Source organism: Alosa sapidissima, chromosome 4 (assembly GCF_018492685.1).
Source record: "Alosa sapidissima isolate fAloSap1 chromosome 4, fAloSap1.pri, whole genome shotgun sequence".
Taxonomy (NCBI): Eukaryota; Metazoa; Chordata; class Actinopteri; order Clupeiformes; family Clupeidae; genus Alosa; species Alosa sapidissima.
The window spans coordinates 22,533,352-22,591,121 of NC_055960.1; the positions used below are offsets into that span (position 1 = coordinate 22,533,352).

General features: G+C 41.3%; 4 protein-coding genes and 1 pseudogene across 7 annotated transcripts; 3 read left to right on the forward strand and 2 right to left on the reverse strand.

The window, feature by feature from the left end:
* Positions 1-6,554: 6,554 nt before the first annotated feature.
* On the forward strand, positions 6,555-9,852 carry si:ch211-222l21.1 (prothymosin alpha). The gene is made up of 5 exons (XM_042090096.1): positions 6,555-6,712; positions 8,246-8,335; positions 8,550-8,628; positions 8,748-8,833; positions 8,938-9,852. Exons 1-5 carry the CDS (start codon positions 6,662-6,664, stop codon positions 9,007-9,009), a joined length of 378 nt encoding a protein of 125 aa, XP_041946030.1. The 5' UTR covers positions 6,555-6,661; the 3' UTR covers positions 9,010-9,852.
* Positions 9,602-21,241, reverse strand: slc45a1 (solute carrier family 45 member 1). 2 transcript variants are annotated; one of them, XM_042090095.1, is made up of 10 exons: positions 21,071-21,241; positions 19,838-20,281; positions 19,072-19,164; positions 18,106-18,330; positions 16,307-17,226; positions 15,701-15,854; positions 15,236-15,412; positions 14,239-14,444; positions 13,449-13,674; positions 9,602-11,337 (listed from the first exon to the last, which is right to left on the reverse strand). In XM_042090095.1, exons 2-10 carry the CDS (start codon positions 20,259-20,261, stop codon positions 11,309-11,311), a joined length of 2,454 nt encoding a protein of 817 aa, XP_041946029.1. In that variant the 5' UTR covers positions 20,262-20,281; positions 21,071-21,241; the 3' UTR covers positions 9,602-11,308. The 2 variants fall into 2 exon arrangements, with proteins under 2 accessions (XP_041946029.1, XP_041946028.1); XM_042090094.1 differs by lacking the exon at positions 9,602-11,337 and having other exon boundaries at positions 13,382-13,674.
* Positions 21,242-24,542: 3,301 nt separating this feature from the next.
* On the forward strand, positions 24,543-35,336 carry prxl2b (peroxiredoxin like 2B). The gene is made up of 7 exons (XM_042090171.1): positions 24,543-24,726; positions 25,551-25,755; positions 25,955-26,006; positions 26,371-26,434; positions 30,723-30,798; positions 31,263-31,381; positions 35,196-35,336. The coding sequence occupies exons 1-7, from the start codon at positions 24,664-24,666 to the stop codon at positions 35,220-35,222; spliced, it is 606 nt and encodes a 201-aa protein (XP_041946105.1). The 5' UTR covers positions 24,543-24,663; the 3' UTR covers positions 35,223-35,336.
* LOC121708126 lies at positions 26,793-26,900 on the forward strand (annotated as a pseudogene).
* Positions 35,337-37,589: 2,253 nt separating the features above from the next.
* mmel1 (membrane metallo-endopeptidase-like 1) lies at positions 37,590-53,339 on the reverse strand. Of its 3 annotated transcripts, XM_042090168.1 has the most exons (26): positions 53,182-53,339; positions 52,338-52,418; positions 51,945-51,966; positions 51,344-51,501; positions 50,857-50,901; positions 50,391-50,450; positions 49,894-50,055; positions 49,697-49,777; positions 48,790-48,885; positions 48,055-48,173; positions 47,792-47,857; positions 47,484-47,618; positions 47,090-47,179; positions 46,584-46,720; positions 46,267-46,360; positions 45,483-45,611; positions 45,044-45,142; positions 44,720-44,803; positions 44,487-44,587; positions 43,847-43,905; positions 42,726-42,845; positions 42,214-42,347; positions 42,025-42,090; positions 41,820-41,915; positions 41,455-41,531; positions 37,590-41,353 (listed from the first exon to the last, which is right to left on the reverse strand). In XM_042090168.1, exons 3-26 carry the CDS (start codon positions 51,950-51,952, stop codon positions 41,254-41,256), a joined length of 2,316 nt encoding a protein of 771 aa, XP_041946102.1. In that variant the 5' UTR covers positions 51,953-51,966; positions 52,338-52,418; positions 53,182-53,339; the 3' UTR covers positions 37,590-41,253. The 3 variants fall into 3 exon arrangements, with proteins under 3 accessions (XP_041946102.1, XP_041946104.1, XP_041946103.1); XM_042090170.1 differs by lacking the exon at positions 51,945-51,966; XM_042090169.1 differs by lacking the exons at positions 51,945-51,966; positions 52,338-52,418.
* Between the last annotated feature and the right edge of the window lie 4,431 nt (positions 53,340-57,770).

Here is a 57,770-nt window from a genome sequence, read left to right on the forward strand (position 1 = left end):
TGTTTGGCTCTCGGTATCACTCATTGGCAGGGTGTTTTTTTTAGGCATGGTCAGGATTTTCTCTCCTGGCTCACCTCTTAAACGTAGCCCCCGTGGAGCATTGAGCATTTGTGTATCTCCCCACCCGTGCTCCCACCTTCTCCTTAATGAGATGTTTGGGGGGGGGGGGGGGGTTGGTGGGTTTGCCAGGCATTCTGTGGCCAATCACAGCCCAGTGTTTATTTTCAAACGGGTGGTCAGAAAGTGAACTCTCCAAAAACTAACTAAACATATCCCTAAATACAATGAATCCAAGTTTCCACACATAGATTGTCATCATTGGTAAATGTTATATTGTGAAATACTATACACAGCACTGCTATTATTGGTCATGAGGCAGCCTGTATAAACAAAGACTGGCAAGGTTCTCTTCCTCAGAACCCCCCCCCCCCCCCCACCCCACCCCTCTCCTCCTCAAGCAGGTCTGTCTGACACTAAATGGTAGTAGAACAATTTTACAGGGTAACAATGTCATATTGGGTGTTGCCAGACAGTGAGACTCTCTGCATGTCTTTCTTTCTCTGTCTTTCTCATCACATTGTTTTCTTTCTCTCCCATAGCCTCTTTATTATCACTACATCCACACTTAGAGTAAGCATGCCAACTGCAGTAACTGGCAAGATCTGTTTTCCCCACGCAATAACTGCAAGGTGTGTGTGGGTTCACAGATTGCTGTCTGCAGATTCACAATGCAAACAAACCTTTCTTTGATTGGAGGGTGCATCTACACAGATCCACACATGTCACATTTTATGTTAGTTTTGTGTGTCACTGATAATATACTTAAGGCCCTCAACAGAGTTCCAACTTTGAAGTGATTTGGTTGAATTCAGGAAATGGTTAATTATAGTTTGCCTGTCTTTGTGAGTGTTTTAATTTTATCCCAACATGTACAGGAAATGTGCCTTTGAGTGATTGTAGCTGCCCCTCCTCCTGCAAGCCTCTCGAAGGTCCCTGGGTTCTTGGCCAGCTGCGGCTCAGGGGCAGTTGATTTCACCTCACTTAGCCTGCACTGTGTCATTTCAGGGTTTTTTTTCCCTCCGAACGCTTCTTTCACAACCCCCACCCACCCTCCCTCTCTTTCTCTCCCTCTTTCTCTCTCGCGCTTGCTCACTCCACACTCTTCCTGTGAATGTGTCTATCTCTCACTCACTCACTCATGTTGATTCTTTTCTCCTCCCTGTGTCTTCACTTGTTTTCTTTCCTCCCCCCACCAAGTTCCCTCCCCACGCGTGGCTCCCCTCTCCTATCTACTCAGCTTGCTGTGCAGATGGCTCTTTGTTGGTGCTTCACAATGGCTGTGTGAGGTCAGCCCGCCTCGCTAAAGAAGCAGACACACGCTCTTTCACTCCAGCCACCGATGCTTGATTTCGCTCAGCTGTCGGGAGGTGGACCGGTGCCCAGGTCCAGACCAGATCCATATCAAACAGTTGGATCGTATATCTGAACAACTTAACCGGACATTTGGAACTCCGAACTTAGCCGGCTCTTACACTACTCCCCTCCTAGTTTTTTCGGACTGACATTATGTAAATGAGCTCATGTCTGAACGAAGCGAAGAACATGCAGAGATTCTGTTCATGTGTGTGTTCAACCACATTCAACCTGTTCAACCACGTGGAGATTCTGTTCATGTGCGTCGGTGTCATTCACACATAATGTCTGCATATAAGCATCATATCTGAATCACCCAAAGGGTCGGACATAGTGCGGAGGACATGTCTGAAAGCAGCTACTGTCTCACAGTACTATTGGTCTTGTCTCCTTACTCTCATTTGCTTTTGTTTTAAGACTCCGGAGTATTTAATTTATAGAGTATAATCTATAGTTTTACATTCAACACTAGAAGGGTATGCCTACGACTTGCTTGTCTCTTCATCAGCCTTGGCTAGTTTGAGGGTGGCAAGTGAGAGAAATGAAGACCAAGAGGGGGATGCAGACTGTCAGATGGAGCCAGGGAGGGAAATGGTAATTTGCCATCTGGATTACTGGGCTGTCTGCTAATTCCCTTGTGCAAACCCATCAGCCTCCCGGAGTGAAAGTTATCAGGGAGCAATCAGTATTGCCTTCACCAGTGTCCACCATCTCCCCATTCAGGCCAACCCTCCCTGTCATATATAAATGAAATTATCTGTTGTCATAATGTAACTGGCAAATGCTTAGCCTATAACGAATGACAAACTTTGAAATATTTCTTTGCCAGTTCTTCTTAATACTTTTTTTTTTGTTCTTGCATCCACCCCTAATCTCCAGTATATGGAAATGTGGCAAACTGGATTTAACTCAACGTTGTGTTGAAAGTGTTCTTTCCCCCCTTCCCCAGAATAAGATGTGAGTAATCTCAGATTAATGCATTTGGCTGGAAGTGGAATTATGTGAAGGATTTTTTTAGTTGTTGTAATGTTTTGTGAACAATGGATTCATTTTCCCTAAATGCATTCTGTATGTGTTATTGTGGAAGAACTCCCCATTTATTTCATGGTATGTAGAATAGGGGCTCCCTGGAGTGTTTTGCATTTTGCAATCCATTTTTTCAGTCAGGCACATGTTGAGTCCTGCAGGGCCTTGAAAAGGAATCTCGTCAGCGACTGACAGTAGAAGAAAAATACAATAGTGTGCAGTGGGAGGGTCTAGAGGTGAGATCAAGAGCAACAAGGAACGCAGGCGCTACTTTTGGTCCTACTACGCAGGTAAAGAAGAGGGTGGGTAAAGTTTGGAAGACCCTCCCTGCTGCAGGAGTGGAAATTTCCACTGAAAAGAGGGTCATGTGGCAAGAATGACTCCCTGGAAGGTGGGAGTATTCATCAGACACAGGGCATCTTTCTCCCTCCCTCTCTTCTCATTTCTCTCCATCCCTTGTGTTTAGCGTGTATTTTGTTCTTGCAGGCTCTCTGTCTCATTTTAGTTTCATTTGGCTAAAGGATTTTGGCAGCCGATGTTCCTTAGCAACAACTGTAAATATTGGGATTATGCTGAACTACGTCTTGCAGCCAAACAAAGTCCGTTGTTGAGTGATTGATATAAGATTGCATTAAAATGACATATAACATCTTGTATATCAGTGCTTGTAGACATGGCTTGGATGATAGATAGTAGTGGAGTGGTGTTACAGTTTGTCATGCAGTTACACTTGTGCCCCATGCTGTGCCATTGTGATGCACTTACTTCCTGAGTCTGTGTCCATTGTGTGTTTGTGTTGTGTCAAGCAATGGTACAGTAGATTAGATTCCTTCAATAGAGTTGGCTTTTTACATTCTGGATTATGGGAGGTTCGCGCAAGGCCATGAGAAACCCATTCATTCCACGTGGGCCCCTACTGTTAGGAACAAAAGAGCACAGTTAGCCCACTAAGAACTCCCCCTGATTTTTCCAATTACTGTGACCCCTTTCCTCCTAATCCTGACCTTTGATCTTTCCCAATCCTGGCCCATTCTCATTTCAAACGCTAGCATTCCATGGGTCAGGTTGCACTCTTTTGTCCCCCAAATCAGGTGTGATGTGTTGGACTGACATCTTCCCCTCTGCAGACCCCTCACACTTCTACATATCTAGCCTTTCAGATGAAGTTTTCACTTTGACACATTTCCTAATCATTGTGATTTGTATGTATATTCATATTCATGACATATTATGATGATTATATTGTACCCAGACTGAACTTTATCTAAATTATTTTTTTTTTTTTAAGTTAGTGTTCTCTGTTTTGTATAATGCATAATGTTGATGTCTTTTTATTCTCTCCCTTGAACTAATCCATCCATTTTCAACCTTCTTCCCAATCAAATTATACCCTCTAACCAGAAACCCATTTTGAGTGACTTCCAATAACCATGGAAACAAATGGAGCTAGTATAGGTTCTCTGTGGGGAGAGCGCTGAGCACAGGAAATGACCTCACAAAGGCAAAGACTGCCTCCACTCACTCTGATTGCACTCATTTTCCAGTTGCTGGGAGTGAGTAATGCTTGGACAAGATGCATGGGTTTTTTTTTCCGTCCTCTTCCTCGTCTTCGTCTCTGAAAGCTACTTGTCTGGATCTGTGCTCTAGACAGGCTGGTGGCCTGCTGGCGAAGACCGAGACTCTTAGAGGACTCTGTGGTCGGCACATGGACTTCATTTACTAAATGAAAGAGCTCCTCTGTATACGGGTTCCCGTCCATTTGTGTCTAAATGAAAACATAAGCTTTAAGAGATTTCATTTATCTTATACCCTCTGCTGTTAGTAAAAATTTTGCAGGATTTAATATCTTTACAATTGTGAGCACCACACACTGTGAACACATGCAGTTCTGTAATCTCTAACAGTGACTCTTCACCACTCTTAATTACACAGAGAGGAAACTTTCATTTGAGTCGCCTGTACTAGCTCGTACTTCATGCAATTACCCAGGTTTTTATGGTTTAAGATAAATAAATAACAAATAGACCTGTTTTGGGAAAACTGCGTTCATCTGCCTCAGGTATCCATTTTTATCCCCTTTTCCCTCATTTTAAAATCTCCCTCTGTTTACAGAATGGAATAGATTACAAAATCACATCTATATGAATTATTTATTATTATTTACGTTTTAACAACATAAAAGACCTAAAACATTCATAATTCATAACAGTGATCTCTGCCAAGATGCATGTTTATGGTTAGAAGTTCTTTATTTTCACTCAGTACAATACTCTGTGTTGTCCTTAATTCAATAACACAAATGGATATTTTCCATTCGTCCCTGTTCGGCCCCATTTGTATTCATTTAAACCCCATACAAGACATAGAGGTCCATGTGAGGTATTGAACCGAGTCCAGACTGCAAGAAACAAAAAGGCCACTTCGGCTCAACTACAGAACATGACAGCAGCCTGGGTCATCTGTGACCACCACGGGGCTTTCTGTGAGATCTAAACTGACCAAGATGGGAGAGTGTGATTGTTTTATCTCTTATGCACCTGGAGTTGTGCAAATCAATTTAAAATGCCCTACCCCCTGCTGGTTTGTGACATCAGTGTCATTCAGGAAACAGAATGCAAAGTCTTCTGTTTTATGGTCTTTATCTACCTGTTTGGATATTTGTTATATCTTACAAAGGATCACTGTCGGCAATAGGCTATGACTAGTGAGAGGTTATTGTTATGCAGGATCCCAGTGAAATTAGGTGTTAGCAGAAGTAAAACGGGGAATTGAGAAGTGAGTCTCACTTCAAGTAGCCCCATCAAGCGGGAACTAGTCTTTACAACGCTGTAACTCTTACAAGAGTTTTGAAATGGACATAAATCAGGTCACTGTGCAGCTTTCATGTTACAAAACTGTACCACAGTCATGAATTAGGTTAGGAAAATGTCATGAGGTAGGATAACGTTATAAAACATAGTATTTGACCATTACCATTGATTCAGAATCTCAGGCATTTTATTTGCTATTGTTGGAGTGGCAAATTGTGGGGGGTTTGGTGTTATAATGTGCATCAGCTTTGTGCTGAATGAAACAGCTGCCCAGTGTCTCCATGCGGGACACAATGGCCTCCACACAACATGCTAATGAAACAGTGGCTGTAAACAAAGACCCCAAAGTGGTTCGCTCAGCACGTGTGCTATGAGAGCTTAAAGGTCTCTTGCTCCCACACAAGCATATGGCAAGGATGGACAAATATCTCTGGCCTGGAGAAGCTATTTGATGCATTTTCACAATTCCATGACCATACGCATGCCCTTGTGTACAAAGAAATATTTGTCTGCAAAAGCACACTCTAAGAACTTTGTTATTACTTTGTGGACTGTGTTGAATTTTGTGAATTTCAGTGAAACATTAATCTTCATTGCATTCTGAAAAAGCAAAATTTCTAATAGAGTAAGAATTGTACAGGCTTTTCTTCCCTCCCACTTACTATAGTCTTTGTTTTTCAAACAAACAAACCAGCCAAGAACATATTAATTGTTGACCTGTGACCTAAGATTGCACATGAACTTTCCACTAGTAGGCCTAAGTGTAGAGTGGACTCATTATAACCTATCGCTAATGCCTGAGCACACTTCCTAGTTTTAGACTGCTGCCCGCCTATAATTACACTATAACTGAATATTACTACTAATGTAGGTTAATGGTTGTAAGAACAAGATGGCATATGGACATCTTAACTGCTGAAGAGTCAATCCAGCGATGGAGAGGTGATTCTGCCAGTGGTGAGTTGGTGTTCAAATGATCATTGAAGTGGTTAACATTTTAAAGAATATAGTGCAGTGCAAATCATGATCAGATAAAATGTATTTTCCTAGCTGTTATTTAGGTGATCAAATCTATTAACCTGACATTACACTCAGTAATTAGGCTACACTGCTAACACATACTTTATCCGCAATCCTTTAATGTTCTCGTTATCAAGCATCACTGTTGGTAGGAGGAGCTAGAAGGCGGGCCTTACACACATTGACAGTGATTTCTCCAATGACAGGAAGCTTGAAGTCCTTAGAACTTTGCGTTGTCCAATCCGGTGTTAACTTAGTTACAATCTCGCATTCACTTCTGAAGTTGAGTTCAGCGTTCGATTCATTTCACCTCAGTTGTAAGACGCATCGCCTCATCCTCAAACGATATCATCTCAAGGATATTCTCATTTATAAACACAATAACATTAACTATGGCTGATACTGCAGTAGATACAACTACCACCACAGAGATAACCGCTAAGGTAAGTTTACGAAAATTAGATTTATTTACCCATTAACGTTAACAATTAACTTATGTTAACTTTCTCAGGTGACGTTAAAAGTTAAAGCTAACAGTCAACGTTAACACAAAGACGTAAACGTTGCAGCATCAAAGATAAAGTTCAGAATAAGCTAATTTTTAGGAAAAGAGAGAGGTGGTGTTGGTTGGATTTATGGATTTTAATTAACGTTATAACATTAACGTTAGGTTAAATTAACATTAACTGACGTTAACTGAAAGTTTAAGGAATTTCCCCATAACGATAACATTACGTTAACGTTAGTAGCTACCGTGAAGTCGAGCTAACATAAGTTGCTATTAAATTAAAGTGATGTTGCCCATATTTCACCTAAACAGACATTGAATTTACTGACAGGGGATTATCTTGCCAGTTACATTTACAGTGTTAACGTCAACTGAATTAGCTGCTAAGGTTAACCGTAAACTTCTATTAACGCAACGACAACCCGGCGCGGGCAATGCTGTGCTGGTGATAATTTCTCTTCAGTGAGGAATCTACTTTTAGCGTTCAGTTTCCATCACACAGTAGACCTGTAAACTGATTTGGCTTTCATTAACGTGTCAAGTTATATTTAAACTCTTGACTCATTGATTTTCGCTGTAATTATGTCTGATCGTACAGTGCACTTTTCCGGGATAACCTCACGGTTAACGTTAAGACCTCAGAAAAATGATAGACAGGGTAGAAGCTAGCCGTCGATGAATAGGCGGGAAGCGCTTCGCATCAGCAGAGCTCCCTGTGCGCGCGCTGAGAAATGGTCCTCGAGCTGCCTTTCTTTTGTCTTGAGTAGGAGCGTGCGTCGTCAGTGATGGGGGAGGTAAACGCTCAGCGGAAAAGTTAAAAGCAACTCTTTTTGACTGATTTATGTTGATAGCTAACTGAAACTTTAATAATGACTTTAAGCATAAGTAGGCCTAACGTTACTCTACATTTGACTAAGGTTTTACGCTTTCATATTATGACTGGATTTCATTTATTGTCTAACGTCAACTTAATCGACGGATAGTTGACAAATGTCAGCGACATGTGCCGGTTAAATAAAGTGTAATTATTAACTAATGTAACTTAAGCTATGTAACGGTTTATTCAACCAGTATTTTAAGTGACTGTCATTTTAAGCAAACGTTAGACTTGTTAACGTTAGCTAACTTAGTTAACGTTAGCATCAAATGACTTATAGATGAGATACATTCCCTTTGTATAGGTTTACATTGTGTTATTATCTGCACTATAGGTTGTATTCTGTTAAATTATATATAAACTGTTACTATTGGTATTTTTATGTAGGCTAGATGATGAACTGTTAATGTGTATTTATATCATTGTAAGTCGCTTTGGACAAGAATTATAAACAAACCATTTTTTAGCGGTTACCTCACAATAAATGGTAACGTTATTTGTGTTTTATGGCAAGGACGAATTTATACACTTATCAAGTTACACGAAAGTTGTTAGTTCCTTAACATTTCAACCAATCATGTATTTCCATAGGACCTAAAGGAAAAAAAAGAGGTGACGGAAGAAGTTGAGGTGGAGAAAGAGAACGGCAGTGGCGATGCACCTGCCAATGGCAATGGAACAGTGAGTAATGTGGGGGGCAGGCTCCCAGTAGGCCCTTGTAGCTTTTGTTTCCGTAGTTGATGTGCCGGTGTTGAATTTTCCCCTCCCCCTCAGTAGAGTTCTTTGTTGATTGACAGAGACACAGATGTAAACTGTAGAACACACCCTCCCTCAAGGAAAATACATCTAGAATTTAAAATTGAAATGTGTTAAACTGTTTTTTCTCCCTTATTAGACAAATGGTGCCTCACATGAGGAAGAGCATGAAGAAGGAGAAGGAGACAAGAAAGAGCATGAAGAAGGAGACAAGAAAGGTAAGGTTATCGTTAGAAAAAAGAGGGGGAAAGCTGATGGCTGAAGATGCTACGCATGTGTGAATATGTTTGAAGTGTAGAAGTCACTCATACTCATTATCATTGTTTCAAAACTCAAGCTGCAGAAGCAGAGGGGGAGGAGAAGAAGAACGGTGCAGATGAGGAGGTTGATGGACAAGCAGTGAAACGTCCTGCTGAGGAAGAGGTATGTATTTGCATATTTTGTATAATCTAAATGTACCAACATTTTGCACATGATTGAAATCTTGCAGGAATACCCTCTAATTGTTGAACCTCTTTCTCTTTCAGGAGAAGGTTGAAACAAAGAAACAAAAAACAGAAGAAAAGGAGGAATCCACAGAAGCTGAAGTGAAAGCCTAAACACAACACTGCAGCTCTGTTCCATAGCTGCGTGGTCAACTTGACCTAGTAGAGTTTGTGCTTTTATGTATATTTTACCCATTTTCTTTTTGACCCGGAATATATTCTATTGCACTGGAGTCCCATAACATCATGGCCCACTTTCCCTTTCTTTTTTTTAATGAAATGTTATTTATTGGTTCAGAGTCACATTTGTAGATCTCTCTTTAACAAAGAAAAAAAGAAAAAGTATTTTGTACGTATTAGTTCAAAGCACAATTTCTACGTCATGTTCCAACCAGCTGATTCTGATTCAGACAAGCATCTGCACCCTCTCTCACAAGGTTCTAACATTTTCATGAGTGACCTCTCTGATTCACTGAAGACCAAAGATAAGTTTTAAGCAGGGGGCTAATACATGCTTCTTAAATCCCTTTTGTTTGTGCTGCTAATCCCTCGCTTGGCTGATCTGTGTGTACAGCAGATGGCACTTACCAATGAAGGGGTCTCATGGAGCCCAATCAAAAAATGAAAATGACTGCTAGCCTCCCCCTTGGGGGGGATGGCATGTATTGTGCGTATCAGCCCCTCTTAAACCTTAATGTTTTGGTCGTTTTTGTTCTCCGTTTTGGTAAGATTCTGCCTTTGAAATCCAATGTGTACAGTTTTGTCTCGGGTTACTTTCCTACTGCATTTATTAACTGAGAGTTCAGGAGAAGTAAGTCTACAGTTGTCTTAAAGCGAACACGTCAGGTCTGGTGCTGTCAGTCTATTTTCAAACAGTTATATGGATTGTGTTTTGGTTGCTTCAACCACTGCTTTGTATATTCTGGTTCTGGATTATAAATAAATCAGTCTTTTTAATTTGGTGTGGGGTGTTTTATTATTGCATGTTGACACATTACACAGTACTTACATTTCATATAGCAGAATTTGACCTGTTGATTTCTTTTTAAAACAATATGCTTAAATGCTACTTAGGAGCAGATTAAACTTGTACATGCTGTAGAATGTTTCAGAATGCATCTGGTAAGAGCATGCTGTCTTAATTATTTGAAACAGCCATATGTAAAGATTGCACTGGACGATTTTGTTAGCACTCAAAGGAAGAGAAAGTGCTTTTGTATAGAGTGATTTATAGATTTTGAATGATGGCTTAATGATAATGAGCTCGAAATGATTACTAATTTCTATAATATAGTCATTGGCTATGGCACCTCTTTATGGGCAAGTAGAAATAATTAAAAACAGCTTAGTCCTTTTCATGGCTTTTTTTAAACACTGCCAATCAACTTTCTCATTTTAAATGATTCTTTGTCTCCACCTAGTGGCAATCTGCAGTGGAATAAAACAGCAATTTCAAATCAATCCTGTTTGGATTACATTCAGTGTAAGAAAGTTAATCCATGATTTTTGCACACTCCTTTTATGGTAAATCATATTGTAAAGAGACAGATAATACATTCCCATCACCAAACCTGAATTATTCTGCTAGTGGAACAGTAAAAAAAAAAAAAAAAAGTACAATTATTATGATAATCTTTAAAACGTAAGTCTTGATCTAATACAGGTTTTTCCTTTACCAATACCTCGCAATATAAATCAACCCTGATTAAGCCTTTGTCATATGACAGTCTTAGTATGCAGTGGCTGTTGAGATATGATGTTATGGTGTGCTTGCCCTATAGGTCAAAAAAAGGTTGACCTTAATATTTGTAACACTTGCTAGACAGCAGGCACTCTTGAAAACATCCGTTGCGCATCTAGGCTTCAATGGCAAATGGTTCCAGGAGTGCTAACAATCCAATGTACCATTGCTGACGTAAGAAGGAATGCTGAAGATGGCTTTAACAATTGGATTTTGCAAGAAAAAAATGCAGCATCAACAAACATCACCAAGCTTGTCAGTTATCCACTGGTCCAAAAGCCAAAAGTGGTACATTGTTCCCTTGTTTTAAATAAAGTCTATTAGCACATTGCTGGATTTTTTTATGTACTTATTTGTTCATAGGCTGGCTATCTGATGACTCCAAGACATGGCAAGAAGAGTTTTATGCTTTGCAGCGTGTGAAGTGAAAATTCAGGACACCTCTTCATAGTGCGTATAAGAGAGAAAAAATCTCTGCTAGCACTCAAAATCCCTCCAATAACATTTCATGTGCACTGACTCAATGCTCAGACGTTATCATGCGCAGCTTCCTGATTTTTCTTGAGCCAACAGTTCGTTCATTTGTTGTGAGTTTATATATATATATATATATATTTCTTTTGCCTTTTAGCTCCTCCTTGGGCTTTGGTCGGTTCCATATTGACTGCTGATTCACACCCCAGTCTCAACTTCAACTCTGCCTGATGACGACAAGAATGGCTGTCACTACAACAATCATGACAGAACCTGGGTGACCAAGGGTGGAGAGTGCACTCCACTACAGTGGGCTGGGACGAGTGAGGGAGTGATAACTCCATGGTTCATGTCAGTGACTGCATAAAACGCCACGTGCTGGAGATGGTTGCAAATGGTGACATGATGGAGAGCAACACTGAGACCACACAATTTTGGAAGAAATAACAAAACAACCAATTAAATACTTTGAGTGCTTCGCTAATGCATGATGTATTTAATTGCAGTGAAGGAAGTGTCAATTTATTTAAGAATTTTCCCTTCTCCATTGCACAGTGTTTATGTGGTTGTCAATGCTAACAAGTAAAGGACCTTATTCCATGTTTTTGGTGTACAGATATCAATATGCAATTTTCTATCAATAACCAAGTTAATAAATCTGGTTGGCTTTACACCTAGCGTGACCTTTGATGATTCCAATGCATGTTTGCAGAATGATACATTATGATATAGAAACCTAGTAAAGAAAAGCCATTCTACATTTAAGAAGCAAAACACCAAGGATGTCCAAGGCTGCATATTAAGTATAAGTATATATACTCTTTTGATCCCGTGAGGGAAATTTGGTCTCCGCATTTATCCCAATCTGTGAATTAGTGAAACACACTCAGCACACAACTAAGTATATAAAAAAGGAAACTCCCTTAAGTAGGCAGCCCATCCTGATTGCTTTAGGGGCATACAGACTTGCCAATGTTTCAGCATTGCTTATAGTAATTTAAAAAAATTTGCAAAGTATTTGTGCATTTGTGTGTTTCTAGTTGGTGTTACAAGACTGTGTAACAGTGGCAAATTCTGGTCACACTTTACTTGGATAATCTGCCCGCACAGACTATCAACAGATGCTCAGATTATCAACAAACTATCAGTTGGCAATCTGTGGTTAATCTATGGTTAATCTGTGGTTAATCTATGGTTAATCTATGGTTAAAATTAAAGCAACACCAAAGCATTTTTTCTCTACAGTCCCCCTACAGGTTGGAAGCGGTTATAGCCGATAGAGGGCCGAGAAGCGAATGAAGTGCTGTTCACCCTGTAACGAGTTGATGAACCACTGAAACGGTTTTGGAAACATTATTTTAAGGTACAAAACAATCTATGGTGTTGCTTTAAGGTAAAGGGTTGGATTTGGTTGTCATGCTCAGTAATTGTTCAACAACAATTCTACATACTGAACTTGAATCAGATTATCTATTAAGTCTCTGTGGCCGGACTATCCAAGAAAAGTGTTACCCAAATTCTTAACAGAAAAGAACGCTCTCTTGTGACATAAAAGGAGTACTCACTACTGACATGATCACTCACATTGTTTTTGCTTTGGGAGGTTGATTTCTTTTCAGGTTTATAAACTATGGTAACATGATGTTGATATTGTCATTGATCATTTTAATGCAACACCCGATCCATTGGGGAAATTGATAAATACTTTGGCCCCAGTGTGTGTGTTTGATGAGGGGATCATAATGTATCAAAACATCAACATTCTCACAAGCGAGTTCAAATGTTGAAGAGAAGCATGCCTCATCAGATGGTACAAAGACAAGCATACAAACAGATTCATCCACAACGCTACACGCACAATCAGAGGCATTAGCATAGCAAATGTATTTGCAAAAATCTTTTGTAAATGCACCGATGCAAATGTATGGAAACAATAGAGCATACTCTCTTTGCCAGGTTACTCTAAGCCCTATGTCCTGTCTGCAGCTGGCCAGACACGGACAGTATATATGATATCAGAATGTGTAGGGCAACAAAGTATGTAAAGTATGTGTTATAAAGCAATTGAGAAGACCATATTTTTTCCATTGAAGAACATGGAGGGGTGATGGTGAGAGTTGATATGGCACAGGAGGGGGAGAGATGAGAAAATGTGATGAATACATGTTTGTGTGTGTGTGCAGCATCATTTGTTTCAGCTGGGGGTTGGGGTGGGGGTTGGTTAAGGGGGAGGGAGTAAGACAACATTGGAGGGAGAGGGGAGGATGAAGGGATGGGGGGGGGGGGGTCTTTTAAATGTGCACCAGTAGTGGCTGGGCCTCGTTTGGGGGGGGCTCACCCTCTGGTGGAGGCAGATGGTACACCACACACAGTGAGGAGTACAGGCAGCCCACGAACGACATCAGGCTGGAAAAGTACATCACGCCCTGGGCCCCGCCCACCAGCGAGGTCAGAGGGCCCATCGCCACGGAGACCAGGAGCTGTGCCAGGAAGTACTGGCAGCTGAGGAGGGAGATGTCCACACCCATCCCCCGCCTGGTCCCATCCTCTGAGGAACCACAGAACTACAGAGAGGGGGCAAGAACCAAGAGACAGAACATGACTTAGGTGCATTTTTTGCAGGATATCAGTATCAGCAAGTAACACACATACTTTAAAGTTTAGAGGGAACCTACATGCATAGCCTAAATGCGCTGACGGGTTGTTGAACAAATTCACCTATCAAGATGCTGCCAGAGCCAGTTTCCTGCCTAGTTTCCTGCCCTGAAGTGGACAAGGTATATCTAATATTTGCCTTACTGAGTAGGCTTGCTGTTATGAGACAATCAAGGCCTATGACTGGTGTTTCTGACACATCATAAACCAATCAGATTCTCTGATTCTTTAAGTAAAGGCATAGACTCAAATAGGAAACACCAAATGTGACCGTGCTTCAATGAATGCTTGTGTGTTGTATCAACAGAAAATCTACTATAATTGTACAGTCAATCAGATATATCTATGAGGAGCATACATCAGTCATCAGTAATCAGTGTATTACTTTGATATTTGAATCATATATGTATCAGTATCAGTATCATGTACCTGAGTGACCTATCAGTACTCATTGAGTGTGTTGGTGGTCTCACCTGTGGGCTCTGGTAGTACTCACAGAGCAGTGAGTAAGGCAGCGTGCAGAGAGAGGAGAAGAGCACGCCATAGGTGACGCAGAGAGACAGCACCACGTACAGGTTGGTGGAGAGGGTGGCCAGACCTGTGCCCAGGCCAAAGGCCAGATAGGCGAAGAAGTAGAGCGAGCGGAGTGAGAACCGCTCCTCCAGCTTCTCCAGAATGGCTGTGGGTCAGGGAAAGCGAGGGTTTACCTTAGCAGAGGTGCTATACACATTCACACAAGTTGGTCAAGTACAGTCATAGACCAAGACTGCAAGACAAATAAAAATAATTTGTCTTGCAATAACACAAGATAAATGCAAAAGTAGCTTATACATTTGACACCAAATACACAACATGAATGAGAACTGATCTCTTGAGCATCTCTTGTGATCTCTTATCTGTCTGCAAAACTGAGGCTGATGACCAAGCACGATGGGGAGATATCCGAGAAAAAAATAGCTCAAATAGGATGGTGTTAATTACGCCATGGGAATGAGGGACAGTCTGTCACTGTCCAGCTCAGATGGATTCATTTTAGCTGATGCTTTTGGCGAGAGTTCACAGACGAAACAACACACCAATGACAAGCGGTGTGCTGACTGAGAGGATCGTGCAAGGTCACGTGAAGAACTACGGCTCCGAGTTTTCTTTCTCTGGAGTGTGGGAGGACTCTCTTCCCTCACAATGTGTGTATCCAAGACAACTGATTGTTATTCAAAAGGTGGAGATAATTCCACATAAATACTAAGCCAAATCCTAAACCTGGTCATTAGCATAAAATTGACAAAAAGTCCACTCCAACAGACTTACACCTTCAATTATAAGGGTTACACGGACAATAAATAAATTAAAAAGGGCTCTTAACACATCAGCATCTTCACCATTAATGTTTAAAAAGCTTCTGCATTCTAACTAGATTCAGCGCTCCAACAAAGCGGCGTGGGTGTAATGTTAACGGTGAACTGGGCTGACCTGAGTAGAAGGCAGCACTGAATGCATAGATGCACATGCCCCAGCAGCCCATGCTGACCCCAGCGTTGTAGCGCTGGTAGGCCTCCGAGTCGTGGGGCGCTTTGGGGTCCCCCCCAAACACGACCTCCCCCATGAAGTCAGTGTAAAAGAGCAGCATGCCCTCAAAGGACAGCCAGCCTGAGAGAAAGAGAGAGACAGAGAGACAGAGAGAGACAGAGAGAGAGAAGAGAGAGAGAGAGAGAGAGAGAGAGAGAGAGAGAGAGAGAGAGAGAGAGAGAGAGAGAGAGAAAGAGCAAATCAAGCTAATTTGGCCTGACGCACATACATGGCCACTCTCAGCGATTCTGCAGTACAGTAAGGCATTGTGGCCAATGGGTAAATACTTTTAAGGACAAAAATAGGCGTGTCCTAATTTGGATGTGACCATGAAATAACACAAGGACATGTTGAGTTCTTCCTCCTCACCCAAAAAATGGTTGGTGCAAAGGCTGCGCAATGATGGGGGCATCCTGTAGATGGCGATGCAGAGCAGCTTCATAGACATCTGGTTATCCGCAGATTCTATTCTGTCACTCAGGTCGCTGTCATAGCGCACGCCATTTAACAAGATATTTGCCACCTGGAGGATCAACGTAAGCAAAGATTAAGAGTCATTTTATCAAGATAATTTTCTTTATCAAATTACAGCTGAAGTGTAATTTTCTATGGCTTGGTGAGATGCTCTGTAAAATGTATTGATGTTTAACCCTGGTTGCTCGCTCAGTTTTCTCTCACAATTGAAGCAAAATAACCACTTGTGCAGGTCTGTTGGTTAAACCCAACGATGCTCACGGATACAGTAGCCCATGCTCTACCCACCATAGCTCAAAGGCACTTTAAGTAATTCTATTAGTAAAATAATATAAAACCTATGACTCACTGAAGAGCTGCTATTTACACCTCACCTAATGATATTTATGTGTGTTACTCATGACTCCAGTATGACACCTATGAAGACACCTAGTGCAACCTCAGTGTAGATACTCCTACAATAATGCCTACAAATTCCTACTACAGTAAGTCTAGCCCCACCTGCTGGCTGAAGGTGACAGTGCGCCTGCGTCCGTGCTCCATCGTGCTGGGGGTTAACAGGGGGTCTTCTGTGAGAGCCAGACTCTGAGGCCGCTTCAGGATACTCCCCCTCTTCGACCCCACACCAGGCTTGGGTCCCCCCTCGCTCCCATTTGGTTGCGCGTCCTCAATTGCTAGCAACGCCTCGCTACCGTTTGGTTGCGTCCCCTCCGTGGGGTTTGAGCCCTCTACCGTCTGATGGGCTCCCTGCGGCTGCTCGGCCGTCCCTTCCCCCAACTCCTGACCCGCACCAGTCCGGACCTCGTTGGCAGGCCCGGGCACCTGCAGTGGAGGCGGGGTGTCCCCCGCGTTCATCTGCGGCCCCACGGCCTCTGGCTCCAGCAGCTGGGGTGTCTGCTGGCCCGTGTAACAGTCAATGAGCACGCTGTCGATGTACGAGGTGCCCAGTGAGGAGGCAAACTCGTTGATGCCGGTCAGGGAGTTGTCGCGGCTGATGAAGCTGCCGTACTTGGGCGTGAGCGGGCTGAGTGGCGAGATGGGGCTGGTGAGGCCGGCGCAGAGCCGCGCACTGGCGCTGCACGAGTGGCCCAGCGGGTCGGTGTAGCGCCGCTGCGGGTTGGACGCCTGGTAGCTGTACAAGCCGTCCTCCTCGTCCTCCTCGTTCAGGCCAGTGCCTGGCGGGGCGGGTGGGGAGGGGGGCAGGGGCAGGCTTGGGCTCTTCAGCGCACTCCTTGTGGAACGCGACTGAGACTGAGGTAGTGGCCGTTCCGGAATGCTGGTCAGGGTCATCGCCGTGGCTGCCACGAGGGTGACGCTGGTGAACATGTATATGACCCGGAGCTGGCCGCCCATGGCTCTGCCGAACTCAGTGTGGTCCCAGTTTATGCCTCCTACGATGTAACCAAAGCCACCACCTAGTCCTGAACAAGGCATGCAAGAAACAGAAGCTTGGGAAACAATAGAAGTGTGGCAGAATAACATTAGAACAGTAAAACAGTAGAACAAGCACCTGCATGCAGTGACATTAACAGTGGTGTAGTGTAGCTAGCTATAGTGGGTGTACTGAGATGTAGCAGTTAGCTTTAGTGGGTATACTGTGATCAACCCCAAATGTTAATACCTATCCTTGTCTATTTTAGGTGGGTATACTGAGATGGTGATGCTTTTTAAGTGGGTATACTGTGTAGTCCTGCATATCACGTTGACTACACCACTGGGTACAGACTTGTCAGAGCAGACCAAATGTCAGAACAGTCTAAAATTATTTTGCATTAGAATTTTTTTTTGTCTCACATTGTGTTACTAGATTTCCTTTTACAACTCCTTATCAATACGTTCAGTGTTAAACTAGTTGCCATAACTAGTTGTCATAAGGGGTGTTTCCTAAGTTTTAGTGTAAATTTGTAATTTTTCCTTTGCACAATCACCTGTAAAAGGTGTTGCTTTCTTTATACTGTAACAACGTCTGTACACTGTTGAAACATATCCAGTCTCTTGCAATCAATACCCCGACAACATAGCATATATACAGAAAATACTTACAGAGTAAAGTCTCATATTGACAATGTGACACAGCAGTTTGACTACCTTGTTCATGAACAATGGCTAAGGACTTGCACAAAGCATTTTGACTAAGATACACGCTTTTGCAGGTAATCCAGTATGTGGTGCGGTTTGCACTAATTGTTTTGAGAATTGCACTAACTGTTGTGCAAACATTAATGATGATTCAAGAAAGGCACCAAAGCTACAGAGAAAAACGGCAATAACCTAGATGTTGTGTGAGGTTCACCACATACCTGCAAGAAGTGCATGGATGTTGAGCCCTCTGTCCTGATCATCTGGACCACAGACATCCATCATGTAGGCGTGGCTTGGGTTGTCTGCTGAGTCAGCGCTGAAGTCCATCAGAACCACCCCACATATTGTCAACACGATGCCCCATTTGTGATTGACAGCTGTGTCTGCCACTGCTGCTCCTATGTCCCGTCCATTCAGAACCAGTGTTAAGCCCATTAGCGCACCTACACAATACAAATGAAAGACAGTGATTTACTCCGCTTTTATATTACATTCTTCACTTTGGACATACTACATGAATCAAAAGTAGCATTCAATCATGTAAGCTGAAGCCTATGTAGTCTATAGTTCTCATAGAAGAAACAAATCAACCCACATTAAATCACAAAGCAGCAACAACGTCAAAAAACGTGAGGAAAAACCTAACGATCAAAAAGGAAATTAAGTACAGTACATGCATTCTGTAGGTCTGAAAATAGACAACAGACAAACATTAATAATTCCATGGAAATACAAAAATAAAAATATCCTATATTCCACAGAGACTATACTTCTCTAAGCATTTGACAAAGACTGCACAGTCAAAACCTATTAAATATTAAATACTCTGAGTGTATGAAGAGTGCAGCTTGCATATGAATACTGTATAATGTACTAATCTGGTTTTGGTAGATTGGCAGATGTAAATTAAGCCAGACACAAGACATTCTCCTTCTCTGACACACAGTCTTTGTCAAATTATGTGTGTGTGTGTGTGTGTGTGTGTGTGTTTCTCTTCACTTACTAGTGTCGTTATCGCCATCTGTGTCATTAATATTTATGCATGATGTTGTTGGAAGACTGGAACTGCACATTAATGCATAAGACAGTATATGTTGAAAGAAAGACCTCAGGGCAGCCATTTTACCCTGTGCCCCATCGTGGAGGGAAGAGTGAAATAAATAAAGATGCAATGTTGGTCTTACCCAGCGATAAGGCCAAGATAAATGGCCTTCTCCGACCAAAACGCGATGTGCAGCGATCACTCCACGCTCCCAATATCGGTTGTAGTAAGAAGCCTGTAAAGTAGAGGATGGAGAGGAATGGGGTTCGTTTGTGACCCGCATCTGAGGTGAATGTAAGCCCTGACACTTAAAGAGGACCATAAGAACGTTAAAGGGTGAGACCAAGAGCTTTTAAAGGGACACCAGGCAAGCCTGATGCTTTTTCTCTACGAAACTCCCCCTAGTGTCTGTACGTGTCGATACGTGTGCGAGCCCTCGCTCGGTCTAAAGCTCTCTTCCTTTTCTTTGCAACTTCCGTCAAGGGTTTTCGCTGCTTCTTTTCCGGCTCTGCCATTATACACACGTTTGCAACAATCGCTAGCGTTTCGTTAGCCTGCCTTTGTGCTGTGGATGCAGGATGTAAACTGATCCTGCTTCTCGCAATGTCTGAGACTTTGTGAGACTGAAGGTCGGCAGGTACGATACACTGAACTTGCAAGCGGGATAGCCTATTCTTCCTACAGGCAGTAGGGGCGGGCGGGAGAGTCTTCATTCGCCCTGTAATGAGTCATTTAACCATATACCGACTTACAAAGATGATTAATTAACACGAAAACGTTGCCTGGTGTCCCTTTATAAACTCACTCAATGCATTAGGTGGAAAAGAGAATTAGTCAATGAACACTTAACCAATTCACACAACATTGACAGCCAAACCCTGGCTTAACACGACTCAAATGTGCAGTACCAAGGATTGGACTGATGAACCACACCAAACTGTAGAACTGATCTGGCAAGCCCATCTGAAGGAGCACCGGTGTGACATAGGCTGTTTCCATGGCGTAGCTGAACTCAATGCCAAACAGGATGCAGCCATTGAACAGCAGTTCTGTGAAGGTCCGGCGGGGTGGGAGTTCGGTCAGGTCCAGCTGATCCAGTGGGCAGGGGGTGTTGGGGGGTGGAGGCGGCGAGGGCCTGATGAGTTTTCGCCTCTTGGGGTGCCTCTGGAAGTTGTTGGCTCGGTGGCTGAGGTGGCGCGTAGTGGATGATGGGAAGCTGGAGGTCTTGGGGAGAGAGGGCCTCCAGGAGGCGTCCTGGATCAATCCAGCTCTGCTCCCAGCCGGGCTGGCCAGGAGGGGATCACTCGGAGTGCCCATGCCTGGAGATGACATCACTCTCTACCTGCTGGACTCTACAACAACAACAAAGAAATAAATGCAGTCAAAGCAACAAAAAACAACTCACACACAACTATCAAATAAAGGAAATTCAAGAGGAATGGAGAGATAGAGAGACTTAGTGCCCTAAACAAACTCCATGCCGTGTGCCTTGCTAACAGCAGAGCAGCATCATGACATTTAGAGGACACGAGTTGGAAAATACCGCTTATAAACATGCTACTATACCTACACAAGACCTAACCAATTTTAAGAGTAAATTATGGATTTCACAAGACATACCAAGACGCATGCGGTATCGGGAACCGCCATTGCCAAACCGTAATAAGTGATATGACATTTCACCTCGTGTACACGAAACACTGCAACCACTGCGCAGGTTCGTGAGGAGGAGATGCGCATAGTCCATGTGCTCTGGAGCTGAGTATAAGAGAAAGACTGCTGCATCCCCTTTCCACTGGCTTATTTATTACGATACTGCGACGTTTCATTTATACCATATCGTATTAGTAGAGATTTATAGTCTAAATATGTTTGGAAAAATAGATCATTCAAACACTGTTTTCGTTGCTGTCTTGAGGTTATGTGGCTAGACAATTGAGAAAAAGCAGTAAATATGGCAGCGGAAAATGGCTTAGTGAATTTCAATGAGTAGCTAATTATATAGGCTATAGGTTAAAGATCAGTGACTTGTCAGTTTGCTCAAAGTGTGATCAATATAGTCTAGCCCACATCGTCCCAAGCCATCTGTTCGCTTTCTTTTACTGGACAAGGCGTGCAAATGGAAACATGAAAAATATTACCTTTTCGGGGATTCTGTTCATTTATTACAGCGTTCATTGAAGGTAAATAGGTACACCATGCTTTTTTTATTTACAGCAATGGCTTTGAATTTGAAATAGTCATCTTTTTCCCCTTGCGGTATCTTTGGTGCAGTCATTTCTCAGCTATTATTCTTCAGCCTTCCCCCTCTCTCTTCATCTCCTCCCATGCTAGCCTATATCTACGTCGTGACGTCAGGTTACCCCCGCGCCCCATCATTCGACTGCAGCCTCAGCACCATCTAACTGGATGCTGTGTACGCCAACGGGATTTTCCTGAGGGGCCAGAGGGTAATTTAGTTCATCTTTGGGATTTTGTAGTAGGTTTACTTTTGAAAAAAAGAAATGTTGAAGTAAGTGGCATATATTTCTGGCCAGCACAGTGGTGGCCAATTAAATTGAGTTGTATTTTAGCGGCATAAAAATAATTTGTCTTGGGGTTTGCCGCTTGAACAGTACAAAAGCGAGTTAGACTACACACACCCTTCATTTTATTTAGCCTATTTGACTTGATTGCAATAAGATTTTTGGACCATATGATTTGGACAGAGGGAAAGAGGCGGCACCCATCAACAAAAAACTGTTCAATATAATCAATTACAATATTGGCGTGAGCCAGGCCCACCTGTGCCCCCTATAAAACTGAGCCTGGTGGACTCAGCTGTCCGCTGAGGACAAAACACAGATGTGGAAGATTTACAAATTCGACAATTAGTTAATTTTAAATAACCACAGTGGTGTCTGTCTGGAGGTTCCCAAAGAGTAAATCAATCCTGTGGTGGTCAGCAAAAGACCAATAGGCAATGATATCACCAAATCCCATACACAACTGTCATATTATTACAAAGCACAGTACGTTTGACAGCACTTATGTACCATGCAATTGACATTTGAACTCAGTAAACTGCTAACAAGTTCGACTTTATGGATGAGGAGCATGGTTAATGAATGATTTTAGTTGAACCCCAGCAACTCATATCATGTGTTATCTGATAACAAATTATACTAAAAAGGTGTGACGCATATCTGGAGTTTTACGTCAAGCATATTCTCCATGTGACAGTAATTTGCAGCTTCAATTAATATACTACTATATATGATTTGTGTTCAGAGGTATAGATGGTTTGAAATTTGACTCATAAAACAAGGGCTAATTGGAGACACTTTCCCTTTAACAATTTTGACCTTTAATCTTTTTGACACTGGTGGAGGATATGGACCCTTTCAAGAGAGTTCCATTATCAGCATCATAGTTGGCCCCACAAGACTTCCTTTTTAACATTCCATATGTTATCTTAATGCAGAGGAAGTAGATAGGGGCCCAAATAGAACGTTCAAGCATTGTTTTTGTTTTTATTGTTGAAAGGGTCTATAAACTTTATTTTATGTGCAACAGATAGTACTCAATTGGTTGCCTTAGTGCACAACAAGACATGACAGAAAGCAAACATGCCTTTATTGGTTTTCCATTATGCTTTTCCTGCAGATGTGCACTGCGTGTGTACACTGATAGTGTAAAAGGTCAAAGGTTTGTTGATGCTCGATGTAAGCCATGATTTTCTAACACTGTAGGATTGATAGTTTGTAGTCCTGTTTTCATCAAAGTGTTGGCAACCTGATGGGTCAGATATTATGAGTTGTAGGAGGTCGCAATATAACAGTCTTTCAAGACTGGCCATAGCCAGCTGCTTTTTCTGATGCTTGTATTACCGGCCTCCAACTCTAGGGGAGCTTGGGGCACGGCACAACCACGTTCCCTTGCTTGATCTTAAAACACAAAGAGAACGGACAAGGCAAGGTTCAGGTGTTGCACACTGGCATTCCATTTATTAGTTAAAATACTTTAAGCATAAATACTTAAATCTTCAAACATGTTTAACAATGTTCAGACACACTCAACATCAAATCGATTAACACACACATTTAACGCATTAACATTTTTCATAAGAATATACATGTGGTGAGAATAAACACAACATTTAGCAAACAATTAATTAGTTTGTAACCTCACTAAAAAGCCATGGCCACATGGTTAATGGTGGCAAACAAACATTTGCTTGAATCAACATTTACTTCAATTTAATAAGAATCATATCAGGATCATTCAACACATTAACCAGCAATTTCCACAAAATAACCTTAGATGGCAACATTAAGAATAAAATGATACCTTAAAACACAAAGAGAACGGACAAGGCAAGGTTCAGGTGTTGCACACTGGCATTCAAAATTCCTTCTTCTCTGCCAGCTATATGGTACTTGAATTTCCCCTGGGGATCAATAAAGTATCTATCTATCTATCTATCTATCTATCTATCTATCTATCTATCTATCTATCTGTCCCCCATCCCCGTCCCTCCCTCCCAGTGTGCCATCTACAGGCCTAGAGATACTCTCCCAGACATTTTCCCTGACAGCAGACTGAATGTGTGCAATGTATGCTATGTCATGAGTGTGTAAATACTAAAACATACAAACTTTTAATGGACAATATTAATCATAAGAATTAAAAATGTTACCACAGAAACACACAAAACATTTCCCCTCTGGACCCCCAACACTTGTATGGCACTCTCTCTATGATAGGCATTGCCTGATGAAGCTATTATCCATTACTAACTCATCAGTGCTACTTAATTAAGTAATGATAGGCAACATATTTGTCTGAAGTGATATCAGTTGACGGATGTTTGACAAATAGGCTATTGACAGATGCTGATTTATAGGTCAAGTAAGTTGATTTAACTTGCCGTTTTCATTTAGTAAACTTTGTATTGAACTGTCAATCAAATGATCAAGTTTCCAAGGGAGATGATGTTCACTTGAGTGTGTGTAATTTAGGGGTATATAAACACTGGTTCTATAGAGGAACCTTTATCTTTTTATGGCTGAATGCTTGTCCTTAGTTCAACTATGACCACCACAAAGCTCAGATGTGGAAAAAATTACAAACATAATGGTTAACTCATTTGGCCGTATCTGTTTGAGGTTCCCACCCTAAAGACCTAATTTAATCCTGTGGTGTTCTGCAATAGCCTAAAGAGTAAAATACATGCCAAACCCCCTGAAGTAGTCTAGGCATAGGCATACAAAATATCACCATTAAGATGAGTGTATGGCATTGCAGGGCAGGTGACAAGTAATGCTAACCTTTAAACCTTTAAGTACCACTCCCAGGTTCAACCTAGGAAACTCAGGGACATGAGTGATTTCTGAACTCCTGCAACAATATGAAATCCACATAGCCTATATTGTCCTGGAATATCCAACACCTCATTTCCTGTTACACAATGTCATGTATTTCATAAATAACATGTTCATCATGATACTCTCTTTGATTGTGTAAACTGCACGCTTTGAAAATACGTTTATACAACTAGACCCGCCTTCTAGTGTGACTTTTAGTTTGTGATAGGTCCATTTCACATGCCAGTAAGGAAGCCATTCATAGTTACATAGCAAGGGGCGAGGTTACAGATGACATAAGTTGCTATAAACTGAGCATGTAATGAATGTATACTAATGCACATTGTTTTGACAGCTACCTCGGTAATCGCAGACAGACGTAACCAAAGATGGCACCTGTGGATCTTGCCAAAATAAGTTCAAATGGACTGAAAAACGCTGCGTCTGGGGAGGTAAAGTAAAAAGTTTACAAATCGTTAACGTTAGCGATCAAGTTTTAACGTTTAAATTCACAGCTCCATGAAGCAAATAAATCGGCTTTGTTGTTAGTTCATATACATATATTGGAAATGTTTTGTAGAAGGATGCACACAACTTCATTAAATATCTTCATATGTCATTTGCTTCCTCATGTGACACTGTGAATGAAAGCTATAGCCAACGTCGTTAGGCGCAGAGTCGCAGGACTATCTTCGCTCAATTCTGGCAGCCTATATAATTCACCACTATTATGTAGTTGTCTTCAGTTTAGTTCACTAGTAAATACTCATCCCCATGGGGGGCAGTGTGCATTAGGGTCTCATTAGCGTTCTGTGTATCAAGATAACATGCTGAGAGTGATTGATGGAACCAACATAGACACTGAATAAGGCGCGTAATTGCTGTACATTTGAGTAAATTAGGCTAGTCTTTTAGGTGGCAGGTTATGGTGAATTAATCTAGTATTCGTGCAGTCTGTTTTGTTCAGTCTCCTTGGTGTCTATAGTAACATGGTGCTTTTGTTGCATTAGGCTATGTATATAAGTCTGAGTTGAGAGGTTTGTTTCAAGCCTCAGCCTAGTATTGGTTGTTTGAAAATGTACTCAATACTAGTGATTGTTGGAGATCCTGACACACCATTTTAACCATATGCGATCAAGGAAATGTTCATTATTCTGGAATCTAAAGGCTACTGTCTAATTGTCTAATTTGTTGATCTTGATATGATGGGCCTCAGGGATACCAAAGAGGGACCCTAGTATCAGACATCTTCGGTGACACCTTCTTTGTGTCTTAGAATGTGGAACTGGGGTCACTGTGGCGAGAGCAGGCTGTCGTGCTGTTTTTTCTGCGGCGGTTTGGCTGTCAGATCTGCAGGTGGACTGCCTCAGAGGTCAGCAAGTTGGAGCCGAGCTTGAAGGCTAACGGAGTGGCCCTGGTAGGTGTAGGGCCTGAGGAGATTGGGGTTGAAGAGTTTAAGGCGGGAGGCTTCTTCAAGGGAGGTGAGCACTACTCTCTTCAAATCATCAGCCATGATTACAAAAACAGTGATTTACACACCCTGCCTTTTGACACACTGGTGGAGGGAAGCCTATGAGATGTCATACAACAGATAGCCTTGGTTGGTTGCCTTTGCACACCAAGGCAAATACCAGAAGGCAAGCATTCTTTTATGTATTTTCCATTATGCTTTTCTTGCAGATGTGTACATAGACGAGAAGAAAAAAAGCTACAAGGACCTTGGTTTCAAAAGGTTAATGTTTGTTTTTGACACAGAAGCCTACTTTATTATGGTCCTCATTTTTGTAATTTATTTCACTCTAAGTTTAAGTATTGCTCTAACACAATCTGCATAACAACATGTATTACATTATATATTTTTTCCTGTCTGAGCATAAAGAATGTTTACTGAATACATTTTGGCTGTAGAGTAGGCTGTTAACATTAGCAAAGTCTAGATAAATAACCATGTAACTTAGAATAATCCACAATGATGCATAAGGACGCTGTTTGTACCATGTAATTGTTTAAAATGTCAAATAATCTTCACACACAAATGAGTGTTGAGTGTTTTGATTAAGTAATTTATAAAGACATTTATTTATTCTGCCATGTAGATACAATGCCCTAAGTGTGGTTCCAGCTGCCATGGGAAAGAAAGTGCGAGAAGTCTCTTCAAAGGTAAACTGGAAATGTCACCTGTTCATTTGAGCTCTGCAGGGCTCAGATGGTCAGGGCTGCGTCAATAAATTGGTGTGAGGTCCTAGTGGGGCAGTGCCAAACATACAGGAGAGATTGAAAGAACTGTGATGGCAGCTAATCTGTTGATATCAAGTGTTGACACTTTTTTGGCTCTCAAACTGTTAGGCTAAATTTAACAATAGTTGCAAATTAATTGTTACAACCACCAGGCTTGTTTGTTGTGGGTTAACATGAGGGAGACCACACGTGGATAAAGATATTTATTAAATTAAATATGCACTGAAAATATGAAGTGCAGTCAGGATGTGAGATGGTAAGAAAATAAAGGTGTGGTGTAATCGCTTCTCGGCCTTTTGGCTAAGATCAAGTGTAGTATCTGTTGTTATCAGTTTAATATCTGATACGTCCTCTACCCGAGTTTAGGGGCATCCGTGGCCTACTGGTTAGGGCTTTGGACTTGTAACCGGAGGGTTGCCAGTTCAAACCCCGACCAGTAGGAACAGCTGAAGTGCCCTTGAGCAAGGCACCTAACCCCTCACTGCTCCCCGAGCGCCGTTGTAGCAGGCAGCTCACTGCGTCGGGATTAGTGTGTGCTTCACCTCACTGTGTGGTCACTGTGTGCTGAGTGTGTTTCACTAATTCATGGATTGGGAGACCAAATTTCCCTCATGGGACTCAAAAGAGTATATATACTTATATATAAATCAGAGTAATGTGGATAATCCAAACAAAAGACATGCGACACATGGTCTGATGGAGAGAGAGGGAACAACTGCGCAGCCACCAAGTAGACCTTTATACTTCCAGCTGTGCAATTAGGATGAGGTACACCTGCCCACTAAGCTACACCCCTAAAAGACAGACATGAGAGCAAAGCAGACAGGGACAGGAAGGGTCGTAACATAATGCAACTACAACCCCAAAACAGAAAAAGCTGGGACGTTGTGTAAAATGTGAATAAAAACAGAATGTAATAATCTGCAAATCTCTTAAACTCATATTTAGTTGCAAAAAGGACACAGACAACATATCAAATGTTAAAAATGACAAATTTGACTATTTCATGGAAAATACATGTTCTTTTTGAATTTGATACCAGCAACATGTTTTTAAAAAAACAATTGGGACGGGGTAACAAAATGCTGGAAAAGTTGTGTAATGATAAATAAAGCAAAAGGAAGAATGTGTCACAACTAATTAGGGTAACTGGCAACACGATTGGGTATGAAAAAGAGCATCCCAGAGAAGCAGGGTCTCTTAGAATAAAGATGTAGGGGTATTCATCACTCTGTGTAAACCTGTGTGCACAAATGATGAAACAATGTCATTTCTTCTTAACATGAAATTGTGAAATCTTTGCAAACAAGGGAAAGAGCTGAAAAACAAATTGGATGGCCGTGGTCTTTCGGACCTCAGATGGCACTGCATCAAAACCAGACCTGTCATTGTATGGGCTCAGGAAAACCTCTGATAACCTTTGTCTATATGCACATATTACCGGCCTCCAAGTCTAGGGGAGCTTGGGGCACGGCACAACCACGTTCCCTTGCTTGATCTTAAAACATAAAGAGAACGGACAAGGCAAGGTTCAGGTGTTGCACACTGGCATTCCATTTATTAGTTAAAATACTTTAAGCATAAATACTTAAATATTCAAACATGTCTAACGATGTTCAGACACACTCAACATTAAATATAAATACTTAAATATTCAAACATGTTTAACAATGTTCAGACACACTCAATATCAAATCGATTAACACACACATTTAACGCATTAACATCTTTCATAAGAATATAGTGGTGAGAATAAACACAACATTTAGCAAACAATTCATTCCTTTGTAACCTCACCAAAAAGCCATGGCCACATGGTTAATGGTGGAAAACACACATTTGCTTGAATCAACATTTACTTCAATTTAATAAGAATCATATCAGGATCATTCAACACATTAACCAGCAATTTCTACAAAATTAGGGGTGTGACTTTCGAAACCGACGTCTCGAATTAGTGTCGAGGCTTCGAAGCACAAGTGTTTCGAAACGCTACTTCGAAACGTGGTTCAAAACAGCTATGTCATGTGAGCACTGCTTCGAAACATTGTTCACTTCAAAATCCCTATGTCATGTGACCAAAGTTAAGTGAACCTTCGGTGCATTTCACCGGTGTCGGCAGGCGCGCCCGCGCGTTCAATTAACAGTGTAGCTTTCTCTTAAGCAATAACCATGATGGTGTAGTGGTTAGTGAGGTTTTTTTTTGCTCAGTAGCCCAGGCAGCTCAAATGTGGTTCGATCCCCGTTTATTATTGTTTCAGGTCGTATCTGTTTATATGTTTTCTTACTTCATCATTAACCACACAGTTTCAACTAAACTCTCAGGAGTTTTTATAAGAAGAAAGTGATTTAGAGAACACATAGTGGCAGCAATAAGATTCTCTTTATTGTGACTTCATGTGGTCTCCCATCCAGTAATTGACCAAGGGCATGACTGCTTAGCTTTTGACAAAGACTAAACACAGGTAACACAGCGAGCCACGAACTTTAAAGACTACACCTCCAATACGAAGCATTTGACAGATTTGTTTCACCCTAAACAGCTCTGAGGTGTCGGAATTGTTTCAAAGCTTCAGAACAATTCGTCACAATTGCTTCGAACGTTTCAGTGTTTCATAAAGCCTCGCTTTGCCCATCCCTATACAAAATAACCTTAGATGGCAACATTATGAATAAAATGACACATACCTTAAAACATAAAAAGAACGGACAAGGCAAGGTTCAGGTGTTGCACACTGGCATTCAAAATCCCTTCTTCTCTGCCAGCTATATGGTACCTGCCCCCATCCCTCCCTCCCAGGGTGCCATCTACAGGCCTGGAGATACTCTCCCAGACATTTTCCCTGACAGCAGACTGAATGTGTGCAATGTATGCTATGTCATGAGTGTGTTAATACTAAAACATACAAACTTTTAATGGACAATATTAATCATAAGAATTAAAAATGTTACCACAGAAACACACAAAACATTTCCCCTCTGGACCCCCAAGACACAGTTTGATACTCAATTCAGAAACTGCAGCCAAAATTGTAACAGCTAAAATTCTATTGAGATATGATACAAAAAATACCACGTCTTATCTAGGCCTGAGCTTGTTTAAAATGGACTGAGGTAACATGGAAAAAGCTCCTGTGGTTAGACCAATTAAGGTTTGCCATTCTTTTTGGAAATCATGGAATCATCTAGGCTAAACAACCTATCCAACTTGTTTTAGTGCTCGGTTCGAAATCCAACATCTATGACGGTGGAGGAGCATTAGTGCCTACAGCATGGGCATCTTGCACATTGGCAAAGCACAATCAATTCTGAATGATGTATACAGGTTTTGAGCAACATGCTGTATACTGCCATGCGGGCAATGTCTTTTCCAGGGAAGACCTTGAATATTTCAGGAAAACAATACCAAAATGAATTCTGCACATCTTTAAATAGTATTTCTCTATAGAGGAAGAGTCCAGGTGCTAAGATGGCCTGTCTTCAGTCCAGATTTGTCAGAATAGGTGCATCATGGAATGAAAAACATGACTAAGAATACCTCATACTGTCGAGCAACTGAAATCCTATATCAGGGAGTAATGGGACAACATTCCATTCTAAAAACTGTAGCAACTGGTCTCCTCAGTTCCTAAACATTTACAGAATTTTGTTAAATGAAGAGGTGAAGCAGCACAGTGGTAAACAGGCTCCCATCCCAATTCTTTTTAAAACATGTTGCTGGCATCAAATTCAAAATGAACATATATTTTCCATGAAATAGTCCGCATTTTCATTTTCAACATTTGATATGTTGTCTCTGTCCTTTTTGCTGCTAAATATGGGTTTACAAGACTTGTATATTATCACATTCTGTTTTTATTTGCATTTTACACAACGTGCAAACTTTTTCTGTTTTCGGGTTGTAATTAGTGATCACCACAATGCTTTCTAGCATCTGTGTCTGTTGTGATTTTGTGATGATTTTGTGATGTGCCATGGTTTCCGATGATTATGCAATATTACATTACATATTATAACATATATATATATATATATATATATATATATATATATATATATAACATTAGGTTACTAGAAAAGCATGCCTGTTTTTCATAGAAGACTGTAGCATAAAAGTTGTAATATTTATTGTAAAATGAGAGACAAGCATTACATGATATTAAAATACTTGTAGCATGGGTCCTGAATAACCTGTATTCTTGCCCCATAGGCAAGTGCTGAAGGTATCCAGGGAAACTTCACAGGGGATCTCCTGCAGAGTGGTGGCATGCTTATTGTGGCAAAAGGTATGTTTAAATCAATAAAAAATAAACATCATGTGATGTATTTTGAGCATCCCACCCTCTTTGAAAGCTTCAACCACTAGGGGGCAGTGTGGTGCTGGGGATCTTTTCTGATTAATCTGGATTAATGGATCCTGAAGCCACAGCAGAGCAGGAAGAGGAATGCTTAAATTGAGAGCAATGATTGTGTCATCCAGAGGTTGAAATGTGTTTTTTAATGCCTTGGTTAACTCGATGATTTGTGGCCAATTAGTGTTTGAATGATTTGTAAAAAGTTGCATTAACACAACTGAAAGATGTCAGTCAGTTGTTACTGGTTAGGGTGGTTTCTCGCCCAGTTAGTGGCTATCTCATAAAGGGGTCTGGCTATTATGTGGCCCAGATCTGGCAGGGGAACACCAGATCAGAGCCAGAATTGTTCCAGGGTCCGCCACCACTTACTTCCTGTCATCTTTCTGTGTTCTCAGGTGGTGAGAAGGTGCTTATGCACTTCATCCAGGATTCCCCAGGAGACCACGTCCCTCTGGAAGATATAACCAAAGCCCTGGGCATCTCAGTCAGTGTGCAAGCCGGACAAAGGCCACAGGTGAGTGGCCCTACTGCATATAAGAGTCAAGAGTGCACATTTATTCACCTTTCAGGTACTTTGATCCAAAGTTGGATCAAGTAAACATAGTATGCTTTTTGTACTAGTATTGTTTATTGATGCTAAAAAAAACATGCAGTGACTGTGTCTGTGCATTTGTTTGATACATATTTTAAGCATTATTAGTCCTAAGATATCTAAACAGCATTTTTTCCAACTGTGTACAGTTTCTGCTGTTTCTGTTTTGGCCTACTGATGAAATGATAAAGTAAACTGAAAATCAGTAGGGTTTGCACAGTCAATTCTGGCATTGGAGCCCTATTGAGAAAGACCTTGACGTGTTTTGGACGTACATTGGGTCTTTTCTTATTTTTTTGTCAGGCATATGCCAGGGTAAATACAGTAGTGCTGCAGTTTAACAGCCAGTCTCACAGAAACAACAGCTTTATCCGTTTTTTATTACACCCGAGAATCGTATCACATGTGGGCTCGATGCCTTCTGTAAGAACACCACAACATTGTAGAAATCACTGTGACAAAATGCAGTGAATATGTCTTATGTGATGATTTGCAGTTAGGGCCGTATCACAGGAGACACAGAGTGTTTTGATAGCTGTCATTCCTTGAAACAACTTCAACAGACCACAACCACACCAAAAAAATATTTTAAGAATAAGATTCGTACTTAACACATAGTTTTTACTACATTAAAAAGATATGTTAATCTTGAATTTTGATAGATAGAAGTGTTGCTGTATAGAAACTAGGGCCAACTGCACAGTGTTTCACAATGACTGTGGCAGCCTGTTATCCTGTTAGCCTGATAGGCACAGAGTAACTGTCAAAATCATGCCTGGGTTTACTGTTGTGACAAACAGGAAGTCTATCAGTTTTCCATTTCCTCTTCATAGAGTGGAAGTTTGTCAAACCTAGGTTGTATATTTGAAATATTTGGGACCTTGGTTTATTTCTGGAATAGTAGTAGTAGCCTAGGTCATAGTTTCACTTCCTTGGGTTGAGGAAACGCTTGTGTAAGATTACTGAAATAGCAAAAACTCTTTGCTAATATGGTCCTCTTCACTTGTTATGTCTTCCCTGTGGTACTTATTCCACATGTCCACATGACTCAAGATGTCTTCTTGTTCCACTCACTATATAAGGACAACTGTGGTAGAAACAATATAACTTCAAAAGCAAAGAGAAAATAAACCAAACCAAGTCAAATAAACAGTGGTAGTGTAGACAAAGTCATTCATAAAAGCAGACATCACTGATTTGTGGCACAGACAATGGTGTTTGGGGAAGCCCCACCATTCTAAACAAATATTCCATGGGGCACTCCTCCTTTTCTTTATATACCTATAATGAAATGGATGGTTAACAACAATTTAATGCTCATTTAAACCTTTCCCTCAGGATTGCTATTATCACAGCACAACTGCAGCCATGTTATGTCTACATATTACTGCATACTGTAGTATTTATCATGGCACACCCATCTCTCTGTGGTTTACTGTGTTTATTTCAGCACATAAAGCAAAGCACGGTGGCATCTGATCTCATAGGTTCCCAACATGCAAAACTCTATCTCACTTGTGTTACTTCTAGTGACCTTTCTGTAGGTCAATTACTGGCAGTAGGTTCTCTGTGTAAGGCACAGACAACAGTCCCTTTGTCTTGCCATAGAGGCTTACTGTTCATGCGGTAGTTTGGCAGTTGAGGTGAGGCCTTCCTGTCCAACTGTAAGCCAGATGTCTCTCAATACCTGCTATCCTTATGTGGGTCTTTGGTGAAGGATATCCTGTGGACGTCTTCCATGGTCCAAGTGAAAATCTGCCACATCTTCCACTGTTTTTGTTGCTCACAAGGAAGTGCTTAGAGTTGGTTGATGATTGCAGCAGCAGCAGCAACAACAACAACAACAGTAATACCTTCACATTGCGTCTTTCACAAGTGCTGAAGGACCTGCCACTAAGGCGGAGCAAGGGGTCTGGAGCTCATTGAGATGTAGAGGATCAAGGTTCTGTAAGGCTTTTGAAGGCTTTGTGGTAATAGATACATTTGCTGAATTGGGACGCAGCGTATGTCTTAGTCAGTTGGACTTAGACTTGTTGCACATTGGGCTCAGTGTATATTTAGATGTGTTGTTTAGTAGGTGTGTTGCCTAAGATTGGGTTGCACCATAAATAAACAGAATACTTTCACAAACTACCTGACCTGTAAGTTTCTTTGCAATGTTCCCAATTCCACTGGAAAAGGCCAGTGAGAACTGTCTGAAAGCCACTATAATGTAGAGGTCAGCGAGAGTACTTCACTTCTACGTGAATAATTGTGAGTATTCTAATAGTTCTAGGAGTGTGCCATACATACCGGTAAGCAGAATCATATTGGGCTTTCTTTTTACTCTTTCCACCTGCACACAGGAATCAGGTGGGTGGATTGGTTATTTACTATATCTGGGGGCTAACAAGAGAAGGTTTTTGATGTCAGACAGGGTCACTCTGAGAACAGTGTACCTGGTAGGGGTTTTTCTCAGATGGAAAGTTTAGCCCCAACTAGCCCTGATTTTATGGGATATTTCCGCAGGTCAACTGGCAATGGGATGTAGGATATGTCTTTTGTTGTTGGCAGGATAATGGTTTACAGGGCTACATTAGGGTTTCAGCCGAGGAGTAGACTCTTAGCAGTCATATTCACCATATTTATTTGCTTCGTTTGAAACATTCAACAGTCAGATTCCAAAATGTTTTTACTGGCATAACGTTAGTCCAAACAGTATTTCATTCTTTTTCATTCCATTTTATTGAAATTATTCTCTCTATCCAGGGATGATTTAGGATGTTCATAGAGAAGTCCTGATGGGCTCTTAAATCGGTTCAGCCAACATAGTTTGATTTAAGTAAAAGGGGAGGAAGCATCCTTGACTCAAGGGGATAAATATATTTCTGAACCCTCTGCTGCCAAGAAAAGCGATACAATAACAGCCCATTTCTGTTCTATTAAACCTTATTGTAACAGAGAAGCGGTTGAATAACAAGGAGTATCTTTACGTTTCTTTACACTTTAAAGAGCACCGCACCCACTGCTTCTCACCCATCTTCTCTCCACACCTTCCTGCCGACCGGTTTAGAAGCAGTGAGATGTAGGGCTGCTACCCACACGTGTGTTTTGACACCAAAGAGGTATACGTTAGAGCAAGCCATGACTTACAGACATCTAGAAATATTTATACTACCCATGAATGAATGAGTTGACCTTTATATAAAATCAATGCATCAAATGCCATATATTGTAATAACATACATATTATAATAGTATAATATGAAATCTCTTATGGAAGATTATAATCCAGTAATTTTTAAATTAAGCAAATTGTTCCTTGTGGTCCTATAGCTGTCTGTTTGTTGAGTGTGCTAAAAAAAAAACACTGGTTCCTACAGTCCTGGCTCTGTAAATGGGAAAGTGGCTCAGACTGAGCCATGCATAATACCAGCCATTCAACACGGGGCTTCACAAGTACAGAGGGGATGAGGATAGTTTCCTTAGCTGTTGAGATCAGATATTAACAACCTTTTGGCAGAATTGCACTGACTTCATAATAAACACTACGAATGTTACCAAATACTCTGAATAGCTCTTGCACTAAGGGCTGGACAATAATTTCTTAGATAGATATTGCTAGGTGACTGACTGTTTTGAGTCTGACACTCAAGACTCCTGTTAATCTTCATGTTATTTTTTTCTTTTCATGAAACAAGGATGTTTGATGTTCAGAGACTCATGTTAATCTTTTTGTAATTTTCTTTCTTCTCAGTGCAACGATGATGTTTGCACAAGGTAGAGGACTTGAACTGCCTGGGAGAGATGAGGACCACCAGCAGAGAACTGAGTTATGGGACTCGTACATTTTTTGGCTTTTTTCTTAATATGTGACTGACATTAAGAATTTACAAAATATTATTACAGACAATTAGATTTTTTGAGGGGAGGTATTTAATTTAAGTGCTTTTTTAATCAGAAGGATTTATTGAGTAAAGCCTATTGAAATGACCATTAACGGCAGTGTATTTTTGTACGTAGATATATCCGTAATGAATTTTCACCTCCAATCATTCAATACACATTTCTAAGGAGGCTGTGGACCAAAGAAAGATATTTTTAAAACATGAGATTCATTTTTGTTTACCTTTTATTACTTTTACTACTGACTATATTTGCTGATGTAATGAAATATGATTCCATAACTTAGTTAAATGTTGTCTGTATAACTATTAGTGTAATTAAATTACGCTTTTAAAAGTTTTACTAATTATTTGTGGCCTACACATTTATCAGAACTTTTTTCATGTATGTTTGTATATCTTTTCATGTATGTACATTTCATGAGAATCTGATGGAGTTGACTTCCAGGGGGCCAGGGGGCCTCTTTTCTGGACTTGCCTGTCAATGTCTCTCTGTGCACTCATAGAAGAAACATATCCCCTTTCGTCCTAATGAGCATGGAGTACCTGGCTGAAGTGCTCACCTGCCCGCTCGCCTCAAAGAGAGGCATGAACTCACATGGGCACAATGGTTCTGCTTGGAGAGCAGCTCTTGAGCGCAGGGGATGTTCCTGATCAAAGCAGTAAGCAGACACATCTTTAGTCTCAAGCTCAGTGGGTGGCTGATTTAGATGTGAGGTTGGAGCTCCAGATTACGACGGCGTCTTCAATTTCATGTTATTTATTTATTTGTATGCTTTCTTTTGACTGGGCTTGATTGCAAACTTTTTCTAAAGCAGCCTTGTGCGTAATAGACACTTTTTTTGATGAAAGCAGACTGATGTAAATTTGTCTAGTGTTTGTTTTTGAAGCCTTTGAAAATGTTCAGAGGACAGAGAAAGAGAGGGCGAGAAGTATGTCAAAGGTGATATGCGCGTTACGGCAGAGTCTTAGAGATCAAGGGTTATTCCACGTATATGGTTTAGTGACAAACTTGATGAAGACAAACTCTGAGATTCTTCAGCCTGGGCCCTATTTTCAGCAAACTGTCAAGTCTAAATTTTCACTATGGATATAGATCAGGGGTCGCCGACCCGTCGATCGCGATCGACCAGATAGGGAGTCTGGAGTAAAACGTTTTTTCTTAATCATGACAGCTCTTTCATTTTCATTTATGTACCGGTAATCCATCAAGAATATCCTGTTTATTCTGTTTTAGTCCTATAAATAATAGTAAGACTTTGTCTACGACAGACTTGTTGCTCTCTGGCTTGCTAGGATGCTTGTGTGTTTGTAACCTGTCTCTGTCGTCATGTCGTCGTTAGCTTGCCTGTGGATTACTTTTTGCCTCTTTGTGGATTTGTGTATATTTAATTTTTACCATACCCAATGTGACAGGTCTGGACTGCAGACAGGCCATTTTAACACTTGGACTTCTATGGAGCCATGTTTAAATATGTGCAGAATCATTCATTTTGCCATTGTTTTCCTGAAATATTCAAGTTCTCCCTGAAAAGAGGTCATCTGGATGGCAGTGTCACTCAAGACCTGTGTACTGTACATCATTCAGAATTGAGTGTGCCTTGGCAGATGTGCAAGGTGCCCATGCGCACTAATGCACCTCCATACCATAATAGATGCTGGGCTTTGTACTGAGCACTTTAGACAGTTGGATAGTCCCTCTCCTCTCCTGGCCCAGAGGATACAGAATCATTTGGAATGATTTCCAAAAAGAATGACACATTTTGATTGTGGACCATTTTCGGCCTTACCTCAGACGATCTTAAATGACCTTAGGCTCAGATAAGGTCATCTAGGTCATTTCTGTATCATGTCTAAATACAATTTCTTCTTTATGGCAGAGTTCATCAAACTATGGTCATAGACAATGATTATCAGAAGTTTTCCTGAGCCCATACAATGATTTTCTTTACAGTAACAGGTCTGGTTTTAATGCAGTGCCATCTGAAGACCACAGCCATTCAATATGGCTTTTCAGCCTTGTCCCTTGTTTTCAAAGATTTCTCTGGATTCTCTGAATATAATTATATTATGTACTGTAGATGATGAAATTCCCAAATTATTCTCAATTCCAATTGTGTATCACCATGCATGGTTCCAGTTCACCTAATTAGCTGTGGTAAAATGTTCCTTTTTTTGTTGTGTTTATCATTACACAACTTTTCCAGCATTTTGTTGCCCCCCGTCCCAACTTTTTTTTAGTCATGTTTCTGGCATCAAGTTCAAAATGTGCTTATATTTTGGGTGGCCTATCCAGAGCTAATGTGTGAGGATGATGCCATAGTACTGATGACCCAAAAGCTTTTGTTAAACAAATTTAAATGAAGTCCATTGGTGCAATGTCCAACAGCAAAATATATGATCAAATTTGGATAACACTGTCTAACACTGAAATTAACATTCCAGTCATCACTCACAATCAACCATGCAGATTTGCGATAGCGCTGCTTTATTCCAGGTATATTACAACAAACATTTAAAGAGTTATACACATTATATACCTGAAATCACAATATACTCAACTGTTTAGTTTAAGTGTTTTTTTTCTTCACAGATATTTTGTAGAAATGTTCAACATATAATTGCTTACTGGCCTTTACAGAAACCAGGACTGTATAGTTATATCTTTACATAATATCAATCACATCAAAATAGATATATAATGAAAATATTCATTTAATTGATAATATCTTGGCATCATTAAGAGAGATCTCAAGCACAAAAAACAGTCAGATAGGCAAGGAATAGCAGCATGGTCTGAAAATGCACTCAGGGAACGCACACTGTTGAAATAAAGCAGTAAGAGAAACACATCTTACGTGTCTTACAGATCAAATCATCGCTATAAACAGCCTATAACTTGTTTCTTTGTTGTACTGAATGTGAATGTAAACAAGACTGTTTCATTTACTGTAACAAACTCTGTCCACCTTTGCACAAATTACCTTCTTAGAGAAAAGGTCTGTAGGAAGGTAGGGGATATCTACTGTACATTTGTAGAAACCAATTCCAAGAACTATGACTTGGATATGAAAAGGAAAGGTATGTTCAATAGAAATGTCTCCCTTATCTTTTAATCTCTAATTTCTTTCAAATAAAGAAAAAAAAATATCTCTGAAGCAAGATAGATCAGGCAAGTCTGAAAATATGACGATATAGGATATGCAGTTTATGTTAATATACTGTATGAAATACTGCATGAATGACTTTCTTGTACTGTACACATAAATTAGACATCTGTCCCCTAACATTCTTTGAAATGCTGCATGCATTTGTATTCTCTCTTTATTTTATACTCCTACAGTTTTCTTTCCATACTCATGACAATGTTATTTTGTACAGAGCATTAGTTTCAATTCCAAGTGATGTCAGCCCTTGCTTGTGATAGCTCATATTTAGTCATTCTAGGTACTGTGATGAAATGATTGGATAAGCTAAATTCTAAAACATTGCAGTCATAGTGCAGTTATTTCTCTATGTAAGTAACAGTACTTAATGACCGTTGACAGGCTGAGAGTAGGTAGAAATAAAGCTCAAAAGACAGACATGCACATTTAAATTCATGTCTCTGTGACCAGAGATAACAGTCAGAATGAATGGCCCAAGGCATCATTTGTTTCTTTATTGGCTGCATCGCACGAGTTCTCAGAAGTACATCTCGCTATTTCTATTCTTCTAAAAACCCCTGTCTTGTGTGCACTCATCTAAATCCTATTTGATCTTTCTGTCAAAGTCCTTCTCTCTCTCTCGCTCTCCCTCTCTCTCTCTCATTCTACCTCTCAACTCTTTAGTGCCGCTGTCATTACTTGTTCATCAAGCAGGGAACTAACAGCGGTGGCCATGGCTGGGGCCCTAATGACAAGGCTATTTCCCCCGAGTCTGTCTGTCCTCCAGCCAGGACACCTGTTGGCTACTCATATTTACTGCCCCCCCCAGCACCACCACCACCCCAATCTCTGTGCAGATGATCAATTTGAGAGATAGGAAAGGGACAAACGTTCTTTTTCAGTCAAGCCACTGTCACCCAATATGCTCTCTTCAAGACCCTTTCCCTGTCTCAGCCTCAGTTTTGCCTATTCTCCCAACATCATTGCAAGGTTCCCTAGAAATTACGCTGTCGAGGTGAAGTCAGGGGATATTCCCATCTATTGACATATTGACCTCACAGTCAACAGCCATTACAAATGACTGACACACTGTTCCTACAAGAAGGAATATGAGTTGAGATCTTATGCAAGTAATCGTGTCCACATCCACAACAGGATCAAGTACAGACAAACACTGTCTCAGAAGATATAGGAAGTAGGCTGCTAATTCAATCCAACCATATCTGTAAAAAAATATTTTCCAAAAAGGAAAGGGTTGACCTCTAGGGCGACAAAGGAGAGTAAACACACCTTAGAATGGGGCAGATAGAGGGGCAGAATACTAAACAGAGCTCACCCAGGTCTCATTCGGGCCTTGAAGGAGTACAGAACGCCTTTCCTTTCCAAATTAACAAAGCCTCCCTTGTTTCAAAAGTGGCTTGATAGTGGAACAACAGAACATTCCTTGGCATTACATAAGGCCTCCCTTCTGTCTTCCTCTCTCTGACTGATAGCGCAGGAAACCACAGGCACTGTCAACGCTAAGCTTCAGAGGCACAGGTATGAAGGAAATGTCTCATATTAGCCAACATCAGAGATGATAAACAACTGATACATTTGAAAAGGGGCCTAGTGAATGCTGTACCCAACAGTCACCCAACTTTCAATACATTCAGTGCCTCCATTGTAAATATATGGATATACATTTTTCACATACTGAGGCAGTTTCATGAAATAATCAACAGTAAAAGGATATTTCAAATATCAAGCCCCCACCCCCCACAAAAAATGTTTGGACACTGAAAATGTGGAAATGTGAACACTGAACATGAACAGGTAAAGCTGTGTGTGTGAAGTTAACAGTCATAGAGTCTTTAGCTGAATTTCTCTAGCTTGTAGGGATTGTATCAGCCCTGTTACAAATACAGTAAATCCATCCTGATCACAATCAAAGCAGTCTGATTGTTAATCGGTGTGTCAGTTTGCGACTTTGAGTCATGCAAATAACACACTGTAAAAACCTGCTCTTTATTTAAATGTATCCAGTCAGTTAAAAAACAAACACATAGTTTGACCCCAAGCAATAAATTGTAAAAGGCTGAAGATAATCTCAAATATATATATATATATATATATATATATATATATATATATATATGTTTATATTGTGGATCTCAATTTAAAAAAGCTAAATTACGCAAACCTCAAATAATGGCACATGAGAACATGATGCTGTCAAACACGTTCATAGTTTGCTCTATATGATGAAAAACGTGCACAGATCCCGACATTTTGATCACGTCATCATACAAGATGGTCGGTCCAAACATATTTTTAGAGCGTATATATATATATATATATATATATATATATATATATATATATATATATGTATATATGCAACAGTCACTTAGCAACAAGTACAGGAAAAACAGATCCAACGATAGACTAATAGCTACATTTTAAGTAGCTGTACACACGCAAAAGCAAGTTTCTTTCCTCATGCCCCCACGTATTTCATTGTAGAGTGAAAGCTAGACCTCTGCACATAAGGGCAGTCTCAGAGCTTCCATACATTGCACGTGTATACGATTTTGTGTACACTACACATATCAAGGTAGGTATCTATATTCACCATGTCAGGGGATCAGGTGAAATATAAGGCAGTGTACCACTATTGTATGGTTGTGACTCAAAATTACATTTAGGCACCTACAGTAGCTGCTGCCCGAATCACAAAGTCAATCCATCCACAGAGGAGGAAGAGAAGAGGGCCATACGCTGGCTACCACACTCTGCATTTCACCTCTGGGTTCATGGGGGCACCTGTTTTGCACTGGAATGCCTCGGAGAAGGCCTCGAAATTCTGCAGGGACCCCAGAACCCTGGAATGGAGAGAGCAGGATTATGAGCAAGCATGCTAGGACAAGGAAAAGAAGAAAGATGGACTGATAGACATACAGATACATAGAGGAGACTGGCTTACCTGTACTCCAAAGGGCTGTGAGAATCTGTCTTGATCGACTGGCTGGCAAATTCAGGCCTATAGGCACCACACCACACCTAACAAAAAACAGCCAAACCGTAACATGTGTTAAGTTGCAGAAGCTTGCATTTGCAAACACCAAGCTAATGCAGAGTAGAGAGTCAAAAGAAGTGAGGCTCTCTGCCATTCGAGATCCAGTGATGTGAGGCTTAATTCAGCAGTAATTGCATACTTAGTCCCTAGGCCATTTTGCATAGTGTGTGAATGACCTATCAGGCTACTTGTGTTCTGCAGAAAATCTCATTAGGTGTTAGTACTATTTTGTGTGTGAGGGGTGGAAAATCAGATTTCCCTGGAGTGCTCACCTGAGCAAAGTTGAGAAAGAAGAGCTGTTTGTGGTCCAGGTCGAGACCAGGCAGTCGAGGCTCCTCACCTTCTCTCTCAACCCATTTAAGGTACGCCTATTTGCACACACACAAACAAACACACACACACACACACTTACATGAGAGGTTTTTTTTTTCGGAGTTAGGCCTTCCATAACAGATTTAGAACATTGAACTACTCCACCTTATACGCTTGACGAATTCCTCCATTGTCGGCAATGTTCTCCCCAAGGGTACTTATGCCACTAACCTAATTGGACAGGAACAATAAGAGGTCTATTAGTGCTCTCTTCTGTACAGCTCAAAGTAGCCTCAAAGCTGGTCATCCAAGAAGGTTCATAAGTTAAGGACCGTTCCATAGAGTCTCACTTACGTTTTGTCCACCAGCCAACTTCCAGTTGAAGTTTCCGTATTGGTGCACCATGCACTGAGACTGCTCCTTAAAGTGCTCTGCTGAGTAGTTACTCCACCAGTTATACATGTTCCCATCCTTGTCAAAGTTACGACCTAAATGTAAAGATATGTAAAGATTCCTATATGTTCTGATGTAAATCAGAAATCTGACTTAAGGCATATGTCATTGAACAAGCTTGGACTTATCTACTCTTATCTTACTTTCAGGCTGGCATGACTAGTTTTTGATACCTGATGGTTTTTCATATTACTAACTGGCATGAACTGCATTGGGTTATAGACATTACTTTACACGTGAGGTGATTAAGTAAATACGGCATTTGACCGAAAGCTACATAAAAATGTGCTATTGGCAAATGGTGACATGGTATTCCACATACTGCTAAATCATGGCAAAGTGGCAAAGATGTTGTTGGTCAATTGAGAATGAATGACATGAGTGGAGTCCTAATAAAGAGATTATCATCTCACCATGGTCATCAAACCCGTGAATAATTTCATGCCCGATCACCATTCCAATTCCACCAAAGTTGAGAGCCTGGAGCTGATTTTTACTGAAGAACGGGGGTTGCAGAATTCCAGCAGGAAAAACTATGGGTCAAGACCAAGACACAAATAAACATAGACAGATCAACAGAAAGTTTAGTCCGTTTTAGTCACATAAACAGACAGATGATAGGGCGGTCTCACAGGAAAGCACAACAACTGTGAAACACGGAAAAACAAAGTGCAAAGTAAAAGAAAACTTTGAGGAACATTCCAGACTTAGAAAAAAACACCAATTCATTTATTCTCTTGTAATAAGCCCGACCACACATACATAATAGTTATTTTATATCTTCAAACAAGATTGGGCTTTGGTATAATTTGTTCACTTCTGTTCAGCTGCTTATGTCTGCAAAGTAAGCTCTTTTCAAATCTCTTAAAGCAAGCAGCAAAGCACTCCAGTAAAAACCTATAGTATATCACCACCGCATCACGCCCCAGGAACCGCGAGGACGTCCGAGAACATTAAAACCCGCAATCTCAGCCTAATTACGCCGTGACTGCGGCGCCCAATCTGCATAATCGCCTTACGCTCTTGCAATCGGCTGCGTTAAGTGACGGGCCGGTAATGTGTTGCGCTTGGCGCGGAGTCGGGGGCTGCTCTTAGTCGTACAGTTTCATGAGCACTGGGGCTTAAAACTAGTTTTTATTCTGACAACAAAGAGCGGCATCGTAGGGCTGTCATTATTCTCAGTGGAGGCTCTTTAGTTGAGGACACAGGGACTCCATAAGTGGTGTGGAAGGGGAACAGCAGGCAACAAGGGAATACAGTGTTCCTTTCTTGCTGGCCTCCTGATACAACATGAGACGGTGAGGTAGCGGGTAGTGGCTGTGGGATACTTTGTGCTTTGCTACCTTCTCATTTATCCTCCAATTTATAAAAAAATGGTTGAAATAGGCACAAGCAACAAAAGGGTTTACTTATACTGTCACTTGTCTCATGTTATGATGGTAGGTACGTGATTATGTGATTAATCCAATAGAAAGCTTCTCTTAATCACCAGTCTCTATTTGTTTGATGAATATTTAATGGGGAAAAAAATCACCTATTTGGTTTCTGTTTGGAGAGTAGAACGCATTCACTTCAGCTGCGCCAATGATCCACCTGAGAAAACAGAGAACCAAGTAAGGTGAACTGAATGGTACACTGTGTGTGTGCATGCATCTGTGTTTGAGTGTGTGTGTGTGTGTGTGTGTGTGTATGGGGGGGGGGGGCAGGGAAGCATTCAATATGCATGTAATGACACTGAACAATAAGTCTATGTGTGTGCATGTGTGTGCTGTGTGTGTGTGTGTGTGTGTGTGTTTGTGTGCATGTGTGTGCTGTGTGTGTGTGTGTGTGTGTGTTTGTGTGCATGTGTGTGGTGTGTGTGTGTGTGTGTGTTTGTGTGCATGTGTGTGGTGTGTGTGTGTGTGTGTGTTTGTGTGCATGTGTGTGCTGTGTGTGTGTGTGTGTGTGTTTGTGTGCATGTGTGTGGTGTGTGTGTGTGTGTGTGTTTGTGTGCATGTGTGTGGTGTGTGTGTGTGTGTTTGTGTGCATGTGTGTGGTGTGTGTGTGTGTGTGTGTTTGTGTGCATGTGTGTGGTGTGTGTGTGTGTGTGTGTGTTTGTGTGCATGTGTGTGTGTGTGTGTGTGTGTGTTTGTGTGCATGTGTGTGTGTCTCTGTGTGTGTCCTTATGAAGTTACATGTTTGGGTCCACTGGCTCCCTGAGCTTCTTTAAACTCTTCTTCGACCCGGCTTGCAGGTTTTGCAGAATGTTCTCAAAGTAGTTTTCACTGAAGTTCAGCTATGTTGAAACAGAAACTTCAGTCAACACCAGAGTTCCTCTGAGGAATCTAATAATATATCTGTTTTCTGTCTGTCAGTACTGGAACCTCCACTGGTGGAGTGAGATAGTGACTCCTCGCTTATTACTTACATGGGCATACTCCTCATCCAATTTCTGGTTGTTTTCTTCCAGGATGTGGTCAGGGTAGCCAATCTGTTCCTTGATTGCCAACACCTTGGATACAAAATAGATCAACTGTCTCTTTTTGTTGTTCCCACGCAGCGTAGTCTTACAACTGGCAGCACAATATACTCACACAATATAACTTTTGATCATTATGGTTTTGGAAGATTATTTCAAATGGTTACAGAACTTTCTTTGGCAATGTGTACTTTAAATTCACTGTCAATAAATCCAGAAAAGTGGGAAAGTCTGTCTGCATATGCAGAATAATAAAAAAAAAATTCAAAACACCTTCTCTCTAGCCTTTTCCTTTGATGCGACATCCATCCAGTTCAACTCCTCCAGGGTGTCCATATACGCAGCCTGCATCATTCGGATGAGGTCACTGACCTGTGAGAAAAAATGTAAACCTTGACGCACAGACGTGGCACACATGTACAGGACATGTGCAGGCAGACGTCAACAGCATACAGCACACGAAGGGTCTCCTGCGTCACTGAAAGGGTGACAGACCATCACTCATAACCTCTCACAACTCATAACCCCCGAAATCCAAAACATAAGATGTCAAGCATAAAGCCATACATCCTTGTGTAGACTAAACAGCCATGAGAATGGGCTGTGTCCCGGTCAGTCTAAACAGTTGTAAGGTGGGACAGTGACGGCATGAGCTGACCGATCTTCCTGTTTTGGCAGAGGACGCAGGAAGTGGCAACAATGAGGGACTCACCATGCGCTTGCTGTCTCCTGCGAAGGCCTCCTGGACATAGAGGGCACCCACAGCGTTCACCATGCTTCCCTGGACGTACCGCACACAGTCGCGCCAGCGAGCCTCTTCCACTGTGGTCCCAAACAACACCTGGAGTACACAGTGTAAAAATGCAAACAAACGGACACACACACACACACACACACACACACACACACACACACACACACACACACACACACACACACAGAGAGGATATGAAGCCATTACATAGAACTACTACACTTTGGATGTGTGATTTGTTTCCCACTTTACATCTAGTATGTTGTCCAAACAAGGTTGAACACCATCAGTGAATAGTCTCATGTGCGTACCCTGATTCACACTAAATAATTCCCCTAAGACGCTAAAAATGATTTACGAATGCATTAGCTGTTTAGATCTTGGAGCCCTTTAAATGTCTGAAAACTGTTAAGAGGCTCAACAGCTAAACAGAACAAAAATACTATAAACATCTGAGCCAACAGCATATAAAGACTCAGCATATAAAGACTAAGACTGTGTATGTGTGTGTGTGTGTGTGTGTGCACGTGCGTGGGCATATGTGTGTGTGAGTTTGTGTATGTGTATGTGTGTGTGTGTGTGTGTGCATTATATGTGTGTGTGTGTGTTTTTTTTTTTGTGTGTGTGTGTGCATTATGTGTGTGTGTGTGTGTGTATGTGTTTGTGCGTGTGTGTGTGTGTGTGTGTGTGTGTGTGTGTGTGTGTGTGTGTGTGTCTGTCTGTCTCTGTTCTCTGGTCTGACCTTTCTATAATGTGCTCGAGCGTCTTTGAAGCGTCGGCTCAGACCGCCAACTCTCTCAATGACTAAGTGCCAGGTGAGAAAATTCTGCAGAGTCCTGCAGGAGAGAATACACACATGCACAACACACACACACACAAACACACACACACACACACACACACACACACACACACACACACACACACACACACACACACACAATTTAGATTGAATAGCTGTTCCCTTATAGCAAAGCATTTTCACCTGTATGTGTTTCCACAAATGTTTTAAAACAATGGTGAAAAAAGTCTGTATAAAACTCATTATAAAAGTCTGACCTGCGATCATGTTTAGAGAGGACATCATTCAACCTCTCCAAGTACGGGACTCCGTAGACTACTACCTCTTCTTCCGGGTGCACTGTTATGGACACACTGGACATGACGCCTTGAATAAAGCGCGTCCAGTTGAAGCCCTGGAGAGCCATGCGACATCAACAAACATCTGTGAACTGTGAACTGAACTTTTATTTTTACAATTGTGTCATTGCATTGTAACGGATATGATTCTGAAACACTGATATAACAAAGGAACAGAGGGGTTTTAAAAACAGCCGAGGAAGGGGTCCTTTCTACAGTTTTTTTTTTAAACAATGGATGTTTTTTTTTCAGAGAATATTTTGCAGCTCTTTTTCTTTTTTAGGAACATACATTGTAATTTGCCAGGGTGGAAACCGAGAACCTGGAAAAGGTTCTCAGTAAAAGCTCCTTTTCCTTTTTTAGGATTCCTTGTGCAGACTAGGTTCTAATTTCCATTTAGAGATGTAACGCCAGTCTGAACTCACATTGAGGCTGAAGTTCTCCTGCAGCTCGCTGAGGGTCATCTTATTGTATAAAACTGTGATATCATGACGTTCCTCAGGTGGCGTAGTGGCCTGTAGGGAGATTGAATGAGCCATGTGCTGTTAAGCAACCTCTTTTTTTTCCATTTCATCACCTTGTTTCCTAGGCCTCACCTGTCACCTGTACCATATACCTGTAGTCTCTAATCTGTTGCTGTAACAGATATTCTTGCTCTGGTGCTCTGCTTATAGAGTAAATTGCTTTTAACACTAAAGGTCATGGAGTTAAATACCAAAGGGGTAGAAATACAAGACTACACCTGTACATTGAGTCACTTAAAATAAATGGGTCTACTAAGTGAGGAAATATCAGATGTGTATCTTGTCATAAACTCACATTGGCAATGTCTCTCTCCAGCTCCATGACCTGCATCATCTCCTCCCACACACGCTCGTCGTCCTGGGTCAGGTTCCTGTCCTCACGGGCAATCCTTGCCATGGTAACCATGAACTGCTGATAGGCCTCTCTCACCTGCCATATCAAATGTATACTACTACATGATGTTGCTTTTATAAAGCAAGTGTTAATGTGCAATTACTTGAACATGTATGAATAACAACAATGTAATACTGACAACAACAACAACAACAACAACAACAATACAATAATAATAATAATAATAATAATAAAATAAAAAAACATACCCTTTTGTAGTTTCCATCATTGAAGTAATAGTCTCTGGAGGGCATCCCCAGTCCAGGCTGATCAATCTTTGAGAAATTATTAAATATTTGGGGAATATTACATTAATGCATCTTTTAAAGCATTAATGTACATGTATTTTTTTTCTCAGAAACTACACAAAAATCTATAGAAAACATTATACTGAAAATAAATGTCTGCACATTTTCAGAAACACCCTAATGGCTAATGGCACAGTAAGGTATGAGAATCTTTTTGCCCATACGTGTAAGATGTGACGACTGGAGTCCTGGTCGTCCGTCCACACAAACATGTCCAACAGAGCCTTTTTGTGAAACCGGGTTATAAGGGTGGCAAGAGTGTCTTCCAGGCTCCAGGAATCTTCTGTCAAATATCAAAAACATAGGCAATACTCTTTAAGTTAAGTATTCTTAGGTACCATGAATGCTATTTATTGTTTTAGTATATTTACATGTTTATACACACTGTTATATGCAAGTTAGCGTTAGGAATTTAACCTTTATATTATCAATACGGCCATATAGTGTGAAATAACGTATAGGAGGCACAACTAACATCAGCTTTAATGATTGTAGCTGTCATGTCAATGCATAGGCCACCCACACAGCTTCTGAATGTCTCTGTGTAGGGAATTGGATCTGAAGGCGACTGATGGCCTGAGCATGATTAAAAGGAGGGCAGTCAGAAAGATGACAAGAGGATGTCATAAGAATTCATTCCAGCCAGGGACACAAGCCCCTCTTCCTGGCTCCTTATCTGCTGGCTTTTGACCAATCATCAAACAGGTTTGCGGAGGCCCAATAGGAATCACTCCTGTCAGGGCCCCTGTTGCCTTTAGAACATCCCATCAATTGGCTGCTTATCCAATTCCTCCTGACAACAGTATTTGTCTGATTGTGTCTCTGCCCCATTGAGAGGAGCCAGGGACACTACAGGCAGCCATTATGGGGCATTAAGAAGGGCTGGTATCTCTTGGTACCTGCTGTGCTGTTCCAGTCGTCTGAGGCCACTGGCCAGTCTCCAATGCTCTCGATGAGCTTCAGCAAAGGCTGGGAGTCGCGTTGCTCAATGAGACCTGCAGGGGATGCCAGAGTCATGAGAGGGAATCTTTGTGCTCCTCCTGCAACATATCTTTCTGAGAGTTAATAATGATATTGTGATTGAGCTGACTTGTCACTGGACTAAGATAATATGCTTTCTACATAGCTTAAAGTTCAGGCTCTGTCTTGCTGTGTTTGTTACTGCATTGTGTGATTGTTTGGTGTGTGTGTGGGGGGGGGGGGGGGGTGAGAGAAAGAGAGAGAGAGAGAGAGAGAGAGAGAGAATGAGAGAGAGAGAATGGTTAACAAAATACGGATGATTTTCTTTTTAGGTAAAAAAGGTCTTTCCTTACAATAAGCCTCATGAATAACAACCAACAAAAGGAAAGTTTGTTAAGACCATTTTAATTGTATTTGTTTTGTAGTTCTTTCTTTTGGATTTTATTTGTTTAAGGTCCTCATGACACTAAAAAAATGCAATAACTCCAGTGGAGATTAGGGGACTTGAGAGTGGGAGTCCAGTTACACGTTCCCACCCTGCCACTAACATAATACAACGCATGATGCAATATGGCTTGAATTCCATTATTGGGCAATTTGCACCCTAGGTTAGAACCCAACTGACTGTCCTATCTTTTGGTGGAAGTGTTTGTTTTGATAGTGTTCCTTTTTCCCACTATTAGAACATGCTTTTGAGCATATGTTGTTCTCATAACAAACACCAGTTGAAAAGAAGAATGTATGTGTGTGTGTGTGTGTGTGTGTGTGTGTGTGTGTGTGTGTGTGTGTGTGTGTGTGTGTGTGTTGGAGAGTGTGTGTATGTGTGTCTTACTGTCTGTCACTCACTCTCATTCATGCATGAGCTGTATAGCAGCTTGACTTTCCTGAAGGCCTCCCGGTCTTGCTCATGCTGTGTTTCCAGCACTCCTGTCAAGTGGCACACATCAGACCAAAAGCAAACATTACATCACCCCCACCACCAGAAACCCAAGTTGACACCGCAAGACACTAAAACCCATTACGTTTAGGGAGTAAAGGCTGACCCTTGAGCACAATCTCCAGGTCCCCGCGAAGGATGTCGAAAACGCTGTGGTGGGAACTGGTCTCGGGGATCACATGCCTCTCCTGCCACCCGCCGCAGGCGTACTGGTAGAAGTTCTGACACGGCTCCGTGCGCGGGTCCATGTTCTGGAGCAGCCTGGCCGCTGGGGTTTCAAAAAAAAAAGAAGAAACGATAGGAAGAGGAATTCAGATAGATAGATAGACTTGAAAGGGAGGAAAGTACTCAGTACATCCAGTCAAAGGTCAAAGTAAAATGAGAGCAGTGAATTCAATATGAGGCAAATGCTGGGGCCCGCTGTCGCTATAATCCCAAGTGTTTTAGAATAGCAGTTAGTTCCAAGAAAAAGAGCTGAGCTGAGACTGTTTGGGGAAAGCATGTAAGTCGTATAAGCCTTTGGGTGAAAAAAAACAAACAGCCTAGTTTTCCATTAGTGCTACCCAGCGCTGCTTGTCTCCACGACACTACACTGCTCATTACCTGCTGTGACACAGTCTGAAGTGGTGCATATGCTGTTGACACTGGAACGGTACATTAGCCCTAAAAATGAACAAGAAATGTATTACAGTATTAGTGGAAGAGCAAAGTTGGCAGATTTCTGGATAGACATTTTGCAAAATGTTGGCAAAGCAAGAGTTCCTCCGGAAAAGAAGAGGACTAAGCTTTTAAAACAGAGTCAGTATGCCTCAGTATGCCATGAATGTATACTGCACACAGCCATACACAATTACCACTGAGGTAAAAATTGCCATGGCTCTCTGGAATTTTCTGATAAGGGCACAGAGAAAAGGAAGACTATGAAACCATTATGTGTGGTAATCTATGTTGGGCTCTGTGCCAAACATGGCGCAAGTGTGAAATGAGGCTGCGAAACTAATTATCTCAAGAAGCGCTGGTTTAGCTGTTTTTTTTCAGTCGTTTGGACTAGGTCAAGTGCAATGCATACCTTCAGTGACCCTACCCTTGGATACACCAGTTCTGTCTGACCTTTCTGTAACAGAGAATTCATGACAGATGTCAGTTCATATACATAGATGTTTCTCCATGATGTGATGAGCATTGAGCACACCTTTGACTTGCCACTTGCACCTTGTTTCAAATATCTTCTGTGTTGCGGTCACCGTTATCTAACTGGTCAGTTCCTCTTTTCCATGGGAACCAAGATAGTAAGGTCAGTAGCATTGTTGATAGTTAGGTCAACGTAAAAAGCATTGCAATTATCAAGATTCACATTGATTTTATAATTCTCAAGAAGTATTTTTTTACAATAAATTAGGCTACGCTTAGAAAACCAAGCTAATGAAAGCTAATACTTGATTGTTATGGCATGTGCGAGTCTACATTAATCAATTTTTAGACAACAGTTAGGCTACTAAGGTTTAATGGACGGACTAGCAGAGTAGAATTTGAGGTGTGTGTTCCCAGGCTCTCACCTCGCACTGCGGCCGTGTAAAGGACAATGAGACCCACCAGCGCACAGCTCACTAACAGCAGCAGCACAGACAACCCGATCTCGGCAACACTCAAGCGATGTTTCCCGGGTTTGGCTGATTTCTCCATGATGTCCATCTGGCTTTCCGATTTTCCCATTCTGTAAAGAGGTGTAGTGTTCGCTTGGTGGGTTATAAGTGGCTTAGCGTCAGCAGTGCTTGTCAGTGTTGTTTGAAGTGTCTGAGTGCCAAATGTCCAATTCATGACAATTAAGCCAAACAGGTGATGCAGGTGGGTGAGTTTTGAACGCCTTCAAGCTGTCTGTCTCAATTTTTCAAATTTCTACAACCATCCAATAGTCATCGTAGGGTAGGCTATACATCATAATCCACTGTCTTGCACATCGTCTTGTTTTTCTCAACAGTAGGATTTTATTTTAAACAATTCTTGGACAACAGATCTCGAAAATCATAAAAAAAATTTAAAAAAAAATAAAGAAGGATTCATTGAATGCACTCTCCTCAGATAAGAGATCGTACTAGGCTACTCATAAATGAACAGACTGCATGTGCTAAATTAAGAATAACATTCTCAATAGCCTACCTCAACATCTGTCAGAGCAAACCTGTGGAATGGAGTACAGGTGAAGGTGTCACATCAGCAATTAGCACTGGCTCTCACAGCTAGTCTACACAATGGACAATTGTACATTTCTCTCTTTCGCTCGCTCTCTCTCTCTCTCTCTCTCTCTCTCTCTCTCTCTCTCTGTGTGTGTGTGTGTGTGTGTGTGTTTGAGAGGCCAGATTGTTATTGCACTTTTGCCTTGTACAAGAATTGAAAAACATTTCCAGTAAATAATCTTGTAATGCATAAACTGAATGTTTTCAGTTTTACAGGTAAACCCATCAAACCATTCCTTAAACTTGGAAGTAAACCTTGCGTAAATTGAATGCATATTTTGTCATTTTCAGAGTGATTTTCCCAGTGACATCTTACCAATGTGAAATGTCTTAATGATTAAATGTGTTAGCATCCGTTAACTTGATGCTGCAGCAGCTGTGTACCATAGGCATCCGGCTATTAAGAGACATAAAAACAATATGCAGTTCTTATGCTAGTCTACATTTACACAGATTATTATTTTCATCTTGTTAAAATGTTTCTAGTATCTTACAGAAAGCTAGTGAGAGGTACCAATATATGTGAGAACATCATGTTCTGTGACTTAACCCATGTGAATTTTTTGTCATGTTGTTGTGTTTTCTGAAATGCATGAATAACCGGGGGTATATAGTACAAACAGGTAGGCTAATAAAAGTACTATTAGATTTTCATATTCAGAGAGAATATAAAAGAAAAAAAATTAACAGTATTGTTATTTTTGTAACTGTCTTAACAGTGCTTTGGTGTCTGTTATTGAACTATAGTCAACCCCCCCCCCCCCCTCTCTCTCCACCTCTCTCTCTGTATGTGTTTGTGTGATGACTGCCACTCTACCTAAAGCAGCATCCCATAGATACAGCTGTCTAGAGAAAACAGTACTGAGCTAGAGACACATTCCTCCAAACAAGGCCAAGTCAATGACACCATTATGCACACAGGCATCCATATATGCACAACAGATAGGACACCTAATAAAGTCACCACAAAATATGTAAACTATATTTATGTAATAGTAAACAGAACCTGCCTCAGAAATTACAATAATTTATGTTGCAGACAACTGGAAATCAAACTCCATTTAATGTGTTAAATCCTACTGAAAAAGAATGTGAATGTACAGCATGTGAGTTTGTTTAATTGCGCTTTTGTGTTGTCAGAAATGTCTTAAAGTGCTTACCTTTGATAATTGTATGCTGTCTGGCACTCTTCCTGAGATGTTGTTCAATTTCTTAAAACACCCCTCCTGAGTTTGGACCCAGAGCTGGTGTGTTAAGAAATGAAGCAGAGAATCACCGGCCGCCACCAAACCTGCCTGCGTTCGTGTGTGTATGCGTGTGAGTGAGTGAGTGAGCGAGTATGCTACTGAGCTTTTGAGCATGTGCGAGGGGAAGAGATGGAGAGAAAGAGAGAGAGAGAGGGAGGGAAAGAGAGAGAGCGAGTGGGAGGGATCAGAGACAGGACCCAATCCAGAGAGAGAGGGAGACTCTGGGACCGGTGTGGCCCAGCTCTGGCGCGGGTCCATCAGGGTGTGTTGGTATCTGGGAAATGCTGCATGCTAAAGTGGGAACACTGAAGATGGAAGTGCTATCAGAGCAACCACAGTTCTCCTGGCTTTGGTGCCCTCCATATATATGGGTTGCACTGATGGAGGAGGAGGGTAAATTAAAGCAAGGACCCATTTTTATCTTCTATGCTGCTGAGGCGCAAACATGTACTGTGCCATTATAGAGAAATGAAATACATATACATGCTTTTGCAGTATGTTGAAACAAGGCTAATTAGCAGAAGTTCATTTTCCCCATCCATCTCAGGTAACACAGAGGAGCACATAACAATGAGCAGCAAAGGGAAGCAGGACAGAAAGAGACAAAAACAGAAATATAAGACAGACCAAAAAAAATACACATAGCTGATGCTTATGAGGGGAATGGTGGCTGAAAAGCATAAAATAGAAGGGTGATGGGGTTATGTTAGCAGTTATAACCAGATCACTGCATCTACACATGCTCTCTCTCAGACACCATGCATAGGACCCCTGTGTAGTCATTACTGGTCTGCTCTCTGTGCTCGCAGAGGCACATCCTGCTAATTGTCCTGGTTGAGGCGGCACAGCCATCTTGGCATTGGTTGACCTCCATCACTGCACCAGCCCGCAGTTCAGCAGTAGGAAGTCCAGCTTGGGAGCGAGCAAGTTAATCACCCTGTCTCTCGCCCTCAACCACCACTCCGTACCCCCACTGCCACCCTAGCCCCAGCACCTCCCCTTCCTCCTACTCCTGCGGGAGGCAGTGGCAGCCAGACACACTGAGCAGACCGGCACTGCTATGCCCCCTGCCCCTCTGGGTGTCAGATTGAAATGGCAAACCGCCCAGCAGGCACATTACCAGGCTGATTAAACACTGTAATTAACTCATATTAGTGGGAGAGAGAGAGAGAGTGAGAGAAAGAGAGAGAGAGAGAGCCCACTATGGACACTGATCAGCATTCAGACACAACCTCCCTTCAAAACCCAGCTGTCCATATCCATATTGGATGATGAGGGGCACATTAGGAGCCAGAAATAAATTGTGGAACAACCTTTATCACACATTACGAAAGATGCACTCACTAAGCAAAGCTGGCTGAACCTTTTAAAGCACCCAACGGGGCATTCTTTATCTATTATGAGGATGGGATATTAATTATGGTTTCTATTTTTGGTTTGATAACAGAGTCTGTAGAACGGTTGCTCCATAATGGGTAACAATCAACATGAACCCTGAAATCTGCACATTTCTTGATGGTTTTGGAAACTGGCTAAACATTGATCTTCAGTAAGCTCATATCAAAATTATTTGGGAATGGAAGTTATATTTGCTGAGCTGTAAATAAATAAATTAATAAATAAATAGTCTAAAATAATGAAATGTGCTACATTTTATGATGCAATCAGTGACTGTCTTTGATTTAACTTTGAATTGCGTATGATTGTTGAATAATAATTCTATTTGTTTTGTCAAGCCTGTCAGAAGAAAAAACAGTCACACCATATGTAAGGTCAGCCATTACGTACCTACTCTCTTTAATAAGTCAGTTTTTCTTTGTCATCTCTAGCTGCATTAAATAAGTGGACAGCTATGGCTAGAGCACCGTGTACCTAATAAGAAATTCAATCATCTTATTTGTTGCACTGAGTGTAAGCCTGTGTATTGCACTCGCTTAATTTCCAGGTAAATACTTTACTGTCTCAGTGATTAGGACCTTTGGAAAACAAGCCTTGAAAGCTTTTTAATTAGGCTATTAGGAAGATAGTCTTGTCCCTTGAAGGTGCGTCAACGTAGGTTTGCTGAAAGCCAAGCTTGAACTCGCTCTCAGGTGCTGAGTGAAGGGACCTGACTTGATTAACTAAAATACCTGTGTTTACTGCATGGGCACTAACATTATTCTGTATGCCATGAAAAATTACAGATCTGAGGAAAAGAATAATGAACTGAAGAATTAATGGCATCATTTTGCTCTTCCAATACAACTACTAAAAACCTTTGAAGATGTTATAGTAGAAAAAGACATGAACATAAAAATGAGCATATCTGCCATTTTGTTTCCATGATGCAGATTTTCAAATAACCTCTCCATTAGGCCTGGGCTTGTTGGCAGATAAATAGGGCCTATGAGTAAATAACCATGAGTTAATGGATTAGTTCGTGACCAGAGAAATCCCAAGCTTGGTTAATAAATCTCCTGGGGTTGCGCAACATCTTTCTGCTCGTAATCCTGTTTTTTCCCTTCTTCTTTAAACAAAATGCACGGAGTGGCAAAGGAATCATCTCTCTCAATCTGTGGAACAACACGTCGTTATCATCTGTCTTGTGTGAGATGCAAAAGAGCTCCACAGGCGGCCCTGTCACCGTGCTGGCATGGGGCAGATTCATGGGCCAGGGCGCTACTCCCTGCCCGGGTCCAGACACCCTGCCACCCCGTGATAAACGACTGTGTTCCCTCGGAGAGATTTACTGCCCGCCTCCCGAGTAGCCTCGTATGAGGCGGGGAAAGAGGGGGCGAGGGAAGGGGTGGAGTGAGGTTGGTTGTGGTGGTGGTGGGGTCGTTGGAGGGGAGATAATGTGTGTGTGTGTGGGGGGGGGGTCTCAGGCAATGACAAGTCTTCAGTCTCCATCTGTTGTGCCACCAGCTACTGTTGCTCCATCCCTCTCCCAGTTGACCTTTGACCTCTCTCTCTCTCTCTCTCTCTCTCTCTCCCATGCTCTCACCATAACCTCCAGACTCATCCACCCAATGTTCAGTGTTAGTAGACCTTTTCTGAATCCACTCATAATTGTGCACATTAACCTCTTGGCTCTTAAGGATTGCCTCGTCCTCACTAAACATACACCATTCAGTGGACTTGTGCATATTTGAAGCAGCATCATCCTGACACTCAAAGTGAGCTTATCAGATGACTAACTAATAATGGCACTTGAAACGCTTCACCAGGATACACTGTTCATTTAGTCTGTTTTTGTGAGGAATCATGAGTAAAGTTAGGTATGTTGCGATTTAATTTGTATACCATACTTTAAAGCTTTTCCCATCCACTATAATTCAGTATATTTTGTCTTTTTTCTGATGTGCAGAGGTTATACATATGCACACACATGTGCCTCATATTGGGGCACAACAGCAGTGTTTTTTTTATTTGTGTGTGTGTGTATGTGTGTATGTGTATGTAGAACGCATATGCAAATATATACTGTATATGTGAAAGTTCATCTGTGCCTGTTCTCCGTTTGACCATAGCAATACCATAATTTGAGAATGTGGGGTCATCAACATAGCCTCAAAAGGTTTCAGCGCACAGTAGAGTTTATTTCAACTACCCCCAAATAGACATGGATAATGCACACAAAAATAATTATCTTGTTCTCTCTTGCAGCATGCACTACCCTGTGATTACCATCTTTGTTACCAAGGCAATGTGGAAGACAAACTGATCTTCCATGGTTGAAGGTTAGCTTCTTCCTGTCAAAGCAAGAATTCACTGCACCCAGGGCTATTACACAGGCCCTTACAGTATAATTGACGGTGAACACTAGAGTTATCAGTGTAAAATATCTGCAGTTCCAGTGTCTGTTTCTGTTTGGTACATTGCCAGGAAATGTCAAGGCCTATACGATTTGTGGAAGATTCTGTGATTGCTGTATGAAACAGCACTTGAAAACTACAGTAGGTGTTATGACAACTGGTTAGTGTTGTCCAAATCTTGGTTTTGTCCCTTGAACTATGGGCTCTGTCTCTCAGCATCCATTTCTTCACAGCTCTTCAGGGTCTGAAGTCAGAGATACTAGCTGTTCTGACTCTTCACTGGTCCGTTCCAGCTGCAGTATCATTCTTACAGTGGGCTAGAGGAGTTACAACATGCATCAAGGTGGTCTACTGAATGATCATCTAAAGCTGGACCCAAAAAGTTCCTTGATACTCTAGATTTGCTGGAATTTCTGTTGCTCTCTCTCTCTCTCTTTCCATCTCTCATTCTCAGAACAGTGATCTTTATCCACCAGTCCAAATCCTCTCTTATCTTAATGGCATCCTCACACTATCAGCATAATTGCAGGGGCAATCGACCCTCGTTGAGCCTTTATCACCATCAACAGTGTCTGCACCAGACAGGACCGCTTCCCCCACCGACAGGTGTCCCCTCTCACTCTGATCTTATCTCCTAAGTCCACCTGTCCATCAGCTGCTACGACCATGACAATGCTCGACCCTGAGTGCTTAAGAAGCCATTCGTAT

Coding starts and splice junctions, on each gene's coding strand:
- si:ch211-222l21.1 (XM_042090096.1), top strand. CDS start 6,662: ATGGCTGATACTGCAGTAGATACAACTACCACCACAGAGATAACCGCT. Junction 8,629..8,747: donor TGAAGAAGGAGACAAGAAAG/GTAAGGTTATCG, acceptor TCAAAACTCAAG/CTGCAGAAGCAGAGGGGGAG. Junction 8,834..8,937: donor AACGTCCTGCTGAGGAAGAG/GTATGTATTTGC, acceptor TTTCTCTTTCAG/GAGAAGGTTGAAACAAAGAA.
- slc45a1 (XM_042090094.1), bottom strand. CDS start 20,261: ATGTCATCTCCAGGCATGGGCACTCCGAGTGATCCCCTCCTGGCCAGC. Junction 17,227..18,105: donor CATCCATGCACTTCTTGCAG/GTATGTGGTGAA, acceptor TGCCTTGTTCAG/GACTAGGTGGTGGCTTTGGT. Junction 15,413..15,700: donor TTGCACCAACCATTTTTTGG/GTGAGGAGGAAG, acceptor TCTTTCTCTCAG/GCTGGCTGTCCTTTGAGGGC.
- prxl2b (XM_042090171.1), top strand. CDS start 24,664: ATGGCACCTGTGGATCTTGCCAAAATAAGTTCAAATGGACTGAAAAAC. Junction 25,756..25,954: donor GGGAGGCTTCTTCAAGGGAG/GTGAGCACTACT, acceptor CTTTTCTTGCAG/ATGTGTACATAGACGAGAAG. Junction 26,007..26,370: donor AAGGACCTTGGTTTCAAAAG/GTTAATGTTTGT, acceptor TCTGCCATGTAG/ATACAATGCCCTAAGTGTGG.
- mmel1 (XM_042090168.1), bottom strand. Junction 50,902..51,343: donor TTACACGGCCGCAGTGCGAG/GTGAGAGCCTGG, acceptor TCTCTGTTACAG/AAAGGTCAGACAGAACTGGT. Junction 45,143..45,482: donor CAGGAGACAGCAAGCGCATG/GTGAGTCCCTCA, acceptor TTTTTCTCACAG/GTCAGTGACCTCATCCGAAT.